Here is a 72,089-nt window from a genome sequence, read left to right as displayed (position 1 = left end):
GACTTAGGAGCGTTAGCAGCCACTCGACTGAGGAATATCATCTAATAAGATAAGATGTTACTACTACTACTAGCGGATTCTCTTCCTCCAAGCAGGAAAAGTAGCCTTTCGATCATCAAAACACCCGATTTCCTGTACCTTCTCTGAATTTTACAATTGTCTCACCAACTCCCTAAACTTGCTTATTTCTTATTACCAGCTTTCTAAACTTGTCCATAAAGATAGATTAGCTTCCTGAATTTTACAAGTGTCTCACCAACTCCCTAAACTTGCTTATTCTGTAATAACTAAATACAAAAACTTATTAAACCTAAATTCTAAAAATACGTCCTCATCTATTTGAGAGGTAATTTTTTCGATTCTCCTACCTTTCAACCTATTATAAGAGTTAGTGTTGCAGGTTTGAGAGATTGAATGGATGAGGATCGAGAGTTAGCATTATGATTTTTCTATTTAGTTGTTACAGAATAAGCAAGTTTGGGGAGTTGGCGAGACACTTGCAAACTTCAGGGAGCCAATCTACTTTTATGGACAAGTTTAGAGAGCTGGTGATACGAAATAAGCAAGTTAAGGGAGCAGGTGAGACACTTGCAAAGTTCAGGGAGCCAATCTACTATTTTGGACAAGTTCAGGGAGCTAGTGATGTATTAGGTCATAAAACAATATGATTACTTATTTATTAGTATAATTGAAAATCAAAATAAAATCATATGGTAATATTAGGGTTTATTACATAAATCTCCAAGTATTAGAAATAGAGAAAATTATTAGAGGGTTCTGGACTTCCATATCAAATCAAGGATCGTGGATATACATTTTTGATATGTGTAGTATGAACCCACATATCTTTACCATTATATTTTTTTTAAATGGGGTCACAATACACAAGTTTAAATAGAAATTGTGGGTCCTTATTGTGACATAGAAGTCGCAGATCCAGATATAAGAACTCAATAAATAGATCGCCACTACAATAAAATTTTATTTTTGAATATTAAATCCATTCAACATTGGAGTTGATTTTTCATATAGTCGTTTTCACTTAATTCTAATAATAACATCCACGTACGGAAATGGCACGTACACGACGTGTCAGATAAATTTTCAATTTGGTTTAATCGGGTTGTGTTCAGTAAATGGACCGGTTTAATCAGGTTGTGTTTAATAACATATTAAATAATAAATAAATAAATTGATGTGGAAAATTTGTATGGCGTGTCATCTACGTATCCATTATGGTGACTATTGTTGTCGGAATCCAAATACAAAGTTTAATGAGTTTAATGTTGGATTAAACTCATATTTGGTCCATGTGGTATCCAAAATTTTATCATTTTCCCTATGTGGTATCATTTGGTAACATTTTCCATTGAAGTATTCTCATATGTGACATTCTCTTAGTGGCGTATCTATTCGTAGTACGATTGGATGACTCTAAAGGTAGTGCTAGAGCTTTTAGACAGTAATGACTACTCTGTAAGTTAGATTTTCTAGCTTTATATAGCTCGTTTTCACATCGCTAAGGACTCCCTCATTCTTCCCTTATTAGGATGGTCCCTACAGATTCTTCATGGATGCTGATTTAAAGGTTAAGAATTTCGCCCTAGAACTGGCACTGCAGGTTTTCAAAAGACGTCTGACACTCGACCGTCCAATTAAAATCTTAGGATCCCTTCAGACTCTTGTAAAAACGCATGCATCTTTTGGCTGAGCAAGTTATGAAATGGCCTAAAGAATCGATCCTTCCATTGAGCTTCTAAACATTATTGATCTTCTTAGGAGGAGCCATGCCGATGATTGCCAACATTTTAGAAAGATTTGATTATATCCCCATGCGAGATCATAAAACCCAGTAACTTGTCGGAGATAACACTAAAGGTTCATTTTTTAGGATTGAGATTAATCTCGTATTATCTTAACGCGGAGAAGACTGTTTCTAGGTCTGAAGCATGCTCTTTAATGGTTTTTCTTTTGAGGATCATATCATCCACATAAATATTGACTTTATCTCTGATTAGGTCATTGAAGATTTTATTTACAAGTCTTTGGTAAGTTGTACCTGCATTTTTCAGACCGAAAGGTAATATGTAGCAGTACGTCCCTTCCGAGGTGATTAAGTTTGTTTGCTCCTTATTTCTTTCAACCATTGGGATTTGATGATATCCAACTGTTGAATCTAACACGGAGTAAAAGGCGTAGCCTACCCTTGATTCTACTAACATATTAATGCAACACGCATCCACCATTTTCGATTGGCGTTTTGCACCAACACCACATTAGATAGCCATATGACATAATATATTGCCTCAATGTGTCTGCAACTGATCAATTTATCAACCTCTGCCTTGATGACCTTTTGTCTTCCAGGTCCGTATTTTCACTGTTGGCAAGTTCAAGAGACCTTGAGCATTCCTTAATATGGCAGTCGATGTTTGGGGTTATTTGAAGGAAACCTATTGTGTTTCATCTGGCATCGGACGGAGTGGAAGGTTATCATGAGAATTTTGGGCTAGCGGTATTTTTTAAATGACTCATGTTCATTCTGATTGGTTTGATCCACACCTACCACACCAATTTGATACGAAAAACTCTATGAAGGTACTCTGTTGTCAAAATGAGGGATCTCTAATACCTAAGATAAGACAGAAAGATGATCAGTGTGAGGCTGTTGACCAGCAATTCCACTCGAATGCCTAAGTTAGCGATGTATAAGACATAGTATAAATCATTGAGAGTAAATTCAATAAATGCAATTCAATAAATGTGTTTATGTACCTTGATTGTGTAATTGCATTTTCTATTTATAAGTAGCCTATGGGTAAACCCCCCATTCAATATTCTCCTTAGATTCCTCGAAAGACAACTAGACAATGAACATATTTTAGGTAGTTTGCATTATACTTGCTTTGGGATTCCTTAATCTTAGGAGAGATTGAAGGGTTCTCATCTAAGGAGGATTCAGATGTCTTCCTATTGGTCCACATGTTTGATGAGAGGCTTAATTCCTAATTAGTTCTATCTAACGACTCTCGTGGATCCAAAAATTAGTTTAAGACAACGATACATGTACACTGATATTATTCGCATCATATATCAATTAATATCTATCATACCCACAAATATGACTTAATGCACTAAATGTATCATAAACGTTTATGTTAAAATGAAGAAAGTTGAGTTTCATTGGTTGATCTATTGTTAAGGTCAATTTTTTTCCCTCAAATAATTATATATACCTTATCAGATATTATATAGTCATAGTCATGTAGACATGGAATAGAATGATGGAAAATTAAGGGGAGGCAAAATGTGAATAAATAATCTTTTCACCATATGTTTTGTGATGGATTTTGTGTACATTTTCTAAACTCCATTATCCTAACATTCTTGTCCTTTATTTTTGCTTCAACATCTAACATAAAAAAGATTGTCTCATTTCATGATCTTTGTATTCTCGGTGGAAGACATCTTTAGACATTATACATGTAATCATTTTCACTTTGAAATTCTTGCAACTTCAACCTTGTTCTTTAACCTCTTAATTATGTTTACACCAAACACTACCTAAAGTTAAGACAATACAACTTCGTGTCTTTAGTTTTCAAGAGTAGATATTCAACTTAATATAATGGGTAATTCATGAAAGTAACTAGTGAGTAAGGGTAGCAACGGATAGGAGATTATCCGAAAGCCGCGGGTATCTGAACTGATGGGGAATAATCGTAAAATGTGGGGATGAGGATGGGAACGGGAGACAATTTTTTCTCCGAAACCTAAATGGGAATGGGGATGAGGTTTGTTATATCCGTCCCGTAGGGATTCCTGCCCGTTATCGTATAAATCCCCATTGGAATCCCCGAAAAATCCATGTGGGAATCCCCGAATAAACTTTTTAATTTTAAAATAAAAAAGTGTGTATATATTTTAAATAAGAAAAGTTAAATTATCAATATAAATTTAGCAAGTGGAAAGATTCTCATTGGAGGGTACTTGAGATTCATTTTGACTGCTCTTTGTCTCGTCATTCCCAATTCATCCACTTCTTCAGCACTTTTCGTAGCATTCATTTTGGCTCACAGGTGTCGATGATCTGACGTGTTGCCGCTGTCACTTGCATCTGGTTAATCTGGCATTGCAGGAATGAAGCAATCTTTAAGGAAGTTTCTCCTTCTATTCAGCACTCGAAGATCACCCTCTTTCGAATGATTCGAGAGTCCTTTGCCACTTCTAAAGGTTTTGGCTCTTCGCGGAGAGATGCTGTTATCTTATCCCGTCTTCTGGCTTCTCCTAGGCCGCCTCCTGCTCCCAACATTATTCTGGTCCATTGGCTTAAACCTCCTCCGGGCTTGGTTAAAGTCAATGTAGACGGCTCTGCTTTTGGCACTCCTGACAAGGCAGGAGCGGGAGGTATTTTTCGCAACTATCGAGGCTTTCCCAAAGGTTGTTTTGCTTTTTCAATCCCTCCTTCTTTTGCTTATATGGCTGAATTGAGAGCCGCTATTTTCGCAATTGAACTTGCTCGGGAGAAAAATTTGCATCAACTTTGGGTTGAGTCAGACTCAAGGTACGTAGTTAATCTGCTTAGACATCGTTCCATGGATGTTCCTTGGAGTATTCGACAAGAGTGGTTGTATTGTCTCAGCATTTGCTCTAGGATGAACATTCTCTTTTCACACATCTTTAGGGAAGGAAATAGAGTTGCTAATGCATTGGCAAAGTTTGGAGTGTCTTCCTCAGTGATCAATTGGTGGCCTTCAGCTCCTGTTTTTTGCCACAGGTTTATCAATGATGACATTTGTAGTATTTCACACTTGCGTTTTTCTTGACTTTTCCTATCTTTTCTCCTCCCCCCTTCTTTTTGTTTGTTCTCCTTCCTCTTCTCATGTTCAAACACTCACTTTTTTCTTTTCTTAATATATTGCGGGTTTGTCAGTTCTTGGACCATGGATGCTCACCCCGCCCAAGTTCTGTCTCGTCCCAATTTCTATAAAAAAAATCAATATAAATTTAAATACCACTCTACTCTGCTTCTACTGGTCACTCACAGTTTTGACTATATTAGACTCGTTTCTCAGATTAATTACTAATATAGAGCTGAAATTTTGATAATTTAGGAGGTTCTTCCCATCCTATGTAGTTATTTTTGCGGAACTTGTCTCAGTTCATAAAACTTTTGACACATACATTTTTTAATTGTTTAGCGGATTCTGAAATTTAACAGGGATTAATTTACGCAAATTCATTGACTTCTTTGGTAAAGATTTATTTTCAAGTTTTTCAGAAATTGAGGCTCAAGTTAAATCGATTAGAATAGTTTAGTTGTGATAAGTTGAAGATATGTTTGATTTAGATGAATTGTCAGTGTTTTGGTGTATATATATAAATTAAATTTATTTTTTTAATTAATGTTATTAATTTATTGGGTATGAGGATTTCCCGTTACCCGTGGGGATCCACATGGGAAGGGGATGAAGATGAAAAAAATCCTCGAATCATTTAATGGAGATTCTTCAAAACAATCCCCGTAAACATTGGAGACGGAGTGGGAAATGCATTTCCGTCCATGCCCCGCACCGTTGCCACCCCTACTAGTAAGATATTCATAGAGACAAAGGGATAAATTGTTAAAACACCTTTCCACATGATTTTGATTTGACAAAATTATTTAGGTTAATCCCATGATTAAGACAATTAAATTTAAGTGCTTTGATTTAATTGTACTAATGTGTTTGTTCAATGTTGAGTATATTAACTAACGAGAACATGAACTAAAAGTAAGACAGAACGAAGTCAGCATAAGTCAGAGAAGCTGAGTGAAATACAAACTCAGCATTACAAAAGAGAAGTCTTCTACAGAATAACGCTTGAAGGCGAAGCCGATCGAAGAAGTTGAGTAGGACTTAACTCAGCCCCGTCAAAGGAAATCTTAAAGACAAAGCCGAGCAATCAAGCTGAGTGTTTGTCAGGACAGCACCAATGATCCGTTGACTAGAAGACAAAGTCCGACAAAGGTCTGCACCAATTCAGAAGCCTCAGAATTACACCAAGAGACCTTTTCGAGACGCATGGATCAACTGGCGTTTGGCAAGAAGACAAACCTGGCGCTAGAAGATGAAACCTGACGCAAGAAGATGAAACTGGCAAGCCTGACGCCTGCTAAATTCAGACGACAGGATTGGCCTGCGATTCTGAATGCTGACCAATGAATGACGCAAGAAGACCGTTTGAATTCAATGGATATGTCCGAATTCAAATCATTGAAGCTTCAGAATTTGCTATAAAAGGACAAGTTCATCACTTGGATCCTTTGCCGAATTACAAAAAAAAGAGAAAAGACAAGCAAGATCTTCACTAAGTTAAAAGATCCAAAAGAGAAGCTGTCTGATTAGAAAAAGCAAGTTCTTACACCCAATTCCAATCATTGTGTAAAAGTCTAGAGTGAAATTATATTCATCTAAAGTGTTCTTCATTTAGAAAGAACAATCTTGTATCAACTGTAAAGGTTAGAAGAGTGAAGCTGAGTACTCGGTTTTAGTACTCAGCGGTAGAGAAAATCTGAGTGTTCAGTTATAGCGCTCAGTAGGATTGAGTAGACGAATAGAGGACGGTACTCTTGCATACTCAATTACTTTGTAAATGGTTTGTGCTCTACCTTTAAAGAGCTCAGTAGTGGATTGAAAAAGTCCGGAGGGATTCTGGGGACTGGACGTAGGCGGTGAGGCCGAACCAGGATAAGTCTGCTGAGTAATCTCTAACCCGTGTTGCTTGCTTAAATTACTCAGTATATAATTTGCAAAAGCCGATGCTGAGTAATCAGAGTGCTGAGTTGGAAGCTGACCTAAGTGTTATTTCCCAACTTACAATTGAAACAGCGTTAGTCAGTGTCTGATTAAAGTCGTCTCACACTTCACTCAGCATTGATGACCTAAAGCTGAGTTAAATTATCAAATATTTAATTAAGTCAGAACTATTAAGCGAAAAAGTTATATTAGTTCCTACCCCTCCTTGGAACTAATCATATTAAGTTACACGGGACCAACAAGTGGTATCAGAGCTCAGTAGCTCACTATCCAAGATAAAACTATATTGAGCTGATCCCTGTGAATGGCTGAGAACAGCACTCATTTCCTTCCAGGAAATCAAACAACACAGATACTCCTTGAGGGATTATCAATTAGTCGGCCTTCTCTGTTTTTCAGGTCAAACTATACATTTTGGAAAAACAGAATGAAAAACTTCATTCAGGCAACAAACATGAGTGCATGGTTGGCAATAGTCCAAGGTCTGTTTGTTCCCTATGAAATTATTGACGGAGTAAAGTCTGTCAAGAGTGAGTCTAAGTGGTCAGAGGATGACCTTAAAAAATTGCAAAATAATGCTTCGGCTATCAATATGCTTCACTGTGCGTTAGATGCTGCAGAGTACAACAAAATTTCAGGTTGTGAGTCAGCACAGGAAATCTGGAAGAAGCTGGAGGTGACCTATGAAGGAACAAGCAAGGTCAAGGAGTCCAAGGTGAATCAACACATGAGACTATACGAGCTGTTTGAAATGAACGAAAATGAAGACATCTCTGAGATGAACTCAAGGTTCACCAATATTATAAATGAGCTTAAGAGACTCGGTAAGAACTTCACAGAAGAAGAATAGGTGAAGAAAATCTTAAAGAGTCTCCCCAAGAGCTGGCAAGCTAAGAAGACAGCTGTGGAAGAAGCTCAAGACCTGACCACGTACAAATATGATGAGCTGATTGGATCTCTGCTGACCCACGAGATCTCCATGAAGAATTTTGAGGCGAAAGAAAAGTCCGAGGATAAGAAGTAAAAATCTCTTGTCATGAAAGCTGACTCAACAGAAGCTGACTCATCAGATGATGAGGAGATGGCCATGTTCACCAGAAAGATGAAGAAGCTGTTTAGAAAGAATGACAAGAACAGCAAAAGGCCATTCAAAAGAAGCGATAAATACAAAGCTGAGTCTAGCGACAACAGATACAAGAAGGACAGCTCGAAGCCCATCACTTGCTTTGAATGCCATCAAACTGGGCACATTAAATCAAGCTGTCCCACTCTGAAGAAAGAAAAGAAAGGTAGCAGAAAAGCAATGGTGGCAACATGGAGTGACAGTGATGAGTCAATCTCATCAGAAGCTGATGCCACTGAGTCAGTAAACATATGTTTCATGGCTGACGAATCTGCTGACCACTGCCGATCTGAGCAAGCTGACCTCTCAGATGGATCTGACCAAGAGGAACACTCCAATGAGGTAACATCTCTTCTTTTGCTCAGAAATGAAATGGTTAATGCCCTGAGTGATCTCTATACACTGACCAAAAAGTGTAATAAGAAAATACGAGCACTCAGCAGGCGATGTGATGAGATTGAAGAGGTCAAACTAAGTGACCTCCGACATCTGCTCCAAGACAATACCAGGCAAGATGAAAATCTAAAAATCATGCATCGGTTTGTCTCGGAAGTCCAATCAGACTCTAAGAAGCTGAGAAAGGACATCACATATATACAGAACCAGCTGAGTACGTCGGTTAAGAAAAGGTTCTATCCAAATGCTGAGTATCAAGGTACTGGTCAGCATAGACAGTACACTCAGCAGAACAGTCAGTGTAACTGTTGTGGAAAGAGAGGACACACTATAAATGTGTGTTGGTATGCTCAGCACCATCGTGCTGACCAAAAGAAGAAATACCCTCAAAGGGTAGTTTTTTGTGACTATTGTGGTAAAGATGGACACACCATAAATGTATGCCGTCACAAAATAAAATATGATGCTTCACCAGTTCACACTAACCAACGAGGACCCAAAAGGAATTGGGTACCTAAAGATGACTAGTTTAAATTACAGGTGAGCCTGAGGTGCGCGGAGAAGTCAAAGCTATGGTACATTGACAGCACATGCTCAAGGTATATGACTGGTGATGAAACTCAGTTCATAACACTTGTGCATAAACGAGGTGGAAATGTAAGTTTTGGAGACAACAAAAAGGGTAAGATAGTAGGATCAGGTACTATAGGAGGAAATCCTACTATTGAGTCTGTCTCCCTAGTCAGGGGTCTCAAATATAACCTATTGAGTGTTGTTCAGCTGTGTGACAGCGGTAGAAAGGTTGTATTTGATGCCACTGAGTGTCGGATACTCGAGGGAAAAACAAATGATTTGATTTTAACTGCCCCTCATGTTGATAATGTCTTCATGCTGAGTTTAGAAAAGAAGTTTTCGAAAAATATATGCTTAGTGTCAAAGGAAGATAATTCCTGGCTATGGCATAGAAGACTTGGTCATGTAAGCATGGGCCTCCTTGCCAAATTAGCAAGAAAGCAATTAGTTGAGGGTTTGCCCAAACTTAGATTTGAGAAGGATCAATTATGCATTGCTTGTCAGCAAGGTAAACAAACCAAAAAGTCTTTTCAAAGTAAAAATGTTGTCTTAACCAAACGTCCATTGGAATTACTACACTTGGATCTTTTCGGACCAGTCCAACCGCTGAGCTTGGGTGGTAAGAGATTTTCCTTGGTCATTGTAGATGATTCCTCTCGGCACACTTGGGTCATCTTGCTGAGTAGCAAGGATGAAGCTTTTGAGATGTTCTCAACACTAATTAGAAAACTTGAAAATGACAAAGACCTAAAATTAGCTCACATCCAAAGTGATAATGGCGGAGAATTCAAAAACCAACAGTTTGATGAATTCTGTGAAGTCAGCGGCATTGACCATAATTTTTCTGCTCCTAGAACGCCTCAACAGAATGGGGTTGTTGAGAGGAAGAATAGAACCTTAGTCGAAATAGCTAGGACAATGCTGAGTGAGAATAGGCTTCCAAAGTATTTTCGGGGTGAAGCTGTCAACACAGCTTGCTATATACTCAATAGGGCTTTAGTTAGACCTATACTTAAGAAAACCCCCTACGAACTTTGGAAAGGACGAAAAACAAACATTGGATAGTTTCGTGCCTTTGGTTGTAAATGTTTTATACTCAATACGAAAGACAACCTTGCTAAGTTTGACTCTAAAGCTGACGAATCGATCTTTCTAGGGTACTCAACTAACAGTAAAGCATATAGAGTGTTCAATAAACGAACTCAGGTCGTAGAAGAGTATGTACATATTGAGTTCGATGAAACTAACCCTGCAGGGAAGATAAGTCAGCCTACTGAAGATGACCCACGCTCAGCTTCCGTTGACCAAAATAGAGCCGCTGAGTCATTACCACAAGGGATGACCAAAGGTAAAAATGAACCTAAAATTACCTTTGCTGACCAATCTAAAACTGCTGAGATTGTTGAAACACCTGTTCCTGAAAACTCAACACTGCCTAAAGAAATCAAAATTCCAAGAGGACACTCAGAGAAGTCCATTCTTGATGCTGCTGAGAACACCCCGATGACTAGAAATCAACTCAGGAGATATCTCAGTAATGTTGCGTTCGTCTCAGTCCATGAACCAAAGAACTTCACCGAAGCTGAGCACGACGAATTCTGGATCAATGCAATGCAGGAAGAGCTTGATCAATTCAAGAGAAATGAGATATGGGATTTAGTGCCAAAACCTAGGAATCAAAAGTCCATAGGAACTAAGTGGGTGTTCCGAAATAAGCTAGATGAACAGGGAAACGTAGTCAGAAACAAAGCCAGACTTGTAGCTCAAGGTTATAGTCAGCAGGAAGGCATTGACTATGGTGAGACCTTTGCACCCGTAGCTAGATTAGAAGCAATTAGAATATTATGTGCATATGCTAGCTTTATGAACTTTAAACTGTTCCAAATGGATGTTAAAAGTGCATTTCTTAATGGAGTTATAAATGAAGAGGTCTATGTTAGTCAGCCTCCAGGGTTTGAAGATCCAAAATTTCCAAACCACGTTTATAAACTCAAAAAGGCTCTGTACGGTCTGAAGCAAGCACCACATGCTTGGTATGAAAGGCTGACCAGTTTCCTGCTGACCAGGAACTATGTCAGAGGTAAAGATGACACAACCTTATTCATTAAGAAAAAGGGTAAAGATACCCTGTTGGAAGAAATATACGTAGATGATATTATCTTTGGTGCTACTAATGAGTCTATGTGCAAGGAATTTAGCAAACGGATGCAAACAGAGTTCGAAATATCAATGATGGGCGAACTCAACTTCTTCCTTGGACTTCAAATTAAACAAGGAAAGAATGGCATCTTCATTAGTCAGACCAAGTATGCCAAAGAAAGATTGGAGAAATTTGATATGGAAGAATGTAAGCCCATATCTACCCCAATGGGTACTGACAATGTGCTTTGTGCTGATGAGAAAGGTAAATCAGTAGACAGCAAGTTATATCGAGGTATGATTGGCTCTCTACTTTATCTAACTACTAGTAGGCCAGACATTCAGTACTCAGTATATTACTGTGCGAGATATCAAGCTGACCCCAGGGAATCTCACTATATAGTTGTGAAAAGAATTTTTAGATATTTACAGAGCTCAGTTAATGCAGGTTTATGGTATCCAAACACAAATGACTTCACACTCATTGGATACACTGACGCTGACTATGGACGAGACAAGCTGGAGCGTAAAAGCACTTCAGGAGGATGTCACTTCCTTGGGAATTGTCTAGTGTCTTGGTTCAGCAAGAAGCAGTCGTCAGTTGCCCTGTCAACCACTGAAGCTGAGTACATTGCTGCTGGAAGCTGTGTGGCACAAGTCCTATGGATTAAGCAACAGCTGGAGGATTATGGAGTACAAACAAAAACAATCGAAGTCAAATGCGACAACAAGAGTGCCATTGACTTATCCAAAAATCCAATCCAACACAGCAGGATGAAGCATGTCAGAATTAGGCATCACTTCATCAGAGACCATGTACTCAAAAGTGATATCAAGCTGACCTATGTTCCAACAGATGAACAACTTGTGGATATCTTCACGAAGCCCTTGGCTCGTGAGCAGTTTAACATACTAAGGGAAGCTATCGGTATGTCTAATCCTCTTCAATAAGTTTTCTGTGCTAAATAAATGTTGAGTGATTATAATATGCCGAGTGATTATTGCTTAATGAGTAACTATCATATGCTGAGCTAATATGAATGATATAAAATCACCTTATGCTGAGTAGATATACATATTGAGTGATTACTATGTGCTGAGTTACTACGCATGCTAAAATCCCTTCTACGCAAAACTGAGCACTCAGAACTTCAAAACGTTCAGTATTCTAGATACTGAGTAAAGCCACTTGCACAATTAATGCTAGCACGCGCATTTAAGTAGCCACCTAGGATGACGTAAGCGTAATAATTAGAAAACCATGCGCCGAATGTGTCATTAATGCTAGAGATAACGGTCGATTGATCAACTCGAGGTGAAACCGCCATTCCGACCTATTAGATCAACTCAAATCGACTATAAATAGTGGACGATTTCCCACTAACTTCTCTTTACACTTGAAATCTTTGGCATTCGATTTCTCTCTCTCTAAATTCCCATATCTTCTGTAATTCTTTGAATTCTCAAGAACACCATGTCTAGCGATTCCTAGAACAATTCCGGCCAAGAATACGACGAAAGTCGCTCCGATCTGAACCCTTCGTCTCCTGCTGAGCAAGAATATCAAGAGACTTCCGAAGAGTCTCAAGAACAAACCCATGGCCAGCATGACCAATCTACTCCTAAGGTCAGCATGCCCCATAAAAACCCTAAAGCTGACCAAGCAACTCCATCGAAAAAGAAGAAGGAGAAAACTAAGGAAAGGACGTTCTCCCCAGTTTTCAAAAACGTCAAGAACCTTAAAGTCTTCCGTTCCCGGTGGTTCTTCAAAGGATTCGTAGAAGCTGAGAAACCCTTTTGTGAGTGGATCTCAAAAAATGGCTGGACCAAACTCTTTTCTCTCCCTGGAACCACTTATCCACAGCTGGTCAGAGAATTTTACGCAAATCTAAGGGTTGCCAACGATGATGTTGACCATTTAGTCACCAAGGTAAAAAACAAGGACATCACCATCACTCTGTCCTATCTTGCAAAACTGCTAAAGTTGAAGGTAGAAGGATCAGAACTCAGGTGCACGAACGACTACCTGCGAATTGATTACCCTGTTGAGTTTTGTAAACCAAAGAACCATAAAGGAGAAATTGCTAGTACCTACATGGGTCAGCCTCAGAAAATGGCCCACTATATTCTGACCAACTTCCTGTTCCCCAAGATCAACGCCTTCTCCTCGGCTTCCAATTTTGAGCAATGTTTTATCTGGCACATGCTGAACTACAAGCCGCTCAACATGCCCGTCTTTCTCATCGGCGCTTTCCAACGAAGTACCGGGACCCTCAAGATGGGTTCTCTCATCACCAGAATACTTCTGGATCACCAGGTCAGCTTAGTAGAGGAAATTGAGATTTCAGGTACGGAAATCACCTCAGCAGTGCTATTCGGCTTAGCCTACAACCAACCTATAAAACCTAAGAAAGGAAAGGGGACTATGGTTGAAGAAGAACCCGCTGAGGAAGATATGGAAGGGGATAATATGGTTGAAGGAGGACATGATGTGCTGATCAAGAAAGGAAAGAAAGTTAGGGTTGAAGAAGCACCCACTGAGCGCACTAGGCAGGATAAAAAGAGGACATTAACACAGCTCCGAAGAAGCTTCGGATAATCTCTAGTGCAAAGAAAGCTCCTCTTGCTGAGCAAGCTCAAGGGGAACCTACGTCAGCTGAGAAACAGAAAAGGCAAGTTGAGCCTGAGGAAGAAAGTGAGGAAACCCCTGATCAGCCTTTGAAGAGGAAGAAAACCTCTGGGTTGAAGCCAACCGACGCTAACCCACTTGACTTTGTGATTACAAAGGAATCACACTTCGTGCGGAGTTAAGAAATTGATCTGGAGAAGACTCCTTATGATCAAGAGGAAGAACTGGGTGATACTGAGGGTCAGCCTCAAGCTGACAAGATGGGTTCTGCTGAGCCAAGTAACACAGGTGCTGCTGAGCAACCTGCTGAGAACCAAGCTGAGTCACCAGTGAAGGAAAAGGTTGTGGAAGGCCTTGATGCTGACCTTGGACTCAACTCTTCCTCGGAGTCCCTTGACTCTATTGCTGCTGATTCTTCTCCTCAAACCCACACTCACAAGGACAGCACAGGAAAGCGGTTCAAATGCAAAACTCTAAAACCGCCAGTCATAGACTTATTGGATGAATCTCCGCCGAGGGACCCTATCACTGATCTCACTGGGCTTCAATTCCAGTTCTTCACAGACATTATTGAACCTTCTCCTAAACAAGTAAAGGAAAAACAAGCCTCTGTTTCTCGAGCTGAGGAACAAGCCGACCCGAAAGCTTCTAAGGGTCCAATTTTTGCCGACACTTCTACTCATCCTTCCACTGAGCAAGTGCTCGAAGTCCATGCTGCTCAACCCAACGAGTTAGTAAAGGAAACTCCTCCTGCTCAAGCCAGTTCTGAGTTGCCTCAACCTCCAACTTCTACTCAGCCTCAGACTGACACTGAGCAGGTTAATATCTCTGCTGATCAACCTCTTTTCACTCCTACCAAGCAGAATGAAAACTAGTCAGCACCAGCTGCTGACCTGAATAAAAGTATAGCTGCTGACCAAGCTGGCACCTCCACTTCCGAACAGCACCAAACACCTCCTCCATCCGGTGCTGACAACACTACGGCCGCTGAGCTCCACACTGATGAATCCTACATCTATCTGAATGCCTCTGAGTCTGGAAGGAAAATCATTGACTCAGCTCAAGCTCTACTTCACGATATTCATCAGACTCACGCCGATGCTGCTGGGTCTGTTCCTGCTGAGCCAACCCAAATATCCTCTGTCACTCAACTTCTGACCAAAATTAAGGGTCTCAAAGAATTGATGGTGTCATGACATCCTTCGTCTCTCAACAGCCCAAGCAAGAGTCCATAGTGAAGCTAGCTGAACACCAGCTGATGATGGTTAATCACATGAACTCCATCCAAGGTCAACTCAATACCTTATCAGCTGCGAACTCCACATCTGCAACCTCTGCTGAGGTCAATCACCTTTTCTCCCAGCTGACCTCTGAGCTGACCGGAGCTCGTGACCTTATCTCATCCTCTTCTCAATGCTCCATCGAATAGATTGGTGAAGCCATCAGGCTACTTAATTTAAGCAAAGAAGAGATGGACACTGACCAGGTCAAGACCAATGAGATTCTGCAATGCACTCAGTCCACACTTGCGTATGTCCGGCACACAAATGTTCAACGTCAGTCTTATGACACTGCACTGCTCAGGATGTACTATCAATCCTATGCACGGATGACTGGATCAATAACTTGGATCGGGAAATCTTTAGAGTATTTACTCAGTATGCTCAGTGCCAACATAAAAATTCCCGCCTCAAGTATGGCCGATGGCGTGCAGGTCTTCAAAGGTGTACGGGAAAGTACGAGTCAAATGCAGCAGTATTCATTGATACTGACTCGTGCTGTTCTTCAAGGGACTTTCTATCCTTCGCCTCCATCTCATGATGCTGGCAAAACGGGGGAGAAAGAACAAACACAACAAGCTGGAACTTAGCAGAAAATGAGGGAGTCAGCTAAGCAGCCAGCTACCAGAACTCAACAGAAGCCTGGTTCAACTTCTGTTGTCCAGGGCAATCCAAGTCAGCAACAAAGAACAGCCAAGGGCAAGAGCAAATAGATTAGAAATAGTCTTAGTTTATGACTTGTAACTTTATATCTGGCGTGTTCTATTTGTTGAGCTGACTATCTAATATATATGCATCATTTATCCAAAACTGACTATGTTTATGCGATGCTTACTTGTGCTTATATGCTGATCTGTCATACTTAACTACTCATTGAACAACAAATTAAAACTTGTGAACATAAAAAGTAAATCATACTCAGCATAAACTCTGATACCTATATTTGAAACTGAGTAATAAACTAAATGTTCCAAGCATTGACCTCTTCTGAAAACTGACCTTAGGCTCATCTGAATTAGATCTTGGAAGGTCTAGAATTGAACTAAGTCAGTAAAGGCATGTCTTAATTTTACTCGATTAGATCTTAGAAGGTTTAGAGTTGAATTAAGTCAATAGATGCAACCCTTACGAGGGAGTAATTTCAGAAAAATAAAAAAGGTAATCAATCATGAGGGGTGCTCAACACTGAGTTCCTTAATTAAATATTTTTGCCAACATCAAAATGGGGGAGTTTGTTGAAACACCTTTCCACATGATTTTGATTTGACAAAATTATTTAGGTTAATCCAATGATTAAGACAATTAAATTAAGTGCTTTGATTTTATTGTACTAATGTGTTTGTTCAATGTTGAGTATATTAACTAACGAGAACAAGAACTAAAAGTAAGACAGAACGAAGTCAGCATAAGCCAGAGAAGCTGAGTGAAATACAAACTCAGCATTACAAAAGAGAAGTCTTCTACAGAATAACGCTTGAAGGCGAAGCCGACCGAAGAAGCTGAGTAGGACTTAACTCAGTCCCGTCAAAGGAAATCTTAAAGAGAAAGCCGAGAAATCAAGCTGAGTGTTCGTCAGGACAGCACCAATGATCCGTTGACTAGAAGATAAAGTCCGACAAAGGTCTGCACCAATTCAGAAGCCTCAGAATTACACCAAGAGACCTTTTCGAGACGCATGGATCAACTGGCGTTTGGCAAGAAGACAAACCTGGCGCTAGAAGATGAAACCTGACGCAAGAAGACTAAACTGGCAAGCCTGACGCCTGCTAAATTCAGACGACAGGATTGGCCTGCGATTCTAATGCTGACCAATGAATGACACAAGAAGACCGTTTGAATTCAACGGATATGTCCGAATTCAAATCATTGAAGCTTCAGCATTTGCTATAAAATGACAAGTTCATCACTTGGATCCTTTGCCGAATTACAAAAAAAAAAAGAGAAAAGACAAGCAAGATCTTCACTAAGTTAAAAGATCCAAAAGAGAAGCTGTCTGATTAGAAAAAGCAAGTTCTTACACCCAATTCCAATCATTGTGTAAAAGTCTAGAGTGAAATTGTATTCATCTAAAGTGTTCTTCATTTAGAAAGAACAATCTTGTATCAACTGTAAAGGTTAGAAGAGTGAAGCTGAGTACTCGGTTTTAGTACTCAGCGATAGAGAAAATCTGAGTGTTCGGTTATAGCGCTCAGTAGGATTGAGTAGACGAATAGAGGACGGTACTCTTTCATACTCAATTGCTTTGTAAACGGTTTGTGCTCTACCTTTAAAGAGCTCAGTAGTGGATTGAAAAAGCCCGGAGGGATTCTGGGGACTAGACGTAGGCGGTGAGGCCGAACTAGGATAAGTCTGCTGAGTAATCTCTAACCCTTTCTCTTGATATATATGTATGTGTTGCTTGCTTAAATTACTCAGTATATAATTTGCAAAAGCCGACGTTGAGTAATCAGAGTGCTGAGTTGGAAGCTGACCTAAGTGTTATTTCCCAACTCACAATTGAAACAGCTCTAGTCCGTGTCTGATTAAAGCTGTTGTAGACACCGAGTCGGAGGACCTGTGATGAAAACCTGTAAACAAGACGGTCGAAGCGGTGGATTCCGGAAGTTTTAAAACAAAAATATATAATAAGAAAAGAAAAGTTAATGTGAGTCGCGGTCGTCAAGTGGACGGCTCGCGAGTGCTCAGCGACGTGGTGCGAGCGCCTAGCGGCAGCCGACGCGTGTCCGACGACAGTTGGACGCACGCCCGGCAGCGCGGGGCGCACGCTCGACGTCGGTTGGGCACGCATGCCCAGCAGCGCGCACTCGACGACCGTGGGCGCGCACGCCTGACAGCGCGAGGTGCACGCCCGACGGCCGCTGGGCGCGCGCGCCCGGCAGCCGCTGGGTGAGCGCCCAGCAACGTTGGGCGGACGCCCAACGTCAGTTGGACGCGCGCGCCCAACGCTGGTTGGGCGTACGCCCAACAATAGTTGGGCGTTCGCCCAACATAAGTTGGGCGTTCGCCCAACTAGGTTGGGCGTTCGCCCAACTGACTTTGGGCGACGCCCAATTTTCTTCGGACGTCGCCCAAAGTTTCCGGGGATTCGGTGCCTATATAAGGCACGGATCCCCATGCATTTTGGAGGACTTTTTGGGAGGGGAACTTCTTACTCTAACATTTTAGAGAGAGAAGTGACTTTTTTTGGGAAAAAACATTTTTTTTCCTAAAAATTCCGAATTTCCTAAAAGTTAAGATTTTACCAAAAACACAAAAAAACACCGTAAAGGCACGATTTGTGGAATCAACCGACTTCAACCGTCAATATCGAACTTGAGGTATTATCCGAGGACTAGACTCGTTTTATTTATTTCATTTGTTTTATTTTTATGTTATAATTTTATTTATTTAGTTATTTATTTATTTGTCACGTTTTATTTAATTTCCCGTATTTATTTATTTTCATCCCGTGTTAAATAAAAATTCGGTTTAGCCTTGAAATAAAAACCTCGTTTTGATATCCCAATACGAACTAGGATCCGATTAAAAGGTAGTTCGGGTATTAAAAACGTTGTAATTATAAGTTTTAAAAATATTTCCAAATAACGTTTTAAAACAAAAACGTCGTTTTAGGAATCTCCGTTATAGACTATGATCTATTTTTGGTAGTTCGGAGTTCCAAAACGATAGATTAGATCTAATTTAAAGCTTTTGAATAAATCTGAAAACAGTTGGAGCAGTTCTATAATTTTCCATTTTCTGTCACTAAAGGCTGTTTACCGACGGATTTTCCGTCGGTAAAGCTTCTGAAATGTAAAAAATGCTGTTTTGGTCCCTCTTTCTCAACTTTTAGACCTTTGGTCCTATATATATATATGTATATTTATGTAACACATACTTTCAAGTTATTTTTAAATACTTTGTACATATAATTATTTAATATGTTTATATATTATTTTTCATTAGTTTGATTTAATAAAAGTATATGTATGTATATAGATTTTTCCTTTTTATTCATTTAAACTAGACATATTTGGGCATTTTGGGAGTATTTGGGATTATTTTCTATACATGCTTATCATACATCATTTTGGGAGGGATTAAATACTAATTTCTTATTCATAAATCTTATTCATTTTTTTTTGTGCTTTGGATTAGAATAAAAATTCATTATACTTATTAGTATTTTCATCATCATTTTTACTTATTAATGTATATTATTTTCTCTATTGTATTTTAATGGGTATTATTACTTATTTTTGTATACATGTATATCTATATATATTCACTCTATTTTCCTACTTATATGTATATTCTTTCAAATGCATTTGGTTGGGTAAATTTTGGTTTAGTTGGTTTATTGTTGTAATTATGATAATGTTAAAGCTTAATTGAGTGAAAATGGGAAAGTAAAATCACAAAAAGAGAGTTTAATTTGGTTGTTTAAAATTAAAACTTTTCTAGATGTTCTTAAAGTGTAAATAATGTTTTCTTGACATTTTTTAAACCATTTCTTAAAACACCACGTTTTAAAACCTTAATTCGTTCCAACGACGGATTAAGCGAACCTTGTAATTAAAATTGCTTTTAATTGTAAATAATAGAGTTTTTGAATTGTTCTCCTTGTTAAAAGGGTTTTGTATAAAATAAATTGACTTGTATGCTTAATCACGTTTTCCCGTTAAAGCTTTTATCTCAACATTTTCAAACGCTCGAGTCGTTCCAACGGCGATTCGAGTAGATACCATGTAAATCAACAGGGTTTTGAAACGTACCTAAATCGTTCCAACGGCGATTAATGTACGAACCATGTAAATTAACTCGTTTTAAGGGAGTGAGTTTAGCGTAGAGTTAACATATGAATCGAAACACAAGACACACTATAAAAATCGACTCTTTCTTCTCCCCCCTCTCTCTCCTATGTATTTTGAACTGATGTAAATGGGTGATTCATTACCAAAATGGCTTTCAATAATATGTGCTCAAAACGGTTTCAAAACGAGAAAGAAAAGGTTTCAAATGAATTTCAAACTTAAAGAGATATGCGATTAGTCCGTTATCGCCTAACACGTTGAGTAGGAGGCCGGTGGTTCATAACCGGGCGATGTCGGGGTGCCTAGTAGCCTTTCTCTAGAAAGGAGCTAGCCTTCTCGGCTCGTACCTAAGTTTCCCGAACCCTCACCGGTCTCCCGCAAGGGATCGGTGTTCATTTTCCCATTCGTGGGTGGCGACTCTTCCATACTCCGAGCTCCGGTCCTGCCGAGCAGCTTGATTCCACGATTGGTTGCTTTCGGCGCTAATCACCGCTTACGTCGCCATGAGCTGTCCACCCCTCGGTCCGCCCGGGAGATGAGGCCGCGGCACCTCGTCTAACAGCTGTGTCACACTTCACTCAGCCTTGCTGACCTAAAGCTGAGTTAAATTATCAAATATTTAATTAAGTCAGCACTATTAAGCGAAAAAGTTATATTAGTTCCTAACCCTCCCTTGGAACTAATCATATTAAGTTACACGGGACAAATAACCCCTGAACTTCAAAACGTTACAACTAACCCCATCAACTTACTTATTTGGAACAAATAACCCCTCACATGCCACATGGCAGTGCGGAACCTGGTTGATCTATCCATGACCACGCTGAAGCTTAGGTGAAACTAAGTGGAGGTCCGAACCGACTAGAACTTCAAAAATTTACAACTAACCTCCACTGCCAATCACACGCTACCACATAACATTTGAGGAGTTATTTGTTCGAAATAATTGTAATATTTTGAAGTTCAGGAGGTCAGTTGTGGAGCCCGGGAATGTATTAGGCCCATAATCTATAAATATGCACATCAAAAGTAGCTTTTTCAATATGTTCTCTATACTTTGTCCACATGATAACTAACATAGTACTAATCCATGGAATATATTATGCACATTTATGGAAATTATACCTATAAATTTTTTAGAATAGATAAGAGAAAATGTTAATTAATGGAGTTGGATGAAAATTCAAAAAAGTAGTAGGGCCGAAAGGTAAGTACTAGAATGTATATAACTTTTCTTTATTCGGGATGAGATGATGCATCCACATTTATCTTAAAATGGACCACTATTCATATCTCAAGGATTCACTCTCACTTTCATGCACATGCACACAGTATATTATTCTTCCTTTCTATTGGCTAGAAGTTTATTCTTCCTTTTTAGGCTTAATACATCATCTGTCTCTTCAATTTGTCCAAAAAGTTTGATTGGCCCACTGCTCTTTTAAAGTGTTTCGATAGCCCCCTAAACTTGCATAAAATATTCAGTTAGCCCCCTGAACTTGCGTAAAATGTAATCAATTGATCACTCAGTTGTAAAAAAGTAAGTTAAATGCGAAAAATATATTACACGCGTCTTAAAAAAAGTAAAACAATCAAGATCGATGTGTTGCAGTTGTAATATTAGAGAATACAAGGTTTATAGTTGAGCAAGTAATAACTTCATTTTTACTCTTTTCTTGAATTATGTAATGACATTCTAAGACACGTGGAATAGATCTTCCGCGTTTAACTTACTTTTTTTTTTGCAACCGAATGATCAATTGATTATATTTTATGTAAATTTAGGGAGCTAACTGAACATTTTATGCAAGTTCAGGGGGCAAATGATGTATTAAGCCTCCTTTTTATGTTCCATGTCACCAAAATATTCACATGTCAACACTTTTAAAGTAAATTCATTAATTTGTATGCTTATAAAAAATGCTTAATATATAGGGATAATGTGAAAAAAATGCTCATAACGTTTATAGCGATTAGCAATTTTATACCTAACGTCTAAAATGGTGTAATTCTACCTCTAAAGTTGGCAGTAAAGAGTAATTTTACCCCTAACATTGACAAATTGGGTCGATTTGAAAAATAATTCATCAAATTATCTTCTCGGTCATGAATTTTGTCATCTACACTTCACATGTGCGTCATTTTATCACTTATTTGTAACAGATCACAAACATATGATTAAACGTGAATTTAAAAAAAAAGATTAAAAAAACTATACTGTATTTTGTACGGGTTGGACAAAAAATTCAAATATTTCGTCGAATTTAAAAATATTAATCTTCAATTCTATTATTAAATCATAAAAAACATGAATTTTTTCTTTAGAATCAACAGACGTGAATAAAGAACAAAATATCTGCATTTTATAATAATATCTGAAATTGATCCAACTTGCCAACGTTGTAAACGTTAAGGGTATTTTTGCACCTTATCCCTAATATATATGTTACACTCTATCCTCTATAGTATCCTCAACTTTTAAAAGTTCCAAATGACTTTATATTCTAATTTAATTGTGTTCGGTAACTATCTATTTCTCAATAGAATTTGTTGGATATAGAAAATGATAGGCACGTTCTGCCACGTGCCAAAGTGCGCGTCACGTGTCAAAAAGAAAATATTAAACAAACAATTAGATTCTTTTGAAAGTTTCGAGGGGTAGTTGAAGTTTTGGAGTTATTAAATACAATTGGATAAGAATAGATAGTTGTTGAATACAGCAGGACAAGAATATATGGTTACTGAATGCAATTAGATAAAAATATGAGGTTATTTAGAACTTTTGAAAGTTTAGAAGGACCGTTGACGTTCTAGATCAAGTATAGGGAGCACCATATGTATGAAGCCAAAAAAAATTGTATGGAAAACTTTTAATTATTACACTCTATATGCAAAAAGATTATTAAATATCTCACATTATTTAATTAGAAGTTATACGAGTCTTTAAATATGTGAGATAATTTTTCTCTTTTAAATTACTTTTGGAAGTGAGGTAGATATTTTTTAATGACCACAAAAACAGATATTTTGGATTCAAAATCACACAAAGATCTAAACTTTTAGATAGTTATTAACTAGATCCTCCTCCCCTTTGTTAGATTTTCAGATTCGTCCCACTTGCAGGCACGATTGTTCTTGGTTAGGTATCTCAGTCCTATTCTAATTAGGAGTTTTTGGCATACATATTTATCTCTTGAAAATACAGAGTCGTGCCTCTTTAAGGATTCATTCCTCAAAAGATTAGAGTCAGTTTGTTCATATTCAGAATATACCCAATTCTAGAGCCACTTTGTTCATATTCAGAATATACTGAATTGTAGATACTTTTCCTCTCTTTAGAATAGAACAGACTTGAGCGACATGGAGTCCCTCGTCTGAATTTGGCCAATCTTTGTCTCTGTCTTGCAGGAATATCAGAGGAACGTTGAACCATATCTTCTAAGAAGATATCGACTCACACCATGAATTTTCTCATTACGTTATTGTTGGTGCAGTGAGCGTGGACTTGAGAAATCATCATGCCATGAGAGTGATTAGAGTCGTTACCTCATAACTAGTAACCAACACCTTCCTCATTTCTTCTTATGTTCCTCCTATTAGTAAGATCACCAAGAAACTTGTAACAAGAATCACAAAATCCTTGAGCCCTGAAGACTCGTATGCTTTAACAGACTTCCTTTCTAGGATGGCCTCGTGACGTAGTGAACTGAGAACGTCATTTTCTCAGTTGCCTTAACCATTGTGATTAACACCAAACTGAAGATATCTTTCGTACCCCATAGGCAATGTCATTTGAGTTTTTGACGTGCATAAAATATTATTTGCTACACCATGCCATACTATTGGAGGAGAATTTCCTTGTCTTTGTCTATATGCTATGTTTTCCTAATACATGTACAAGAAGTGAAGTTTAAACTAGTGTTCTCACGACGATGGAAGATCATATCACTTTTATTGAGGCTAATTCGAATACCAGCTGACAACTGAGTCCATAGGAAACCGAGTACATTACCCTCATTGTTATCTTGGGTTCAGATATATGAGAGGTCTAACATCGCAATGATGCTAGAAAAGTGTATCATGCAACTAAGGTAAGTTCATCTTATTTTATCAAGTAATATAGAGTATGTAGAGTATCACTCCTATGAGGATTGCACCTATAACTGATAATCTTAACGAAATTCCTCTTATTTAAGCCTTAGAATGATGTTAATCTCCATTCTAGGATTCTAATAATAAGTCTAGATCTAACAGTGACTTTTAAAATTCATTTAGTCAGTCAGAGTCCATATAAATACTGTTGTACATTAGCTAGCTATAAACATAAGTATAGGTAAGTTTTCCCCTTAAAACGCTTGTGGTTGGAATTAGGTTTCATTTATCACCATTATTTTTGTAACATACATTTAAATATTAAAAGTTAAAATGATGATTAAAGTTGAGTGATGTTATTGCATTTGACTTTGTATATTCAAGAGCAGTGATAGATCCATGAATTATTTGAGTATTCTTTTGTGATCTATGATTATTCAATTGATATTTTAAATATTTTTGAAAAAAAAAACTCTAAACACAGTTTTCATGAGGTATTTCGACATTTTTTCGATAATCAGTGGGTGTCCAAATGTTATTCTAACTTCCCTGTAGATCTAGACATGTTAACATGCCTAGGTTTTCACGTGGCCCACACCTATCGGGCTGGGCTTGGACAAGAAAAAATAATTTTAGGTTCGGTCTGGAGCAGGCTCATTAAAGCATGTCTATATCTAGAGTGGGCTTCCGTTGAATAAAGAAAGCACTAGTTGGGTTTGGGTTTGTTTTGGCTAATTTTTTTTTTTGGTAAAAGCTCGCTGAGTCAAGTCGAGCTTGACCCATAAACAATTGTACTTAGATATGTCACTTTAGGAGTTTGAAAGCATTAATATATTTTTCTTAAAAGAAAGATAATTATTGAATTCATAAGAAAACTAGTATATCTTGACATAAGTAATTAAACAATTACAATCTAAACGTACATTAGAGAAGTTTGAATCTGCATTTTCAATATTGTAGATCCTGATAGAACAATAGTAGACCATGCTTGAAACGTTTTTTTAGCACAATGACAAGAAACACTCTACCCAAAATCGACTTCATAATCTTTTTCTCTATGAATGACTTCATGATTTTTCAATGAGACATATCTATGTGATTAAAGACAAAACTCTCATAGTTTTCCACGAAGGAAAACATGATAACACCGATATAGGAATATAAATGACAACCACCCATTAGGATGTAAATGGGGCAGGGTGGAGCAGGGAATGCATTTCCTATCTCTGTTCCCGAAAAAAGTCAGGGATTCCCTATTCCTATCCCCGCGAGTTAGACGGTTGTCTCCATCACCGTCCCCACGAGACCTTGATAGGGATAATTCTAATATATCGGTTAAAATCAAGTAGACTCTATCACATGAAGTAGTATTGTCTTTTAGAACAATATTGATCCCATAGAAACTAGTTCTCAATTCCCTATCCATACTAAGATTCTTTATTAACTAAGGAATAATTAAATTGATTGGTTTGTTGTCACTATTAATTACTACTTTAAACTAGCAAGCGAATAAGTAATGTTTGTTTTGTCTACGTATGAATGGAAAAGGCGAAGACTTTGGATCCCCGTGTTGATTTATATGGATTAATTCGTGTACCTTGTGTGTATCGAAGATAACTTGAGACGATAACTTCCCTTATAAAGCTAACAATCCGAGTCTAGAGCAATTAACTCTATTCCTGAAACCCTTAGGCCGATGCTTAGCTAAGCAAAATCTCTAAGTGTGGTAGGAAGAATTAATTGCGTTGAAAGCTAAAGCTAAGCCGTCACCTAGACTACAAAGTCGCACTATCATGTTAAGGTATACGAATAGTTAAACTACTTGGTTGAATCGTTTACTCGATTAGGTTTCACAATTCAACCTCTCTTACCAATTACTTGATTAGGTTTCTAAGTTCAAGGCGAGTAATAGATTTTGACTAATTTTCTCATTATTTCTTACAACACAACATTAACACTCTTTAATAGCCCATGTTCGTCAAACACGGTTCAGCTCCATCCTAACCAAAGGTGGTTTAGCTCATGTTCGAGCTAAAACACAAAGGAGGAATAAGATGGAATGATCATGAACCTATGTTTATCGAATCGGGTTATTAATTCAAGAATATAAACGAATAAAGATGAGATGAACAAACCAATATTTACTTCTTGTGATAAAAGAACAAAAATACCTTAAACAATCTGAAGTAAACGAAAGTAGAATTAAATTTTACAAAGAACGAAAGTGTAAAGTGAACAAAAATTCAGGTAAAACTAAATTGAATGATGAATTGATATAAATTACAAGGTTGTAAAAAACACTAGACGCTAGTCGGATGGACAGACCCTCGATGATTAATCGGCGATAAGTCGATGATTAATCGAGGATTAATCGGTTTTGTATATTTGTATTTTTTATTTGTTAATCAAAAAATTATTATATATATTGAATTAAAATATATATTATAATATCTAAATCAATAATATAAAATTATTTAATATAGAAAAATATGTATATTTGGAACATATATCTTTAAAAACGTGTAAACATCAACATTTCAACAACAATATCATTGAAACAACTCAAAAATGAATTATAATAAAGAAAAAAAATAAATTCACAAAAAAAGCTTCATCTTCACTTAGGTGGCGTCTAGGCGGTCTAGGCGTCGTCGAGGCAGCCTAGGCGGAGCCCAAATTGCTAAAAATCGGCTATGAGAAAAAAAATGCCTAGAGGGACTAATCGGAGAAAATCGAGGCGAATTCTCGATTTGAAATGCTTAGGCGGTCGAGGCGGCCTTCTTATTTATAGTGCTTGGGGTCTCCATTTGGTCGAATTAGGTCTTCTAGCTTTTTTAGGATCGGAATAGAGTGACTAGAGTTAGATTGGATCGGACTTAGAGTCGCGATAGGAATTGGTTTTTTGATTCGCCGTAGCTCGTCGATCAGCTTGAGGAGCTACTCTAGTTTTTCGCAATATTTCCTAGTTTGACTTTTATTTTATGGTTGACTTCTCGCTGAATGCTCCTCGTCGAGCTGGTTGTGTAGCTCACCGAGTTACTCATGTAGCTCGCTGAGCTACTATCTTATTTTTATCCTTTTTGTTTCGATTATTGCCCGATTGTATCTAAAATGACTCAAAACACTTATCAGATCAATATGAGGCAGAATACCTGATAACATCCGACATGAAACATGAAGGACTAAACTGAAGATATTCCCTAGCAAAGAGGGCTTAAGGGGAAAAAGGCCCGCCTCCAAGATGTATATGGCGTACAGATAGAAATACGGTGTCGTCTTGAGTATTCCTTCTTAGGATCCGCCACACAACTCATAGTTGGAAGTACGGTGTCGGTCCGTGGATCCTTACAAAGATCCACCCGGAAAGAGAAGGAAGGGATCCGCCCCATATGGCGATCCGCCTTTAGAAGAAACGAATGACTATACGGCGTAACTCACTAGCATTAAGCTAGCATTAAAGATATCTCAAAACCTGCCAAAGCTTGGAGGTTAGAAGAGAGAGTTAAATTGCATTAAAGGAGGATTACTCTTCATTAAAAGAGCATTAAGAGAAGGTTATTACAGTTATCAGTCAAACATGTATAAATACCCTTGTAACATGACAACAGAGGTACACTTACACACTCTTCTTAGCTTTGCTTTGTCATTACAGTTTATTCTCTTAAGAAGTTTACTAACTTAGGCATCAGAGTGCCCTCGGCCTCACAATTGTCAAATTCACGCAAATGAAACACATGTACACAAAGCGCTTCAAAGACCAATCATGGAAGGCTGGCCATTCGCCACCTGGGGCATTGATATAGTAGGACCCTTCCCGCCTACCAAGAGATAATACAAGTTCGTGATAGTGGCTGTAGATCATTTCACCAAATGGGCGGAGGCCGAACCCGTTTCAATTATTACTACTAGGCGAATGATAGATTTCCTCCACGAAAATATTATTGGAAGATTTGGCGTACCTCATACGATTGTCACGGAGAATGGGACACAGTTCAATTATGAAGAATTCAAGAAATACTGCTCAGATTGGGGAATCACCAACAACTTCACCTCTGTTTATTATCCGCAATCAAACGGGATGACCGAGGTTACAAATCGTACGCTATTCAAGGGGATTAAGAAAAGATTGGGAGAAAAGAAGAAATGTTGGGCGGATGAGTTGATGTCAGTCTTGTGGGCGTACCGTACAACCCCCAGGGTGGCGACTGGGGAAACTCCATTCTCTCTCACTTATGGAGTCGAGGCAGTTCTCCCCATTGAAATCAAGAATCCAAGTGGGCGAGTCTCCTTTTATTGTGAGCAACAAAATGAAGAGAGGCTTAGACAAAGCCTGGATGATCTTGAAACAAATAGGGATAAAGCTTCTACCAGAATCGCCGCATATAAGCAGCGAGTCACCTCCTATCACAACAAAAACGCTCGCCTAATGGAGCTAAATAAAGGATTTAGTCCTGAAGAAGGCGGATAAAATCCAGTCGGCAGATGGAAAAGGCAAGTTAGGCGTAACCTGGACGGGACCATACCGTGTAGCGGTTAAAATTGGAGCCGCCACCTTCAAGCTTGAGGATATGGATGGAACAGAGATACCAAGAACTTGGAACATCCAGAATCTCCGCAAATACTTTCAGAAGTAGAAGGAAAAAGGCCTTGAGTACTCTTTTTCCTTAGAATAATATTTTTTCCCAATGGGTTTTTTCTTGTTATAAGGTTTTAATGAGGCTCACAAGAGCGGCTATTCACCATTGTAATAAAGGCAAGCCATTTCTTGCTCAATAAATGAATTGTTATTGAAATTGATTTTTGCTTGCATGTTTCTTTCTAGCATATAATACATAAATGTCTTCTAACCAAGAGGGAAGGCATAGATTCTCCATTTATGATCACCATTGCATCTCTTGTAAAGAGATTTTAGGCGAAGCCCCTCCATAGGGCAAATTCTCCATTAATGTTCTCCATTGTTTCTCCCTAGATAAGATTTTATACAAAGTCCCTCCGCAATAGGGCAGATTCTCTTCCCCGTGAAGGAATCTTTTAAAAGTCCCTTCATAGGGCGGATCCAAATTATAAATTTCCTGCAACGGATAGACACTTCTTTGTAAAGTGGTCAGTTAGATATCCTATTAATGGGCGGATACCTCCTGCACAAAGGAAATCCTTAAAAGCTTATCGCAAGCTTACCGAGGGACGGCTGGCCACCTACCCCGGAATATGGTGGAAAAGTTTAAATACTTGAAAGATTAATATGGTGGATCAAAAACATGTGATATGGTGACAAGTCTGAAATACTTAAAAAGGGGCAGTTTAGGGAATAAGTTACACTTATGTATCTCCCGAAAAGCATATAACTAAGTGAATGCTTAAAGAAAAAGGCATGCATCCAAAAGCAAAATACTTCTTAAAGAGAAGCAAAATAAATATTAAGGAATGTGCAAGATGATATTGTAGCATTTTTACATCAAAAAGAAGACCTTAAATAGTAAGGTCATCAACATTGTTATCAAGGGGAGAGGCGCTTAGGTTAGCTTCAACAAGCTTCGGCGCAAGTTCAAGAGCAAGGTTATGTTGACCTCCTATTGATTCATCCGCCTTAGGGAGATCCTTATCAGCCGCAACATCATCATCCTCCAAGGCGTCCTCCATGTCCTGAACAACGCCCTCCAAGTCGATAATCTCTCCACTCCTCCTTGGCACGGTAGGAGAGGCAAAAGCTTCCTTGAAAATGACCGCTCTGACATCCTCTAAAGAAGCATAGTAAACTGCTTCATTCTCGAAAGGAACTTCCACTTGGGGGTCGTCAATGCCAGCATCTGGGAAGTCTTTCAGAAGAGCCGCCAGGATATGTTCGCCATAATAGTAGGCACGGAGTCTGCAAGCTCCCTCTAAATGCTCCCAATCCTTCTCTCGCCTATCTCGCTCTGCCTTCAGCTCCTCAGACAACTTGGCAGCTTCTGAGGTCTTCTCCTCTAGCTTCTTCTCCAGATCAGCAAGCTTCTCCTTTAAACCATTCACTAAAGCACTTGCCGCCTGAGCATTGGACTTGGCAAGGGAGACTTCACCTTCTAGCTCCTTGAGACGAGCTTCATTCACCGCGTTCATAGTGATGTCCACCTCCACAATATTGCAGTGATCAATGGTCTGAAACAGATAGTAAAAGAAAGAGTAAGTTAGAGAAGGAAAGTATGAAAGATACCAGGATCAAAAATATCACATATCGCTAAAGACCGCCGCTTGATCATTTTAAGGTGGGTTAGGGTCTTGTACTTGGTCCTCGTCTCCAAAACAACAGGAAGTTTGCCGATAGCTTCCTCAATATCATGCATTATGTGCTCTGAAGCCAGGACCAACCCAGGACCATGCTTGGATAACCAATAACCTCCGAGATCAGGCTTTGAAGACTGAAAATCCATGTGAAGGGCCAAACTAAGACAAAGGTAGATCCTAATATTTTTTACAAAAACACATCAAAAGAAAAAGGCATACCTGAGAAAAGGAGGAGGAGAATAAGGAGACCTTAGAAGTCTTCGCCGGAATCATTTGTTGATCTGATTCGTCGACTTGTGAAACTTGCTCATGAGGAGGACCGTCCGCCCTAGCCTTTTTCGAAGAAGGAGGGGTTTGGGCACCAGAGGTCGCAGGACGCTTTCCGTCCTTCTTGCTAAGCGCAACATTCGCCTTCTCCTGGGCGACCAGAGCTGCCTGAAGTTTTTGCCTCTCTGCAATAACATCCTTGGCGTTAATTCTCCCCCTGTAAGAAGGGGCGAAGGACAAAAACAGGTTAATAAGGTGGATCAAAAAAGGCAGAAGATACCTTCAAAAGCGTAGAAATATTTGTAGCGGATCTCTCCGTCCCGTATCGTTGCTAGGGGTTCGCCAGACTTCATAATAGCCAAAGCTTGGTCATACGTCCAAAAGTCATGCTTGAGAGACCGAAGAATCCGTAGAGTATTCTTCTCCTCCTGGGTAAGGTAAAACTTCTGATTCGCCTTCTCTTTTGGTTTATAGTTCCATCTGGCAGGAAACCTAAGAGGTACGCCTTCCACAATCTTCACAAAGAAAAATCTTTGCTCCCAACGATGGACGTTTGACATTTTACTATGAAAAGGCGAATACCCTTTCAATTTGGAAAAGGTAATGTGACTTTCCACCCCGCGCTTGGACATAGTGTGAAGAGTTCGGAAAATGCGAGGGCTCAGAATTAAGCCCAGATTTGCCGCCAAATAAGTATCCAGTATTAAGTCTAACCAACCGTTTGGATGTAGTTGGCAAATAGGGATATAGAAAAATTCAAGAATGTCCCCAACCATCTTGGGGACCGGATAACTAAAGCCCCTTTCAACGTGGCTTTGATAGACATGCAAAATAACCCCTAGGGGGGACGCAGGTCTCTGATAAGGTGTAGGAACCAAGCAAGAAGCTGCTCGGAGCCAGGGGTATAGAGATTGAAGGGTTATCAGGAGGGTAAAGCTAAAATTGGAAGAGGTCACCTCCATTTTAGGGGATTTTGCCCCTTTCTTTTTAGGAGCCGAAGAACTTGCTTCTTCTCTAGAGGTAAGGTTTTGGGCCTTAATAGTCGCAATGGGAATACGAAACGAAGAAGGCACCAAAGAAGAATTTAAGTTCAAACTCGAGGTTCGCTCGGAAGAAGAAGTAGAAGATGAAAGAAGCATTCAATAAACAGAAATTCAAGAAAGAATGGAGAAATTACAGTAGAAAGATGAACTTGCATGAAAAATCGAAAGGTAGAGAGAGATTAAAGCATCTGCAGATGATTGAAGAAAATCGTAGAGAGCAAAAGTGAAGATGGAAGAAGTTGAAAGGAAAGCCTTTTCTATTTAGTGAAATGATTAAATAGTTTCGAAATCCGTGTCGAGAACTGCCACCTGTAAAAACGTCATTGGCCTAGATAAAGGTGTCTGTCAGGTACAATAAATGCTATTAGCATGCGAAGAAGCTGAGAAGTCCTAAATAACTTAAAAGACCATTTAGGGGAGGCTTCTGATAACATCCGCCATGAAACATGAAGGACTAAACTGAAGATATTCCATAGCAAAGAGGGCTTAAGGGGAAAAGGCCCGCCTCCAAGATGTATATGGCGTACAGATAGAAATACAGTGTCGTCTTGAGTATTCCTTCTTAGGATCCGCCACACAGCTCATAGTTGGAAGTACGGTGTCAGTCCGCGGGTCCTTACAAAGATCCACCCGGAAAGAGAAGGAAGGGATCCGCCCCATATGGCGATCCGCCTTTAGAAGAAATGAATGACTATACGGCGTAACTCACTAGCATTAAGCTAGCATTAAAGATATCTCAAAACCTGCCAAAGCTTGGAGGTTAGAAGAGAGAGTTAGATTGCATTAAAGGAGGATTACTCTTCATTAAAAGAGCATTAAGAGAAAGTTATTACAGTTATCACTCAAACATGTATAAATACCATTGTAACATGACAACAGAGGTACACTTACACACTCTTCTTAGCTTTGCTTTGTCATTACAGTTTATTCTCTTAAGAAGTTTACTAACTTAGGCATCGGAGTGCCCCCGGCCGATCCCAACGGCGCCTCACAGGGACGCTCTACGGTGTTGCTAAATCTACACAATATCAATACCTTATAAACTAGAGTATTTAGGCTAGAAAAGCATATAAAAAGGGCTAAAACGCGACTCTAGACTATATGAAATAGGGCAATAAAAATCCTCATTCCTAGTTTACATATGTTCCAAAAACCTTATCCTCATTCCTGGTTTTCTGTTTCCTGCGGGGAATCACCGTTTATGTTTAAAAAGATCAATAAAACCTAAAACTGTAAACTTTTAAGAAGCACTAGTGGACAAAACCATATCTCAAACCATATCTTTCTCTATCTCCGCCACAGTGGACAAAACTATCTTCATCCCATCTTAGGGGTATTCTTATCGGGGATTCTTCGTGTCACGACCCGACCTCGTCATGACCGGCTCATAAATTAAGATTACCTCAACCTATGCTAGCCTCGAATTTAATTTCAAATAATACTGATCTAACTAATAAAGCCTTCTAACATGATGATACAACTTAAACTGTAAGGAAATATATACCACAAAATATCTGAAAGTCTCCAATCTGTACAATAACCATGTCTAGATAAAAATATCCTCCTTTAATATCGAACCCAAATGTCTGCCCAGCTATAGAGATCTTAATCTGAAAAATATAAAATCAACGTGGTATGAGATTTCCGTCTATGCGAGCGAAAATCTCAGTGAGTGATAATCATAGCACAACAGACGGGGGAACAGGCAGATATGCAGATAAGTTTCAAATTTGTTTTCAGAATTTATCAAACATGATGGTGCAGAGAAATCAAATAATATTGCTATATTTACTCAAATCAAATAAATCGAATAATAATAATAATTTACAGAAATTCTCAAAACCACGGTACAATAACATCAGAGTGATGATATTCCACATCACCAAAGGCCAGATAACAGACACAAATGGTAGCGCTACCAGATTCAGATACAGAATGCCTTCACCGACCTTATGCATGATTCTAATACAACTGACACAAAGACAAACACATACACAGATAAAACAATAACAAATAATGCAAGCCTAATATGAAGGTTAGTGAGACATGAAAATAGATACAGATAATACTGAGCACATGTACCGGTTTCAAAGTGTATAATTTATATCTCATAATATTTTTCGAATAACTTAAATATCCAGACGGCAGAATTCGAATAAAATTTCAGATTTTCAATCCAAACGGTAACAGATAAATCAATCGATTATCAGAATTAAATATAACCTCAAAAGAGTTTTCCATTTCCAAATAAAATAAATGATATAAAAAAATAATGTATAAAAGGTCTGTTCCCAGAAGCCTACGCTCTAACGCAGAGAATATTTGACAAATAAGTTTAAGCTCAAGAAAATATTTTATCATCTAACTAGAATAAGGGCTATTTTGAACAAATAACATTTTTAGGAAAGTTCATCACAACTATCTTAAAGAAACGGAAATAGGAGATCAATAAAAAAATCGGATAGAATTATATTTATCAAACCTTTTAATATTAATTACCAAAAGACCGAACGAAATACTTTTATCAAACAGATTTCATGATAGAGATTTCAAAATCAAACAAATAGTGTCATGAACCATAATTATCACTCACCTCGAACTCCAAATAATAGCAAGATCCAAAGCTTAGTTATCAATCTTCCCAATCCATTCGAACACCATCAAATTTCCTATTCGATCAACATATCCAACTAAAATTACTCCAAAATTTCTATCATACCCACTGAAATCTACAACCCAAATAAGATTGGGTCAAATTAAACTATTAGGGAATCGAAATAAATGAATTTAAATGGTATTAAAATACGAGTTTAATGAAAACTATGATATATAGAGAAAATATAATTTTCTAACACCATGAAAATATATATATATATATATATAAAATAATTAATAAGTAAATTACCCTTTTTTTTTCATTTGTGAGAAAGCTCAATGCCATATGTGAAAGCTCTTCCTAGATGATGGCTGTCAAATTTGATTTATGGAAAAGTGTACAAAAATGAAACCTAGTTTTTACAAAATTGAAACCTCAAAATTGAAAACGATTTTCTTAGAGAATTATAATAGAACACTGTTGCTTAAACATAGGAGATAATTAAGATTTGATGGATTTTTTTTTAAAATAGAATATAATAAAATAAATAGATAAAATAGCTTTACAAACTACTTTTTCACTTTGGTAATTATCTACCATTTTCATAAACAACCAATATTTATAAACTAATAAAAATATAAATCTTGACAATTACCACCATTATATATATATAATAACTCAAATAATCTTTTTTTTTGTTTTTACAAATATATCTCTTAAATATAAAATGCGGGATATTACATTCTCTCCCCCTTAATTAAATTTCGACCTCGAAATTTAAAATACTGTAAGTCTTCTATCAAAAAGCCTAGATTAATGAACATGAATCATGCACTGCCATGTCACGCTTCCCTTGAATTTAGCCTATGTATTATCAAAAACTCAACGTCAACTATTTTACAACATACTTCACTGTGTGGCTCTCAAACGATATATCATCGAAATTATATGCATCCGTCTTAACTAATAACACATCTTTGAAGGCATAGCGCACTTAATGTGAAATACTAACTTGTCATTCTGAGAAAAATAACGAGTTACAAGAAAAATCACGTAAAACTTAATATCCTTCTACCCGCTATTTCAATCTTTGAAAGCTTTTAATATCCAACTAATACTTAAATTTAACAATTCTAAGGACTAATGTTACATCGACGAAATACATATTATATCCATTATGAACCCAAATTTGCAACAAACAACTTTATGAATTAACTGAACTTATGATAGACTTTCAATTTCCTCCTTTAATTTATAAAACACTTCCAATTTGGTTCTCCAAATATCTATAAGCCATTTTGATTATAAACCTTAAGCAAATATGACCTTGATCAATCTCCAATCAAAAGTAACGTAAACCCTTACTAATATCTTATTACTTTATAATCAAATAATGAAGACTCTGTAAAGCACTAAAAATCCCATATAAATAGGAAGTCACTTTAATTTTCCAGGAACATGAAAGCAATGCACAAAAATTCCTTTATTAGGATAATTGCTAACTAAAACTTTAATCAAACCAACTCCAAATTATTACTAACCCACACTAAAGACCTAAAAAAATCTATAGTCACTCAAATCCTTAATAAGACAAACTCAAAGGAAATAACTCCACTCTCAAAGTCCATATATATTACTATTCAATTTTATATCTTAAATCTATAGAGCATTAAAAAAACCCTCAAATAACTTCCACTTAGTTCTCCAAATTGTATAAAAAGACCTTCAAAATAATTTTTTTTGGTAATCAAAAGTTTAGGTAAGGGTATGTCTACCCACTCCTAAGTGAAGGACAAACCACAGATCTCGATAAGGGTTTACAGTGGAATTTACAGATCACCTACCAATGAGGGCTAAATTTTAACAGAGTGGGGAATCGAACCTCAAACCTATCAAGCAGAGGTTCAACGCTTTACACTCGGACCAACCCTCATTGGCAGACTTTCAAAATAATTGATGAGGTAACCAACTCCAAATTATAATATCAATATTAAAGGCATCTAAATCTATCACCTCCAAGGACTTTATAATAACTAAAACCTTGATATAAGAAACTCCAAATTAATCGTTAGCCATATAAACCACTAAAATTTTCTAACAATTGGATGCACACTTATAGACCCATGATTTCAACTCATCCTGCATCAGTCCACCGGTATGAACAACAGACCTCAATTATGATATTTAAATTATTAACCTAAACTTCAAATAATATCTTTAGTTGCATCATTGTCAAAAAAAAAATATCTAAACCCGGCTCTGATACCACTTTTGTCACGACCCGACCTCGTCATGGCCGGCGCATTAATTAAGATTACCTCAACCTATGCTAGCCTCGAATTTAATTTCAAATAATACTGATCTAACTAATAAATCCTTCTAACATGATGATACAACTTAAACTGTAAGGAAATATATACCACAAAATATCCGAAAGTCTCCAATCTATACAATAACCATGTCTAGATAAAAATATCCTCCTTCAATATCGAACCCAAATGTCTGCCTAACTATAGAGATCTTAATCTGAAAAATATAAAATCAACGTGGTATGAGATTTCCGTCTATGCGAGCGAAAATCTCAATGAGTGATAATCATAGCACAACAGACGGGGGAACAGGCAGATATGCAGATAAGTTTCAAATTTGTTTTCAGAATTTATCAAAAATGATGGTGCAGAGAAATCAAATAATATTGCTATATTTACTCAAATCAAATAAATCGAATAATAATAATAATTTACAGAAATTCTCAAAACCACGGTACAGTAACATCAGAGTGATGATATTACCACCATTATATATATATATAACTCAAATAATTTTTTTTTTTTACAAATATATCTCTTAAATATAAAATGCGGGATATTACACTTCGTCTCTGTCGAGAAAAGTCACCATGGGGACGGAGAATTCCCGCACCATTTACATCCCTACTATCCATATAAGGAGATACCACAACTACCCACAAAGAGAGAAAAAACTAAAAAAAAAAACTCGAATTAGAAAAGAAAAAATCTACCAAAATCTATTATATTAAATTAATCAAATTAATATAAAATAAACTAGAAAGAGACTTATTTTCCTAATAAAAGTTAATAAAAATCTTAAAATTTGGATAAAGAATATAATTTTTTTGACGGCTACATTTAATTATATTGTTAAACCCAGTCCCAAATTTCCATCCCTAGCCCCGTGAAAGGACGAAAATGCCATTTCATGGGTTTTGGGAGGAAAAAATCTATTTTTTTGCCAATCCGACACGCGGGCGTCTGGATATCACGCCTCACCGCGTGGTCGGGCGTGATGCTCATACGCCCCACCACATGGTGGGGCGTGATGCTCACACGCCCGAGGGTCGAACCAGCGAATTATTTTTTAAAAAATTTACAGAAATCAAAGGAATTTCAATCGGAAAAATACCTCAACTTCAGACACAGCATCACTCCCGTCTCTTCCCGGTGATAACAGATTGCTCTCCATCAAACGTGTTGTCTTTGATTTCGGATCAGAATGTATTTGGGAGAGTTTGAAAGAGTTTGGGAGGGTTTGGAATTTTCAATTTTTGGTTAAAGGGCGGTTACATCTTTTTTTAAGGCTGAAAGTGTGAAATTGGAGCTGGGTATAGTAATCCACTATATATTAGGGAGCATTAAAGTTTGCTTTTCTTATAGCCACGTGGAAATGTTTGCTTTTTGATGGCCACGTGGATAAAGTTTGTAGGTCCACATTTATTCAGCTGCATCAATGGAAATATTCAAAGACTATGATCTTATATTTTTGTTTTTATTTTTGAAAATCTTTTCAGCCACATCTTAATACAGTACAACTTCTACATAGGAATACACTTAGGACCGACCTATTTATATAACAATTGGGAGGTTATTACTAAATAGAGTTTGGTATAATAAAATTTCTCAACACATATAATTTTAAATTTCAAATAATATCACTTGAAATTGGTTAAGATTATCACATGCATGCATGGTTTATATATAATGTATAACCATAGACATTAATGGAATAAATTAAATATTTAGAATTTCAATTTAGAGTTTAGGTTTTCAATATATAGATAATTGAAAGAGTTTTATAGAAAAAATATAAACATCGATGAAAATACTAAATATTTATAATTTCAAGTTGTAGTTTGGGTTTCCAACTCATAGATAATTTCAATAGTTTTTTTTTTAATATTTTATGATTTAGTTTGAATTCTTAATATATACATATAAATATATAATTATTACTATATGGAGGCATAATTTCTAAAGGTGGGACTTGAAAAGTGTATAACAAATAACGTTTGGGAGGTTATTCCTATTTATAACTGGTCCAAGTTGGGACCGAGTTTTTTTATAACAAAATATAGGTTATTCCTATATAGAGTATTCCTATATAGAGGTTTTACTGTAAAATCATTCATTGGTTCAATATAAATATAAATAAATAAATAAATAAAATCATTTTATTCGTTAGCTTCAACTTTATCTACTAGTGTAACCAAAACTTTATCACTGAATCAATAAATTTAACTGAGTTAAGGTGCAAAAATACCCTTAACGTTTTAGATCGGGAGTAATTTTACCCTTAATGTATAAAATAGTGTAATTTTATCTCTAACATTAAAAGCCAAGAGTAATTTTACTCTTAAGATTGATAATTTGGGTCAATTTGAAAAATAATTCACCAAATTGTCTTTTCGGTCATGAATCTTGTCATCTACACTTCACATGTGCGTCATTTTATCAGTAACAAATCACAAACATATGTTGAAATGTGAAAAAAAAAATTCAAAAAATTCATCGAATTTATAAATATTAATCTCCAATTCTATTATTAAATTATAAAGAACGTGATATGCAATTTTTTTAGAACTAACTGATATGCAATTGGTGCAGAATAAGGAACAAAATATCTGTGTTTTATAATAGTATCTGAAATTGACCCAAATTATCAACGTTAGGGGTAAAATTGCTCTTGGCTACCAACGTTAGGGGTAAAATTGTACCATTTTAGACGTTAGAGGTAAAATTGATCCTGATCTAAAATGTTAGGGGTATTTGTGCACCTTTGACTCAAATTCAAATATTCGGAATGATTTAAATAATAAAATTTGAATTATAAATGTTTTTCTATAGATTTGGATTTACAAGAAGCATATGTTTTTATTATTGTTTTGTGTTTTTTATATTTTTTATGGGTTTTTTCTTCTTTGTAGTCATTTTCATCTCTTCGTGGATCTTCTATTGGCTTTAGTCTGTACGATGTTTTATTTCTCACTTTTTACTTGTTGTATTTCTCATTTTTTTCATCTAACGAAGATACAAACATTTTTCGTTTGGCTAAAAACATAAATCTTTTAGTTTGATATTATAAAAATAAACGTTGACGACTTCAAAATAGAAAATTTCAAAGAATTAAAGTTGGTTAGTATTACACTGACTATAGAACCAAATTTTTTATTTTCCAAAATCATTATTTTCGGAGTTTTTTCTCTCTAAACATTCAATTTATCTTTTCTCACCAAACATATAAATGGCCACAAAAATAAAAAAACGTTTAAGAATTGAAGTTGTTTAGAATATCATAAGTCTTTAACATTTTCAATTTTGAGGTGGTTGTTTTTAGTCAAGCAAAAAACCACAATCATCTCGTGATCGCGAAAAAAAAAATCACTTCTCATTTGAAAAAAAAAAATTTAATTGGTATCTATTTGACAAAACGTGAAAACACAATGGGTTTTTTTAGACTTCAATACCTTTTTCTTTGGCTTAATACATCACCCGTTTCTTGAACTTGTCCATAAAAATAGATTGGCTTCCTGAACTTTGTTGGCGTCTCACCAGCTCTATAAACTTGCTTATTTCGTATCACCAGCTCCTTAAACTTATCCATAAAAGTATATTAGCTTTCTGAACTTTCCAAGTGTCTCGTCAGCTTCCTAAACCCGTTTATCCCGTAACAACTAAATATAAAAACTTATTAGACTTAAATTCTAAAAATACATCTTCATTTCTTCAAGAGGTAATTTTTTCTCTTCTCCTACCTTTTAACATATTATAAAAGTTAGTGTTGCAGGTTTGAGGGATCGAATGGATGAGAATTGAGAGTTAGTATTATGGTTTTTGTATTTAGCTGTTACGGAATAACCAAGTTTAGAGAGTTGCTGAGACATTAATAAAATTTAGGGAGCTATTATACTTTTATGGATAAGTTCAGAGAGTCGGTGATACGAAAAATCAAATTCAAGGAACTGGTGAGACACTTATCAATTTAAAGAGTCAATCTACTATTATGAACAAATTCAGATAGCGGGTGATGTATTAGGTGATTTCAATGAAGCTATATATTAAGGTTACAAGCTGAACTAGATAGGAACGAAAAATGATTTCATTGCCTTTGTATTTGGGAATTTATCTCAAAATAATGAAACCTTTAGAACATTCTATTTCACCCACAAAACATTGAGTTTTAAGATTTATTATTATTATTATTATTATTATTATTATTATTATTAGAAATAAGGTGTAAAAATACCATAACAACATTTATACCAGAAATAATTTTACTCCTAACGTCTAAAAAAAGCAAAATTTACTCATTGATATATCATTAAATAAATGGGCTCAAAGGCTCAAGTAAAAACCCAACAACCGAATTCAGGATATGAGCCTAATCCAAAAAGCCTATAACGAAAGAGATTGCAAATGGTCATGTACAGGAAATCCTCTTCACGCAGCTGTCTAAGAGGACACATGGACCAATGGTTGTCCCGGACCTTAAAGGCACGCTCCTAGCTTTCATAATCAAACCATGAAATGTGGAATGTAATTAAGTAAAGAATCTTAAACCAATAAAGGATTGTCACATGTAAAGGTACTAAGTGCCCATTTGTTTCCAAATTTTGAAACTGCCTTTTGCTTTTCAATACCAAACAGAAGATAAAAAAGTGCTCGGTAAAATTTCGAAACAACTGCTTTTTTCAGAAAAAACAACTGATATCTACTGTCAACAGCAAACAGAAACAGATGAAACAAACGAACCCTAAATCACCTATAAATAACCTTGATTTCAGAGTCTCCCGGTATGTCATTTTTAAATACTCAGTCTTCTAATCATTGCTTTCAAGTTCATACGTACTTATCAGTATATCTCTGATTTAAGCATCAGAGAGGGTTCGTCGGACTCCGACACCTCGGTGACCGTGTGTTTCTATTTCAGGCCACAAAAACTCCCTATATCCGCCCCTAATCTCATGAGAACATTGTCCAATCTTATATGATCATCGATGCTAATTGTCTATATTCTTTAGTTTTAACTATTCATTTAAACTTGGCCTAATACATCACCAGCTCCCTGAACTTGTCCAAAATAGTAGATTGGCTCCCTGAACTTTGCAAGTGTCTCACCAGCTCCCTAAACTTGTCCATAAAAGTAGATTAGCTCCTTAAACTTTACAAGTGTCTCACAACTCCTCAAACTTGCTTATTCTGTAACAACTAAGTACAAAAACTATAATACCAACTCTCGATCCTCATCCACTCAATCTCTCAAACCTGCAACACTAACTCTTATAATAGGTTGAAAGGTAGGAGAAGTGAAAAAATTACCTCTCGAATAGATGAAGACGTATTTTTAGAATTTAGATTTAATAAATTTTCGAGTTGTTACAAAATAAGTAAGTTTAGGGAGCTGATAATGGATTGAGTCTTCAAACTTTATGATTCAATTGGTGTAATTAGTAATTAGAAACTTTCTAGTAGTGATTTTCAATTGAATAATGATAGATATGTTTTATTTTATTTTTTAGAAGTACAAAAAATGAATAAGAAAGCAACAGAGGAAGAATGGAGAAAGAGTATCATATTCTATATCCACATTGGAATTTGAATGGTCAAAAAAGTAGTTAGCCCATCTTCAACCTATACAAATGAAGCACAAAAAGGTGAGGTGGACATGATGTTGCTTTATAAAAATGTAGCCCATCTTCAACCTATATTTCCTCATCTTTGATTCCCCACTATCAAATTACATTTGTTAAGGAACATGAAATATATAGTGTTTTCTTGCAACATATAATTACAAAAACTATTACTTGTTTTTTAGATTAATTAGTTGATTTGACATTAATACATGAGCGGACCGACACTATAATTGGAGGAGGCTTTAACCCCAATTAATAACTTGTTACCTGATTTGGCTTACTTATTTAAGTCGCGATGATGATCCGATGTTGTAATGATCCTACAAAACAGTATGTAGGTCAGACGGGATTAGAGTCTGACAAACTCTCTCTGGTGTCTAAGACAGTTTATGAGTAGAACTGAATGAAAGGATATGAACTAGTTTGAGATCGTAGTTAACGTACCGAACCTTGTGCTTATACTTGTCTATTTATAATGTTCGATTAGGTTTAAGGTTGCCACCTCTTTTAAGAATCCTTATGGAGCTAGAATTCTCATTCCCTTAAGGAGTCCAAATCATGGGAGGAATCTTTGTTGTATTGGATTCCGGAAGGTTCCTTTGAGTCTTGCGGTCCGAATCATGTTAGCAGCGTTGGGCTGCTATTTGGTGGGTTTGGGTCGCGCTAGACACATTCGGGTTGCTAAAGTGGGTCACGGGTTGTCTTACACATTGTTTAGGTCTTTATTAGGTTTGGATTTGGACTGTATTGAGGATGGTGATAACGTCATGCGATTTAGCATGATATTACCAATTAATCCAAAAATCCATTTTAATGCTCGTCGAATGAGCGTTAAAGATGCTAATTCGGCGATGGTTGGAAAATCTCCATATGCCCAAATGGCTTGGAGATGCTACATTATGGATATAAATGGGGCAGAGCGGGGCGAGAAATATATTTCCTACCATTGTTTTCCGACTAGTCAAGGATTCTCCGTCTCGTCCCCGCGAGTTAGACAGGAAAAGATTTGTCTCCATCCCCGTCCCCGTTTTCATATGTTCCAAAAACCTTATCTCCATTCCCCGTTTCTTGCGAGGAGTCACCGTTTATGTTTAAAAAAAATCGATAAATACTAAAACTTTTAAGAAGCAGTAGCTAATAATACCAAGTATCAACAATAATTCTCAAATTATAAGCCCATTTTGTTTGTAAGGCTTATAAATTATACTAGTGCAATTATAAACATAATAAAAATTACCAATTCAATTATCATAAGGAATAATCGGGGATCTGCATTAGGGATTAATGGGATGGGACCGGGAATCTCCATGGGGAGGATATATCTTTCCCATCCTCGCCATAGGAGATAAAATTATCCCCATCCACATCCCACAAGGATTCTTATTGGAGATTCCCTATCCTTATCAGGATGGGTCACCAACGGGAACATGGAATCCTTATCCCATTACATCCTTATACTCCATTAACCAAAATTGGTTGAATTTGATTTTTCCAAATCGGTGAATCTAATATTTTATTATTTTTTTATAAAAAATATCTATTTTGTTTTTTAATATTTTTATTTTATTTTATGAGTTAATTAATGTTAGATAAATATTATTTAAAACTTTTTTTTAAATAAAAGTTTAGGACGCGATGGCAGACCGGACATCCCAACTAGGTTGGCACCCCAGCACAATCACCAACCCGGATATTATTAAAAAAGAGAAAAAGTACAAAGTAAGAAGAAAAGTCAAAGGAAACGAATATGAGCTACATTACAAAGGTCATCAAACACAAAAGCTTAGCAAAAGTGAGGAGCCGAGTGTCACCAGTTCAGAGAAGTAGCCGATTGACCGAATCCTGCCAGCCGATCTGCTGTCTGGTTGCCTTCTCTAAAAATGTGTGTAATTCTCCATTGCATAACTGAGAGCCTGGATAAACATATGATCCAATCTTGCCTAATCCTCCACGGAACATCACACGATTTATTATTACGTAATTGAACTACATAGGCCAAGTCAGATTCGATCCATAAGTTGCGCCAGTTCCTCTCCCACGCAGCGTCAATCGCAAAAATAATCACCCTTAGCTCAGCAATATGAGCGAACGAACCCGTAATCGGAAACGCGAAGCAACCTACAACGAATCCTTTGTTATTGTGAAACAGTCCCCTGCCCCAGTGTTTCCCATTGTATTGCTCACCGCTCCGTCCGTGTTGACCTTCAGCCATCCCGTCGGAGGTGGGGACCATCGAACGACGGCGTAATCTGGATCAGGTGGAGGTCTGACGCGAGCAAACGCCATACCCGAACTTTCGTTGATAAAAAACAGCAACTTATAACACAAATTTTGGATTGAAGGGAGGTCATTGTAAAAAATGGCTCGATTACGGATAAACCAGATAAACCAAATGCAGGTGATAACAGCAGAGATCCACCCTTTCCTCTTACTTCGCCTCACACACACAGCTCAAATTTCATTAAAGAATTCAGTGAAATCCGAACCAATACATCGATTAACTCCATAAAGATCAAAAACCAATTTCCAAAACTCCCTTGCAACTCGACAATTGACAAACATATGGCTAACTTTTTCTCCTGCGTTTTTACATAGCTCGCATCGCTGAGCCAGCGAGAAGCCTCAAGCTTGAAGCTGCGACTGAACCGCCATTTTTCCATGGATAAGCATCCAGTAGGTTACCGCCCTCCTAGGAGGCACAAAGGAGTTCCAAAGAAGCTTGTTCCAGTCAACCGGAACTGTCGGGTGAAGTGAGAGATAAGACGACTTCACCGTTAATCTCCCCGAGTCCGACGGCTGCCAAATGCACGTGTCTGAATCTTCAATGCTACAAATGTTTTGAATATTATTCTGAACCTAGTCAGGGAGTGACTGCAAATTGACCCAAAATCCATTCATTCTGAACTCATGAATTGGATTGTATAAATTGCTTTGTAATTTCCTAGGAATACCAATCTGATCCGCAACAGCCGGCACGATCCACCTATCAATCCAGAAGTTTAGTTCAGAGTTTTCACCAAACCACCAAATTTCATCAATACGAATTTGTTCAAAAATAGGCCTTAAGGAGGTCTAGATAGAGGAATTTGCAATGAATTTCCTAGCCAAACCCAATGTCTCAAGAAAGCGGAATCGGAGAAGAGTGGGAATAAAGTCCTGGCCCTGAATCAATTCCCAACTGAATTTTCCGAGCAAGGCATTATTAAATAGTCTGAAATCCTTGATTCCCGAACCTCCATTCCCAATCTGCTGACAATAAATTTTCCAAGGAACAGTAATGAACTTCCTACGATCTCTATTTCCCGTCCAAAGAAATTTTCTGACTGCTTTGTTGACACGGGATATGAGCACTGAGGGCCACCTGTAAATCAGAAAAGAATGAATAAGAGCACCAGTCAAAGCCGACTTAATCAAAGTAAGCCGACCAGTAAAAGAGAGGGTTTGCCCATGCCAAAGGCTGAATTTGCTGAGGAACCTGTCAATCATAGGCTGTAAAAATCGGGCCTTTAGGGCCTCTTGGAATAGAGGTACGCCAAGGTAATTAAAAGGAAGAGAGGCCAATTTAATGCCCAAAACACCAATAAGCCGATTCTTGCGGGTGGTGGAAATGAAATTAACAAAAAGAGCCTGAGATTTATCCCAATTGACAGTCTGACCCGAATAAGCCTCATAGAGGTTAAAAAGATCCCTAACACAATTCATGTTTTCAAAGAAGCCTGACCAAATAACATCATATCATCTGCATAAAGAAGGTGAGAGGGGAAAACAACGTTTCTAGTGTATGACATAGGCTCAAATTTGCCCTCTCTAACCAATTTAGAGAGCCATTACCTAAGAAGTCCTCAGCCAAACCAAATAGCGTAGATGATAACGGGTCCCCCTAACGAACTCCGCAAGAGCAACTGAGAAGCCCTTAATGCCCCATCCTAATGCAACTGATATCCGAGCAGATCTCAGAATTTTTAAAATCCAGCTTCTGAACTTCAGAGAGAAACCAAAGGATTCTAAAACAGCCAATAACAAGTTCCAATCCAAGGTGTCAAAGGCCTTTCTAATATCAATCTTCAGAGTCATATTTCCTCCAAAACACTTTTTCTTTAGCATATTAACTCCCTCAGAAGTTGCTGCAATACAATGATGAATATTTCTGCTAGAGATAAATACAAATTGGTTATCAGAAATGATTCTAGAAGCAATAGGCAACAACCTATCAGAAAGGATCTTGGAGATAATCTTATAGTTAAAATTTCCCATAGCTACTGGGCGGAACTGCTGAATTTCATTAGCTCCATCCACCTTGGGAATGAGCGCAATAATGGTAGAATTCATTCCAGGAAACATACAGCCAGAGTCAAAGAAGCTGAGAACCATTTGACACACATCTGAGCCAACGATATCCCAAAAATGCTGATAAAACGCACCTCCAAAGCCATCAGGACCAGGGGAACTGTCCCTATTCATATTAAAAACTGCAGCTTTAATCTCAGAAGCCATAGGTCGCTTGAGAAGGTGATCATTGTCATTATCAGTGACACTACTCGGAATAACCGAATTAATAGCTTCATAGTCAATGTGTCTCCTGCTCCCCGTGAATAACGAGGCATAGTAATCTACTACATGCTGGGGAATCATTCTCTCATCATTCACAATTGTATCATTAATTAAAAGGGTATCCAATGATGATTGGACCTTTCTAATTTTGGCGGATCGATGAAAAAAGCTCGAGTTATGATCCCCCGCAGTTAACCATTTTTCCCTGCTTTTATCCCGGAGAAGTAATTCTTGTCTGTAAAGCTGCAAATCCAGATTCTGCTGAGCCTCCACTTCCTGAGCAAACCGATCATCATTCAAACCATTTCTGTATATTGAAGCCTGAACACTTTCCAGCTTAGCCAGACCAGCAGCGATGTTGCAATCCACTCGGCCAAAAATCTCATTATTCCATACCCTAAGCTTAGGTCTTAGAGTCTTTAATTTATGGCACAGAAGTTGAGCAGGCGGCAGAGAGAGATGGTTGGAATGCCAATAATCAGAAATAACCTTATGAAGCGAGCTATGCGTGGTCCACATAGTGAGGAATCGAAAGCGGCCCTTCCTAGCAATACCAGAGGCACAAGATAGTAAAATCGGACAGTGGTTAGATCTGTTACGTGGAAGAGCCGAACAACTTAGCCTGTCCCAGCCATCTAGAAAATCTTCGTTGACCAAAGCCCTATCCAGCTTACTTTCAACATGATCAGCGCCCATTCTTCCATTCGACCAAGTGAATTGCATACATGTACTTTCAACCTCAGTAAATTCTCCTTCACTGATAAAATCTCTAAAATCACGACAACTGCTTGCCGAAGGGCTTCTTCCTGTTTTCTCGTGTGCACCTGTCACTGCATCAAAGTCTCCCAGAACAAGCCTTTTACTGCACTCTCTGACATTCAAAATCGAGTCCCAGAGCAACTGACGCCTGCCAAAGGAGTTATTTCCATATACAAAAGATATCTGATAGACATCTCGAGTCATACTGTACTTAATAGTAATATGCTGATCGTGATTAATAATGGTAGAGCAACGATCACTGATCCAAATTTTACAAAAAAGCTAGATAGAATTGTTAGCATTTTGAAACGAATTGTAGACCAAGAGAGTTCTAATATAAAACAGGAAGCCTATCTAATTCAACCATAGGTTCCGATAAGCACACCAAATCTGGGTGATTAGTTTTGCACAAAAGCTTTAAAGCTCTCTGCATGCCTGGATTATAAACCCCCCTGCAGTTCCAGTATAAAATAATCATATAAATTTGATAGGAGGTCGAACTCGTCCTTTCAGATAAGAATCAGTAGCTTTAGCGCGAGGCTTCTTACGAGTTTTTATCCAATCGTTGCCCTCAGTAACATGATTATTCAATACATAAATTTCCCTGTTATTTGATCTTAGAACATGTTGTGCCCACTCAGAGGATTCAGACAGAAAATTTACCTCTTTTGGCAATGCGGTCGGCAAGTGAAGAGCGAACCCCTCAGAGTCCGATGTCGATCGACTCTCTCCCTCGCTGCAGTCTCCCTAGAGCTTGGGTACTTCTCTGCCTTCCACAGACCCCTGACCTTGAACTTCCGATTGGTGTAAAACCATCTGCAAAGGATTATTTACAAGAGAGTCCTTTTCAATTTCAGAGATTGGAACTTTATCACTGTGCGTTTGATCCACAACCCTTGACTGAGTCTCCTCAACATTAGGGGTAACAACTTGATTTTTACGCCTAGCAGAAATCTTAGAGTCTTTAGATTGCTTTCCCTTCTGAGCCTGATATCGGTTTGCAGCGACATTCCGCCTGCATTGCGCCGACGAGTGTCCAATCGAAGAGTAAGTACCACAGAGCATTGGAAGATGTTCATACTCTAAATAAACCCATTGTTTATGATTATCTGTGTCTACTCGAAGTTTAGATTGAACCTCTCGAGACAGTTCAACATCAATGAGGACTCTAGCATAATGCCCAAATTCTCCATTTACCGTGTTCTGATCAAACCGTATATGAAATCCAACAGCTCGAGCAATACTGGCAATAATTCTAGTGTCCCAGAATTCCCAGGGCAAATTGTAAAATCTCACCCAAACTTGAGCAGAAGTGGACTTATGCAAATCAAGGTTGAAGCCAGGAGTCCAGGGCGAGAACCTAATAATACCCGGCTTCAAAGATATTGCACCATGCCCCCAAATGGATTGAAGGGCATTTTCATCAGGCAAAATTATCTGATAAAATCCTTTCCCAAGAGATATAAGCTTCCTATCCAAATTACGTTTCCATACCTGGCTCAATTTTTGTTTTAACTCAGCACGTCTCCAGGGGCGATCGCCCTTGTTCAGCGAAATTCGACCAATAACCGAATGTTGAAAAGACTTTACTCTTTTCTCATAGATATCTTGGGGAATTCTGAACGCCTTGAAACTTCCCTCTTCTGAAACCAGGGGTTGCATCGGCGCTGGAATCGTCGTAGGGAGGATTGAACCTTTCACCGCAGCCGCAAAAGAGATCAGCGATGAGGAAGCGGGCTTTAGATTAGCATCAGGGGCTAGAGAGTTGAAACGAGTAAACGAAGATCGATCGAACAAGTGTGCTATAGCAAATGGCACAACACCGGTCGCCGCGGAGGAAGACGAGGCCATGACGGGAAAAGCTAGGTCATCGCCGCCGCCGGTTTTCTCAAGACAACGATTAGCATTCAGTTCAGTTCTTAAAAATTATAATGTATTGTATATATTTATATAATTAGACTTTTTATTTCTTGATAAAAGAAGTAGACATTGTAATATTAGATTACAGTAGCGTCCACTTGGACCCAATGACAAATTACTATGTTAGATCAATCTTAACCTTTTACCGTTAAATTAAATGTTAGACTTTGCAATATTAATTTGACTTATTATGAAATTGAATTATATATATATAATTATTTAAATAAATTTAAATAATAATTATTTATTTTTAAAAAGTAAATATCATCGATTGGTTTTTTTACTATGTTTTAATTACTTTTCGAATTAATTTTTTTTTATAGATTATTTATAATAATAATATATCTAAAAAAGAATAAAATATTAATAAAAGTATTATGCAGAATGAAATAAAATAGAGAATGTTCTTTTTGGTGTAATAAATGGTGGATTAAAAGAAAAATAAGATTTGATGTTGGGAAAATGAAAAACGGAGATAAATATCGTCTAATGAGTTGAAGATGACTTTACTATAATCGGTGAAGGAATTCGTGCTTCCATCAAAGTCACTAGTTGGTATTTATCCTAGTCCAGTAGTTCTTTTTATTTTTCAAACCCGAAGTTCAATTTTATTTTTCCATTATTTTTTTTTATTTCTTCATTAATTTATTTCTCTTATTATTTCTTTATTTACCATTTCATCATCTTTTCTTAAAAATTTCAACTTTTTTATTTTCAATTCTCATTCATTTCTCAATCTCCAACCTCTTTTCGGTTTATATATATATTGTTTTCCTACAAAATATAATTATAAAAACTGATACCATGGTTAGAGGGGGACTTTGGCCTCCAATCAATTAAAAAATATATCTTAATGTTCACTAACTCAGCATTTGAGATGCTAATTTGGTGATGATTGACTTCTCCAAGCACCACCAAATCTTATGCAGATGCTACGTATGAAAGGAATAGACTTGGTGTCAAGAATAGGCTGCTTACTAATACAGATAGAAAAAGACATCATTTGGTGGAGTTTGGTGCGTGTAGTAGATGCAGAGGGCATGAAGAAACCATTTGCCATGCTCTTAGATATTGTGCTAGGAGTAAAGAGGTGTGGAGGAAAGTTCTCCCTAACCAGGTGTTGTCTTCTTTCTTGTCCCATTCTGATCTTGACTGGTTTGTAGATGGTGTTAGTGGGAAGTTGTTGGCCGATCTGGAGCATGGTGGTATCTTCTTTGCAGTTGTCTGTCACCATATTTGGAAATGGAGGAATGATGAGATTTGTACTATTGCAGATAGCTTTAAAGAGGATTCTTTAGCTAGGTCTATCCAGAAGAAGGTTGTTCATCTCTTTGGCCGGTGTAAGCCTAGTGAAGGGATGGTGAAGTTAAATATTGATGGCTCTTGTCTTAAGGACGGTAAAATTGCTGCTGGAGGGGTTCTGAGAGATGCTGGTGGTGCTTGGGTGTCTGGGTTCGCTCAGAATCTGGGTATGGGTTCTTCCTTTTCTGCAGAGCTTTGGGGGATCTTTTCTGGCCTCAGACTTGCTAAGAATCTGGACTTGAAGACGCTGCTTGTGGAATCTGACAACCTCGAAGCTATCAAAATGATCTCTGATAATAATGCTATTTGTTTAAATAGCCAGAATTTAATCAAAGGTATTAGAAGGGTGTGTTCTTCCTTTGATTCCATCAATTTCAACCATATATTCAGAGAACAAAACTGGGTGGCGGACCGTCTTGCGGCTGAGGGCCATGTGAAGATGTTGGGAGTCTCAACTTTCTCTTCACCTCCTGAGTTCATATCTTCTCTCCTTTTGGATGATGTGGTGGGGGTTAGCTTCCCTAGGCTAATCCCGGGTAAGGTTTTTTTTTTGGTTGTTTTTGTTTGTCTTTTTCTTTCATTTTCCTACCAAAAAATAATAATAAAGATCCATTAATTACAACAACAACAACAAAGCCTTAGTCCCGAAATGATTCGGGGTCGGCTAACATGAAATTTAGAAATTAAGTATTGTTGATTAATAAAGAATTTAAATGGTAGCGACTTTGGGTTGAAATGTAGGAATAAATAAAGGGTTAATTTGAATTAAAAAAATATGTGGTTACATTGATTTGGAGATAACGAGCTGTGAGATTTTTTTTTGTCAAAATGAAAGATGTGCTTTCGCCCATTTACAAAATCAATGACTTTTTTTATTGACATTGCCAACTTGACCCACAATAAAATTTCAATTAAATTGTTTTAGTACCATATTTACTTTTTTTGATTGAAGGCCAGTTAGCGAGAGAGTGTAAAAAACAGACATCCCAGCTATGCTGGCACCTTTGAAAATCACAACAAACCCGAACCAATATTATTAAAGAAGAAAAGAAAAGTTACAAAGAACCAAATACAAAAGTTCAAAACAAAACCATGTCAAGTGAAGCGATAAGAACCACGCCCCACAAGATCATGCAAAAATGTCGGGCAATGATAGGGGCATTTTGTCCCTATCTTTTAGCGTGATTTACGGTTTAATTTCGAGCTTAATAGATAAGTTTAATTACAAAAATAGTACGTTTTCAAATAAATTACGAAATAAAAATCAATTTTACATTTTTAGTTGATTTCTCTAGTTTTTGATTAATTTCAGAAAAATAAACATCAAGCTAACTCGGTTCTCGGAGATCGTATTTTTCAGGTACAAAGAAGAAATCAATCAAGCACTAATTCATGGTTACGCGGGGCGTAAAACAAGGCACGCGGGGCGTAGAACAATGCCCCTCAACACACGGCAGTCAACTGAGCATTCCCACATGGTCAACACCTTCTACGCGGAGCGTAAATCATACTACGCGGAGCGTCTCCTGTGTGAATTGAAGATAAAAGTTCCAGGAACTCACTTACACGGGGCGTAACCCAGACCACGTGGAGCGTACAAGGCATATTTCGACCAAATAAGTTCCAGGAGCTCAACTACGCGGAGTGTATCCCAGTTTACACGGGGCGTGGTTGAGTCAACAATTCTAAATCTAGTCCACGCGGAAGAAATTATCAACAGGATGGGTTGATTTTGCAGATACGCGGAGCGTACCACCTTCTACTCTGGGCGTACCTTGTGAAACCTGCAAAAATAGTGTGAATTCTTGTTTGTAACTTGTGTAATTATGATTCTACCCCCGAGCTTGATGTGTATAAATAAGAGTGATTAGCACTCATTTCCTCATTTAGATTTTATATAGCTAAACTCTACCACTTTGAGAGCTTGTTCACTTATTCCGTCACTCCGTCGAAGTTCCGTTCCACCCTCCTCCACCAAGCTCGAGAAGTTCCACCTCCAAGACCTAAGAGACGGCCTTGAGTTCGGTTAGCTAGTTCCAAGGGCCGATTCTTCCCTTTTTACTTGCTAATTAGCTTGCACTCTTCCTATGTACTAGGCTTGGTTGTATTCATATTTTTCCATTCCACATTTATAATATATGATTTGCAATTCCCGTTTCTCTATACGTGTTGATGTTTGCTACTTGTTTTGATATTCATAATTGATTATTGTGTAGGGGGAGATCGATACCCGGTGCCCTTTGTACGGGTCATCTTTAGGGAACCATATAGGCGCTGCCCTACCGGGAGTAACATTCCGAAAACCGTAGGAATTGACAAGCCACGGAACTTACGGGCCCTAGTTTCTGATCCCCCGCATTAGACACGCCTTGACTAGGAACCACGTCGTCTAAGTACTTCACGGGGTCGACCAAACTACACGTAGTCGTCTTTGCAAGAGTAAACCACCAATCGTATATGTTCAGAGTCTTTGCTTATCATATTTATATCTTATCATAACCCGTAGAGGTTTGGTCATATAAGTCTGTCTCACCATAGTTTAGGAGTAGTTTGTAGTTGTCACCCAAACCAACCTAAAGTATTCACCGCCTAGATAACGAATAGAACCGAGTAGTTTAATACTTGTAGATATAAATCCCATGGATTCGATACCCGGTCTTAACTGGATTATTACTTGATATGACGGGGTACACTTGCCCCTATGTAGTAGCATCTAGTAGAGTTTGAAAGCACATAGAAAGATCACATCCATAACCATAGCACTTAGCACACTCATATCACATATTATTATTATCACTCTACCTAGATCATACGCTTATCAGGCAACAAAAATCAGGAATTAAATCCCACCAATGCAAACTATCAACCATACGACCAAAAGAGGCAAGAGAATCAGCAACCGCATTTCCTTCACGATAAATGTGAGAAATGACAAATTGCATGGAATCTAATTTTGATAAGCAATCAATCCAACTCTGACGAACCACCCAAGAAACAGTAGTCAACTTATTACGCAACAACTGAACAACATAAGTCGAGTCACTCTCTAATAAAAGGTGACGCCAAACTTTGTCAAAAGCCGTATGAATCGCATAAATGGCAGCCTTCAACTCAGCTAAAAAAGCAAAAGTAACGTTAAACGGGAATGCAAAAGCACCAAGGAACATACCATTTGAGGAACGGTAAATACCTCCACAACCCGCAACACCCGGGCTACCCAAAATAGAAGCATCAGTATTAACCTTAGTCCAACCGACCGAAGGATGCTGCCAAACCACATGAATAATACGAGGTCTCTTAGGAAATCTTCTACCAATTTTCAATTCCCTAAGAATTTGTAATTCCATAGAAGAATTCCAAGTAAAACCACGACCTTGATTTGACGCTTCACGAATTGCATTCCAATACGCCAAAGAACCAAAGAAATTACCGGTTTCTCATCATTAAAAATTTGATTGTTCCTTGCTAACCAAAGAGTGCTAACAATTACCGCAGACCAAAGTTCAGCAATTTGTGAACTAAACCTTTGTTTACTAGCCTCCAAAATCAGAGTTTGGAAATCACCATCCAAAGGCAGACGCCTCCCAAACAAAGCAGAAATCCATCGCCAAACATCCTGCGAAAAAACACATGTTAGCAAAATATGATCAGCCGTCTCCTCATGAGAAAGATACAACTCACATCTAGAAACAATCAAGCAACCCCGCCGCCTCAAATTCTCATAGGTGGGAAGATAACCCAAAAAAGCCGTCCAACAAATAAATGAATGCGCAGGGGGAATAAATCGGTGCCAAAGAAAACAACAACAATCCAATTTCAACCTAGGAGGCCGCTGTTGAAACCCCTTTCCACATGATTTTGATTTGACAAAATTATTTAAGTTAATCCATGATTAAGACAATTAAATTTAAGTGCTTTGATTTAATTATACTAATGTGTTTGTTCAATGTTGAGTTTAATCATAAATGAGAAAAGAAATAAAAAGTAAGACAGGACGAAGTCAGCATGAGCACAGAAGCTGAGTAGAACAAACCTCAGCATCATAGAAGAAAAGTCTTCTTTAGAACAAACACTTGAAGACGAAGCTGACCGAAGAAGCTGAGTAAAACGTGACTTAGCCTCGCCAGAGATAAAGATCGAAGGCAACGTCTATTAAAGTCAAGCTGAGTGTTCATCAGGACAGCGCCAATGATCCGTTAACTAAAAGACAAGATCCGACAGAGATCTGCGCCAATTTAGAAGCTTTGGAATTACGCAAAGAGATGGTTTCGAGACGCATGGGTCAACTGGCGTTTGGCTAAAAGACGAAACTGGCGCTAGAAGATGAACCTGGCGGAAGAAGACAAGTCTGACGCCTGCTAAATTCAGACGACAGGATTGGCCTGCAAAACAATATGCTGACCAGTGAATGACGTAAGAAGACCGTTTGAATTCAACGGATACATCCGAATTCAAATGATTGAAGCCTCAGAATTCGATATAAAAGGACAAGTTCATCTCTTGGATCCTTTGCCGAAATACAACAGAGAAAAGCATACATACAAGCACATACAAACAAGAAAAGCAAATACTTACACCCAAATCCTATTTCTGTGTAAAAGTCTAGATTGAATTTGTATTCATCTAAAGTGTTCTTCATCTAGAAAGAACAAATTTGTATCATTTGTAAAGATTGAGAGAGTGGTGCTGAGTACTCGGTTTTAGTACTCAGCGGTAGAGAAAATCTGAGTGTTTGGTTATAGCGCTTAGTAGGGGTTGAGTAGACGAATAGAGGAAGGTACTCTTGCATACTCAATTGCTTGTAAACGGTTTGAGCTCTACCTTTAAAGAGCTCGGTATTAGATTGAAAAAGCCCGGAAGGATTCTGGGGACTGGACGTAGGCGGTGAGGCCGAACCAGGATAAGTTTGCTGAGTAATTTCTAACTCTTTCTCTCAATATATATATATGTATGTGTTGCTTGCTTAAATTACTCAGGATATAAATTGTATAAGCTGACAGTGAGTAATCAGAGTGCTGAGTTGGAAGCTGACCTTAAGTGTTAATTCCTAACTCACAAGTAAAACGGTTCGAGTCAGCCTCTGACTAAAGCTGTCTTACATCTCTCTCGGCCGTGCTGACCAAAACTGAGTTAAGTTATTTAAGGAATTGATTAAGTCAGCATAATTAAGCGAAAAAGTTACATTAGTTCCTAACCCCCCCTTGGAACTAATTACACTGGACCAACAAGTGGTATCAGAGCACAGTAGCTCACCACTCTAAGATAAAACTATCTTGAGCTGATCCCTATAAATGGCTGAGAACAGCACTCATTTCCTTCCTGGAAATCAAACAACACAGATACTCCCTGAGGGATTATCTATTAGTCGGCCTCCCTTGTTCTTCGGATCAAATTATACATTTTGGAAGAACAGGATGAAAAACTTTATTCAAGCTACAAACATGAGTGCGTAGCTTGCAATAGTTCAAGGCCCATATGTGCCTTACAAAACGGTAGACAACGAGAAAGTTGTTAAGAGTGAAACTGAGTGGTCAGAGGATGACCTTAGAAAACTACAAAATAATGCTTCGGCTATCAATATGCTTCACTGTGCGTTAGATGCTACATAGTACAATAAAATTTCAGGTTGTGAGTCTGCACAGGAAATATGGAAGAAGCTGGAAGTGACCTATGAAGGCACCAGCAAGGTCAAGGAATCAAAGGTGAACCAACAAATGAGACTATACGAGCTGTTCGAGATGAATGACAATGAAGACATCTCCGAAATGAACGCTAGATTCACCAACATCATAAATGAGCTGAAAAGACTCGGCAAGAACTTCACAGAAGAAGAGCAAGTGAAGAAAATCTTGAGAAGTCTACCCAAGAGCTGGCAAGCTAAGAAGACAGCTGTGGAAGAAGCTCAGGACTTGACCACATACAAATACGATGAGCTGATCGGATCTCTGCTGACCCATGAAATATCAATGAAGAACTTTGAAGCTAAGGAAAAGTCAAAGGACAAGAAGCAAAAATCTCTTGTCATGAAAGCTGAATCAACAAAAGCTGACTCATCAGATGATGAGGAGATGGCCATGTTCACAAGAAAGATGAAGAAGTTGTTCAGAAAGAACGATAAGAACAGCAAAAGGTCATTCAAAAGAAGCGATAAATATAAAGCTGAGCCCAGCGACAGCAGATACAAAAAGGACATCTCGAAGCCTGTCACATGCTTTGAATGTCATCAAACTGGGCATATCAAATCAAGCTGTCCCACCTTGAAAAAAGAAAAGAAAGGCAGCAAAAAAGCAATGGTGGCAACATGGAGTGACAGTGATGAGTCAACCTCATCAGAAGCTGATGCCACGGAGTCAGCAAACATATGTTTTTGTTAGGGATTATTGCCAGTTAATCAACTGTAGCGCAGCAGAATTGCGGTTTAAAATTTATTTCTAATCCCTTTAATTTGATCTTTGTCCGTTAACCATTGATTGAATAAAACCTTTTGATCCGTTTAGGGATACAAACATACCCGGACTATCTCTTCTAGAGACGGCTGAAGAATCCACAAGGTAGTAAGATCTCCATAGTCAGGTGCATGAACAGCTATTGAGTCAGAACCGGTGCTAGCCGAAGAACGGAGGATGAACCGGAGAGAAAAGGAACTTTGCCAAAACCCCACTATCTCAAATTATAGTGGTTCTGCGGAAAATCAACTTGATTTTCTATCTCAATTTTGTAGGTGGTCGAATCTGTATATGGTGGCCGAATTCCAATAGTAGTTAATTAGGTTTTTGGAGTGTTTTAATTTATATATAGTGTATTCCTAAACCTAATTGGTTAATTACAAAACTAATCCAATCCTAATATAATTACATAAATAAATACCAATAATATTTATTCTATGCAATTAATTATGATTAGATTAAATCTAATTACCCACCAATTAAATGAATAACACTAATTAATAAATTAACGTATTGATCTGATTAATTATTCACCGAATGCAATTTCATTAATTTACAAATTAACTAATTACATCGCGCAAACTAATTAATCAATTAAATACTCAACACTTAAGACCATTAATTAATTACCTTGATACAAAGTATCAATTAATCAATTAATTAACCACCAATTAATTTCCTTGACATTTTACTGTCAATCAATTAATTAATTCTATCTCTCCAATGTACCGTTCTATAAGTTCTAACTCAGATGTTCGATGTGCACAATCCTATGGGACTGTCCTTAGCTAGCAGTGGGCTTATGGCTCACAGACAGTAAGTGGGTTCTAGCAAACCATTACTGCCCCTAACTAAGACAGAGTTTCAGCAGTCTAAAGATGCAGAGACCCTGTAGTTATCTCTTAACTTCTTTTACCATTTGATATCGGTATTATAAACTAGAGGCATAGCGGCTATCATCCTCTCTGATGTTTATGATATTTCTTGATCTTAAGTAGATTAATGAATTAGATAAGTAAACTACTTATCAGGGTGTGGCCACACACTTATCAATCTCACTTATCAAGTGGCCTATGATATCATCTCATTGTTACATGAGTGGTAATTCCATCACTTCACTATCAATACCAACGTGTTCACCTGTTCACCCAATCATACCCGTATTTGGCATCCTATTACAGACCTGTTAGGCGTATGTCAAAGTGAACTTGATCCCACATCGATATTATAATGAAATCTGGTCTGAAGACAGTTAGAGACCTACTTAAGAAAACTAATGACACAACCACCATGTAGTTTTCTCGGGCGGATCGATCCAGTCACATGTATACAACATGTACCCATATTCACAACTGACTTATCAAGTGCTATGGCTAGTATCAATTACTACCATACAGTCGTGGAATATACAAGTCTGTGGTCATAATCATTCCCATGATATAATAGGCTTGGGATATGGTTTTACGATTATCAATCAATGGATTCTCTATTCATATTATAGCACAAGATATAAATGAACTAGATTAATGCCTTTATTAATGTGACACAAATACATTTTATAAGAACCAATGCCTATGAACTAGGGCACACCAACAGTCTCCCACTTGAACTAGTTCCAAGCGGGTATTTCCCTAAACACTATAGATCTAGTACTACCAATTGCCTTGGTAAACTGACCAGCGACATTGTTCTTAGTGTTAACCCTCTACAATGTAATGTCACCAGGTAAGGTGTTACCATCTAAGTACGCGTTTGGATCTCTTGTGTGACATGGGATCCAGTGCTTGTGCTATGTCCCCATTATTGTCACAGAAAACATCAACTGATCTTAGGATAGTTTGACCTGCTCCTAAATCAGTAATGAACTTCTTAATCCAAACTTCTTCCTCTGCATCATCGCATGCAATGATGTACTTAGCTTCCGTCATAGAATCGGCAATGGTTGGCTACTTTAAGGATCTCCAACTAATGGAATCATCATTCAGGAGAAATCCATACCCAATATGTGACTGGTTATCATCCTTAAAACCTCGGTCAGTGTAATCTGATACTGCCATTCCTCCTACTCATCAAATACTAAGAAAAACATCCTTGGTACGGTTGAGGTACTTTAGGATTTCCTTGACTATCTTCTAGTGTTCCTTATCGGGATCTGACTGGCACCGACTAGTCATGTTTGGTACAACACGCAACATCTGGCCTTATACATAACATAGAGTACATGATGGATTCTTGTCTATGTACGATGCCTGACTCAAGCCTAGAAGTCGGTTGGATCTAACCTTGTAGATCTTGATCGGCTTCTCCTAAGTCTTTCATTGTGAAGCATTTACTCAACCACTGCTTGATCTTGCAGTGTTAATATATTGCCTCCAATGAGCAGTATGTCATCGACATACAATATTAGGAAAGTGGATATGCTCCCACTGAATTTCATATACACACAGGGTTCATCATAATTCTATACGAATCTACTTGAAACACCACATGTATAACCGGTTTAGCCTCCTCAATGTTTTGAGGATCTATATCGGTTCCCAAAGCATCCTCAGCATAAGCTGCAGGAGTTTATGAGTCTTGAATCTCAACGAGATCAATATCACTCCCACTGTCTACTTTGGAAAGGAATTTCTTTTCCAAAAAGATTGCAAACCTAGCCACGAATGTTTTATTCTCAGCTGGGTTGTAGAAGTAATAACCCTTAGTTTCCTTAGGGTAACCCATGAACTGGCATTTAACAGATCTGGACTCTAGTTTTCCACTTATCAATTTCTTGACATGTGCATCAAAGCCCCAAATCTTCATGAAGGAAACGTTGGGCTTTCGGCCCATCCATAATTCATATGGTGTTCCTTCAACTGCCTTGCTCGGTGTATTGTTAATTATATGAGTAGCAGTTTCCAAAGCAAATCCCCAAAAGGAGATAGGGAGAGAAGCTTGACTCATCATTGAGCGGACCATGTCGAGCAGGGTCCTGTTCCTCCTTTTGACACTCCATTCCATTGGGGTGTACCAGGAGGAGTGAGTTGGGAAACGATCCCACACTCTCTCAAGCATGAGACAAACTCTTGGCTCAAGTATTCGCCCCTTCTATCAGACCGGAGCGCTTTTACTTTCTTGCCAAGTTGATTTTCTACTTCATTTTTGAAATCTTTGAATCTTAGAAGAGTTTCAGATTTCTGTTTCATCAGATACACATACCCATACTGGCTATAGTCATCTATGAAGGTAACAAAGTACAAAAAACCAGATCTAGCACTCATTAGACCGCATACATCTGAGTGTATCAGCTCCAACAGCTCCGTGGCCCTTACACTAGTTTTGGTGAAAGACGTCTTTGTCATCTTCCCTCTTAAACAAGATTCACACGTGTCATAAGACTGCATGTCAAATGACCCTAGCGCTCCACTAGAGTGAAGCCTAGTTATGCGTTTCTCATTTATGTGACTAAGACGACAGTGCCAGATATATGTAGGATTCAGTTCATTAGTCTTAATCCTTTTAGCTTTTATGTTATAGATTGATTCACTACGTTTTAGATCAAGGATATACAAACCATTTTCTAGAAATGCGGTTCCATAAACAATATTGCCACGATGTATAGAAATCATACCACGTCCAATATTAAAAATTAAAACCATAAATATCCAACATAGAAACTGAAATAATATTCCTGTGCATTGCAGGTACAAGATAGCAATTTCTAATTTCTAAAACTAATCCACTAGGTATCTCTAAGAATAATCTTTGATCTGTAAGGCCTCTACATGAGCACCATTGTCGACTCGAAGATCCACTTCACCAGATCCCAGCAATCTCCTATTTCTTTGTCCCTGCACATTTAAACAAATGTGAGTACCACATCTAGTGTTTACAACCCAAGATGTAGAAATAGCCAGATTAAATTCAACAACATAAATACCTGAACCAGAAGCTTCGTCCTTCTATTTCTCCCTTAGCTTTGGACACACATTTTTCCAGTGTCCCTTCTCATTACACTCATGGCAGATATCATCTGCTGAGGCCAACCTACCTTTAGAAGTTGCCGCCTTCCTAGCCTTGAGCTTGGCCTTTTGGGCCTTCACTTTGGACTTGGACTTGGCCTTTCCTTAGGTACGTTCCCTTTGTTAACCAGCAACACTTCTGGAGTCCTCTTGCAGGATTGCTCAGCAAGTTTCAACATGCCATGCAATTCTACTACAGACTTATCAACGCCCTGCATGTGGTAGTGCATGATAAACTGATTGTAGGATGCCGGAAGTGATCCAAGAATGATGTTGACTGCTAGTTGTGCATGCACTGGTGAGCCAAGCCTTGACAATGTGTCAATAAAACCCTTCAACTTTAGCACATGTGTGCTAACAGAAGTCCCGGCTTGCATCGTAGTGCTGCATAGCGCCTTTGTTGTCAAGTATATTTCCTGACGAGCTTGATCTTGGAACATCCTTTTGAGTTGATCCATGATCTCAAAGGCGTGCTGCTCCATGAACTGTTTCTGAAGACCAGGAACCATGGTACCCAGCATAATGCATGACACATCTCTGTAATCCTTAACATGTCGGTCGTACTCTGCCATTTGATCAGCGATTACGCCCCGACCTATAGGACGAGCTACTAGTAAGGCAGCAGTCAGCACATATTCCTTCGACTCATGTCTAAGAACTATTTGTAAGTTCATGGACCAGTCAAGGAAATTAGTCCCTGGAAGCTTTTCCTTTTCCAGGAGTGGTCTGAGTGAGTTGTTGCTTGTTGCAGCCATTTAATTTTCTTTTCGTGTAATTTTGATGTGGAGTTTAATCCACGTGGAAAAATTACATTAGAGTTAGAATAAAGGGCTTAAGCCAAAGATCAAATTAATAATCCATTTTAATTCGTTATTGGTTATATATATTTGGCTGTCTTGACCAAGATCCACAATCCATCAATAATCGACCGAGCTAGGGCTCCGCCGTCGACCATTGATGATTTGGTAGGATAAACTATCCAATCCTCCGCAAGGACTCTTGGTTTGATGGGCTTTGTGACACTTAGCCTATCTATGCTTAGGGCCCGCTCCGAGCTAATGCTACCCACGTTGAGTCCAACCACCATACACGTGTTAGCCATACCGAAGTATCCTAACCCTCGACGGCCCACTAATTACTACATCATACCTGCTATGGCACGTCATACACTGTAGCACTACCTGGGAGGAAGAGGTGTGAATCTGGAAAGCACTTTTAAGCGACTCAATATTTCATTATCCGGATTAATTAAGTGGTACGGCTTTAACATATAATTATCGCGGGTGATGATCTGGTGATCGTTGCTACTTATATTTCATGTTATACTAAGCAATTGTATAATCAAAATAAACATAGAGACTCTATGGGCCTTATAATAGATCCTAGTGAAAATACTATCTAATCTTCACGGGCTTGCTTCAAATCTCCTTGGGCTCCCACCATGGGCTTGGACCATCTGGGCTTCTTCACGACCAATTACAATTTTATGAATAGAACCTATTCTAAAATTACATTAATGAAAGAATGGCACGCAGGCCATATTTCCCAAAATAAATTAAATTACAAACCGACTTTAATTTAGGGTCTATAGAACTCTATAACACATTGCTGCACGGTAAGACATATAAATATAATGCATGATCATGACATTCCAAAATCATCTAATAAAGTTAAGCCGATTTACTTAGGGTGAAATCGCCAATTTTTTACCATATGTGACTAAGGCCCATAAAGGCCCAAACGGTTAACATCCATTTGTATGTAAAATTACAATTTTGCTCCCATTGAATTTTTAGGATCGTCACATATCTAAAATTTAGCCCTCCCAATTTAAACCGGTGTCGCGGTCTATTGGGCCAATTTCACAAATTAACCATATTCAATTTTACACAAATTATCAATTCGATTAAAATTAAATATGCATGCCAATAAAAAATGTTTTAATACCAATTAATTTTCATTCAAAACACGTTTAATAAATTAAATGGTATTAGGGCCCTGATTTTATTAAAATTACCCGTGAATTTTTTTATAAAGATTAAATCAGTCTCGTTAAATCCAAAATTAAACTAATTCTGAATTTTTGACGGACCCGGGACAGCGACGGGGCTGCTGTCTGGCGGACGACAGCAGTGCTGCTGTCCGCCCAACAGCAGCCGCGGGGCCGCTGTTCGCGGACAGTAGTCTCGCGACTGCTATTCCGTGTCCGAAACTATTTTTTCTTTTACTATTTTTAAAACAATGCTGCTGTATTTTTTTTATTTAATTTTAAATTATTCTAAAACAATTTCATAACCAAACACACCAAAAATACATACAGAAATAAAATTGAAAACTTCCTAGAACAATTTCTACACGAGGAATTAATAGCAAAAACTTGATTTGGAAAAATAATAAAACCAAATCATATTAATTTTTCAATCAATCAAAACGGACTAAACCATAGCTCTGATACCACTATTAGGGATTATTGCCAGTTAATCAACTGTAGCGCAGCGGAATTGCGATTTAAAATTTATTTCTAATCCCTTTAATTTGATCTTTGTCTGTTAACCATTGATTGAATAAAACCTTTTGATCCGTTTATGGATACAAACATACCCGGACTGTCTCTTCTAGAGACGGCTGAAGAATCCACAAGGTACTAAGATCTCCGTAGTCAGGTGCACGAACAACTATTGAGTCAGAACCGGTGCTAGCCGAAGAACGGAGGATGAACTGGAGAGAAAAGGAACTTTGCCAAAATCCCACTATCTCAAATTATAGTGGTTCTCCGGAAAATCAACTTGATTTTCTATCTCAATTTTGTAGGTAGTCGAATCTGTATATGGTGGCCGAATTCCAATAGTAGTTAATTAGGTTTTTGGAGTGTTTTAATTTATATATAATGTATTACTAAACCAATTAGGTTTAGGGTTAATTGGTTAATTACAAAACTAATCTAATCCTAATCTAATTACATAAATAAATACCAATAATATTTATTCTATGCAATTAATTATGATTAGATTAAATTTAACTACCCCAATTAAATGAATAACACTAATTAATAAATTAACGTATTGATCTGATTAATTATTCACCTAATGCAATTTCATTAATTTACAAATTAACTAATTACATCGCGCAAACTAATTAATCAATTAAATACTCAACACTTAAGACCATTAATTAATTACCTTGATACAAAGTATCAATTAATCAATTAATTAACCACCAATTAATTTCCTTGACATTTTACTGTCAATCAATTAATTAATTCTATCTCTCCAATGTACTGTTCTATAAGTTCTAACTCAGATGTTCGATGTGCACAATCCTATGGGACTGTCCTTAGCTAGCAGTGGGCTTATGGCTCACAGACAGTAAGTGGGTTCTAGCAAACCATTACTGCCCCTAACTAAGACAGAGTTTCAGCAGTCTAAAGATGCAGAGACCTTGTAGTTATCTCTTAACTTCTTTTACCATTTGATATCGGTATTATAAACTAGAGGCATAGCGACTATCATCCTCTCTGATGTTTATGATATTTCTTGATCTTAAGTAGATTAATGAATTAGATAAGTAAACTACTTATCAGGGTGTGGCCACACACTTATCAATCTCACTTATCAAGTGGCCTATGATATCATCTCATTGTTACATGAGTGGTAATTCCATCACTTCACTATCAATACCAACGTGTTCACCTGTTCACCCAATCATACCCGTATTTGGCATCCTATTACAGACCTGTTAGGCGTATGTCAAAGTGAACTTGATCCCACATCGATATTATAATGAAATCTGGTCTGAAGACAGTTAGAGACCTACTTAAGAAAACTAATGACACAACCACCATGTAGTTTTCTCGGGCGGATCGATCCAGTCACATGTATACAACATGTACCCATATTCACAACTGACTTATCAAGTGCTATGGCTAGTATCAATTACTACCATACAATCGTGGAATATACAAGTCTGTGGTCCTAATCATTCCCATGATATAATAGACTTGGGATATGGTTTTACGATTATCAATCAATGGATTCTCTATTCATATTATAGCACAAGATATAAATGAACTAGATTAATGCCTTTATTAATGTGACACAAATATATTTTATAAGAATCAATGCCTATGAACTAGGGCACACCAACAGTTTTATGGCTGATGAAGCTGCTGACCAATGCCGATTTGAGAAAGATGACCTCTCAGATGAGTCTGACCAAGAGGAACACTCCAATGAGGTAACATCTCTTCTCTTGCTTAGAAATGAAATGGTTAACGCCCTGAGTGATCTGTATACACTGACCAAAAAGTGTAACAAGAAAATAAAGGCACTCGACAGGCGATGTGATGAGATTGAGGAGGTCAAACTGAGTGACATCCGACATCTCCTTCAGGACAACACTAGGCAAGATGAAAACTTAAAAATAATGCATAGATTTGTCTCTGAAGTCCAATCAGACTCCAAGAAGCTTAGAAAGGACATCACAAATATACAGAACCAGCTGAGTACATCGGCTAAGAAAAGGTTCTATCCCAATGCTAAGTATCAAGGTACTGGTCAGCATCGACAGTACACTCAGCAAAACAGTCAGTGTGACTGTTGTGGAAAAAGAGGACACACTATAAAGGTGTGTTGGTATGCTCAGCACCATCGTGCTGACCAAAAGAGGAAATACCCTCAAAGGGCAATTTTTTGTGACTTTTGTGGTAAAGATGGCCACACCATAAATGTATGCCGTCACAAAATAAAATATGATGCTACACCTGTTCATGCTAACCAACGAGGACCCAAAAAGATTTGGGTACCTAAAGATGAATAGTTTAAAATGCAGGTGAGCCTGAGGTGCGCGGAGAAGTCAAAGCTTTGATATATTGACAGCGCATGCTCGAGGCATATGACTGGTGATGAAACTCAGTTCATCACACTTGAACGTAAACGAGGTGGAAGTGTAAGCTTCGGAGATAACAAAAAGGGTACGATAGTAGGATCAGGTACTATCAGAGGTAACCCTACTATTGAGTCAGTCTCCTTAGTCAGGGGTCTCAAATATAACCTATTGATCGTGGCTCAGCTGTGTGACAGTGGTAGAAAGGTTGTATTTAATGCCACTGAGTGTCGGATACTCGGGGGAAAAACAAACGATTTGATTTTAACTGCCCCTCGTGTTGACAATGTGTACATGTTGAGTTTAGAAAAGAATTTTTCAAAAAACATATGCTTAGTGTCAAAGGAAGATAATTCCTGGCTATGGAATAGGAGACTTGGTCATGTAAGCATGGACCTCCTTGCCAAATTAGCAAGAAAGCAATTAGTTGAGGGTTTGCCCAAACTTAGATTTGAGAAAGATCAGTTATGCAATGCTTGTCAGCAAGGTAAACAAACCAAAAAGTCTTTTCAAAGTAAAAATATCGTCTCAACCAAGCGTCCGTTGGAATTACTACACTTGGATCTTTTCGGACCTGTCCAACCACTCAGCTTGGGAGGTAAGAAATTTTTCTTAGTCATTGTAGACGATTTCTCTCGGTACACTTGGGTCATCTTGCTGAGTAGCAAGGATGAAGCTTTTGAGATGTTTTCAACACTGATCAGAAAACTTGAAAATGACCGAGATTTAAAATTAGCTCACATCCGTAGTGATAATGGCGGAGAATTCAGAAACCAACAGTTTGATGAATTCTGTGAAGTCAGTGGCATTGACCATAATTTTTCTGCTCCTAGAACTCCTCAACAAAATGGGGTAGTTGAGAGGAAGAACAGAACACTAGTTGAAATAGCTAGGACAATGCTGAGTGAGAATAGGCTTCCAAAGTATTTCTGGGGTGAACTGTCAACACAGCATGCTATATACTCAATAGGGCTTTGGTTAGACCTATTCTTAAGAAAACCCCCTATGAACTTTGGAAAGGACAAAAGCCCAACATTGGATACTTTCGTGCTTTTGGTTGTAAATGTTTTATACTCAATACGAAAGACAACCTTGCCAAATTTGATTCTAAAGCTGACGAAGCGATCTTTCTAGGGTACTCAACTAATAGTAAAGCATATAGGGTGTTCAATAAACGAACTCAAGTCGTAGAAGAGTCTGTCCATATTGAGTTCGATGAAACTGACCCTGTAGGAAAGTCAAGTCAGTCTGCCGAAGATGACCCAGGCTTAGCTTCCGCTGACCAAAATGGAGCCGCTGAGTCATTACCACACGGGCTGACCAAAGGTAAAAACGAACCTAAGACTACCTTTGCTGACCAATCTAAAACTGCAGAGATTGTTGAAACACCTGCTCCTGACAACTCAACATTACCACACGGCATGGTCAGCATGACCAATCTAAGGTCAACACTCCTAGTAAAAACCCTAAAGCTGACCAAGCAACACCTTCGAGAAAGAAGAAGAACAAGCAACCTAAGGAGAAGGTATTCATTCCTGTATACAACAGCGTAAAGAACTGTGAGGTACTCCGTTGCTGTTGGTTCTCCCCAAGTTTTGTAACGGCTGAAAAACCCTTTTGCGAATGGATATCCAAGAATGGTTGGATCGAGCTTTTCTCTCTCCCCGGTAACACTTACCCGCAGTTGGTAAGAGAATTTTACGCAAATCTCAGGGTTGACGAGGATAATGTTGACCACTTAGTGACAAAGGTCAAAGGGAAGGACATCACTATCACTCCATCCTATCTCGCAACTCTACTAAAACTAAAGACCAAAGGTTCAGAACTCAGGACCACAAATGATTACTCAAAAGTTGACTACCCTGTTGAGTTCTGCAAACCAAAGAATCACAAAGGGGAAATAGCCAGCACTTGCATGGGTCAGCCTCAGAAAATGGCTCATTACATCCTGACCAACTTCATATTCCCCAAGGTCAACTCCTCCTCATCAGCCTCAAACTTCGAACAGTGCTTCATCTGGCACATGCTGACCTACCAACCGCTCAACATGCCCGTCTTTCTTATCGGCGCATTCCAACGAAGTACTGGGAAACTCAGGATGGGTTCCCTCATCACAAAAATTCTTCAGGACTACCAAGCGAACATGGTCGAAGAAATTGAGATTTGGGGTACAGAAATCACAGTGGCACTACTATTCGGCTTAGCATATAACCAACCCATTAAGGCCAAGAAAGGAAATGGGGCAGCTGTTGAAGAAGAAAATGAAGAAGGGGATAATATGGTTGAAGCAGCACAGGATGCGCTGACCAAGAAAGGGAAGAAAATAGTTGAAGAAAAAGAGCCCGCTGACCGTACGAGGCAAGATAAGAAGTGGAAAGCTGACCAATCTGCAAGAGATATTAACACAGCGCCGAAAAAGATTCGGATTGTTTCTAGTGCCAAGAAAGCCGCTGAGCGAGCTCAAGGGGAATCTAAGAAAAGGCAAGTTGAGCCTGAGGAAGAAAGTGAGGAAACCCCTGAAATGCCTCTGAAGAGGAAGAAAAACTCTGGGTTGACACCGATAGAAGCTAACCCGCTTGACTTCGTGGTTACTCCTGAATCACACTTTGTGCGGAGTCAAGAAATTGACCTTGAGAAGACTCCTACTGACCAGGAGGAAGAACTGGGTGATATCGGAGGACATCCTCAAGCTGATAAGACAGGATCTGCTGAGCCAAGTGTGAATGTTGCTACTGAGCAAACTGAAAACCAAGCTGAGCAACCATTAAAGGAAAAGGTTGCGGAAGGCCTTGATGCTGACCTTAGTCCTAACTCTGCCTCTGAGTCCTTTGACTCCATTGCTGCTGATCCCTCCTCTCAAACAAATAAGGACAGCCCAGGCAAGCGGCTCAAATGAAAGGCTCTGAAACCCAGATTCATCGACCTCATGGATGAGTCACCACTAAGGGATCCAATCACCGACCTCACCAAACTCCAATTTCAATTCTTCTCAAATGTCACTGAGCCCACTCCGGACCAACTAAAGGAAAAACAAGCCTCTATTTCTCAAGCTGAGGAACAAGCCGACCCCAAAGCTCCTCAGGGTCCTATTTCTGCCGAGCAAGTGCTCGAAGTCCATGCCGCTCAAGTCAACGAGTTGGCAAAGGAAAACCCTGCTCAAGTTAGCTCTGAATTGCCTCAACCTCCAAAATCTCCTCAACTTCAGGCTGATACTGAACATGTCAACAATTCTGCAGATCCACCTCTTCCTAATCCTTCAACGCAGAATGATAACTAGTCAGCTCCTGTTGCTGACCTGAATAAAAGTCCAGCTGCTGACCACGCTGGCACCTCTGGTTCTGGACAGCACCAAACACCTCCTCCATCTGGTGCAACTCATATTTCGGCCTCTGAACCACACACTGTTGAATCCTATACGTACTTAAATGCTTCTGAGTCTGGAAGAAAGATTATCGACTCAGCTCAAGCTCTACTTCAGGACATTCATCAAACTCAGGCTGATGCTGCTGGGTTTGATCATGTTGAGCCAACACAAATCTCCTATGTCACTCAGCTTTTGACTGAAATCAAGGGTCTCAAAGACTTGATGAGTGTCATGACATCTTTCACATCTCAACAGCCCAAGCAAGAGTCTATATTGAAGCTGGCAGAACTCCAGCTGATGATGGTGAATCATATGAATGCCATGCAAGGTCAACTCAATGCCTTATCAGCTGCAAACTCAACTTATGCCACCTCTACTGAGGTCCATCAACATTTTTCCCAGCTGACCTCTGAGCTGACCGGTGTTCGTGATCTTATCTCCTCCTCCTCCCAGTGTTCCATCGAACAGATTGGTGAAGCCATTCGCCTACTCAACCTAAATAAACAGGAAATGGACACTGACCTAGTGAAGACAAATGAAATTCTGCAATGCACTCAATCCACCCTTAAGCAGGTTCGGCACACCAACGTTCAACGTCAACAATATGACACTGCCCTGCTCAGGATGTTTCATCAATCGTATGCCAAAATGACAAAATCTATAACTTGGATCGGGAAATCTCAAGAGTATCTCTTAAGTATGCTCAATGCCAACATTAAGATCCCCGCTTCCACTATGTCCGATGGCATGGCAGTCTTCGACGGTCTTCGGGAAAGTATGAGTCAACTTCAAATGTACTCATCAAAACTGTCTCGTGCTGCTCAACAGGGAACTTTCTTTCCTCCTCCTCCCAATCCCGATGCTGGCAAAACGGGGGAGAAAGAAAGGCAAGCTGCTGGAACTCAGCAGAAACAGGGGGAGATCACTCAGCCTGCCGCTGGAACTCAGCAGAAGCATGGTTCAACTTCAAGTCAGCAACAAAGAACTGTCAAGGGCAAAGGCAAATTCCACCAAGTTCAAGTCAACATAAAGAGATAGATTAAAAATAATCTTAGACTTGTAACTTCATATGTGGCATGTCCTATTTTTTTGCTGACTACCTATATAAACATCTTTTTTTATTCAAACTGATTTATCTACATGCGATGCTTACTTGTTGTGTTTATATGCTGATCTGTCATACTTAGCTATCCATTGAACAACAAATTAAAACTTGTGAACATAAGGGAAATACAAGTAAAATATACTCAGCACACATAACTCTGATACCTATATGATAACTCTGATACCTATGTGCAACACTGAGTAACAACTATATGTTCCAAGTATTGACCAGCTTCTGAAAGCTAACATAGGCTCATCTGCATTAGATCTTGGAAGGTCTAGAATTGAACTAAGTCAGTAAAGGCATGTCTTAATTTCACTCGATTAAATCTTAGAAGGTTTAGAGTTAAATTGAGTCAATAGATGCAACCCTTACGGGGGAGTAACTTCAGAAGAATAAAATGTTAAAACAATCATGGGGAATCTCGATGCTGAGTTCCATAATTAAATATTTTTGCCAACATCAAAATGGGGGAGTTTGTTGAAACACCTTTCCACATTATTTTGATTTGACAAAATTATTTAAGTTAATCCATGATTAAGACAATTAAATTTAAGTGCTTTGATTTAATTGTCCTAATGTGTTTGTTCAATGTTGAGTTTAATCATAAATGAGAAAAGAAATAAAAAGTAAGACAGGACGAAGTCAGCATGAGCACAGAAGCTGAGTAGAACACACATCAGCATCATAGAAGAAAAGTCTTCTTCAGAACAAACGCTTGAAGACGAAGCTGACCGAAGAAGCTGAGTAAAACGTGACTCAGCCTCGCCAGTGACAAAGATCGAAGGCAACGTCTATTAAAGTCAAGCTGAGTGTTCATCAGGACAGCGCCAATGATCCGTTAACTAAAAGACAAGATCCGACAGAGATCTACACCAATTCAGAAGCTTTGGAATTACGCAAGGAGACGGTTTCGAGACGCATGGGTCAACTGGTGTTTGGCTAAAAGACGAAACTGGCGCTAGAAGACGAACCTGGCGGAAGAAGACAAGCCTGACGCCTGCTAAATTCAGACGACAGGATTGGCCTGCAAAACAGTATGCTGACTAGTGAATGACGTAAGAAGACCGTTTGAATTCAACGGATGCATCCGAATTCAAATGATTGAAGCCTCAGAATTCACTATAAAGGATAAGTTCATCTCTTGGATCCTTTGCCGAAATACAAAAGAGAAAAGCATACATACAAGCACATACAAACAAGAAAAGCAAATACTTACACCCAAATCCTATTTCTGTGTAAAAGTCTAGATTGAATTTGTATTCATCTAAACTGTTCTTCATCTAGAAAGAACAAATTTGTATCATTTGTAAAGATTGAGAGAGTGGTGCTGAGTACTCGGTTTTAGTACTCAGCGGTAGAGAAAATCTGAGTGTTTGGTTATAGCGCTCAGTAGGGGTTGAGTAGACGAATAGAGGAAGGTACTCTTGCATACTCAATTGCTTGTAAACGGTTTGTGCTCTACCTTTAAAGAGCTCAGTATTGGATTGAAAAAGCCCGGAAGGATTCTGGGGACTGGACGTAGGCGGTGAGGCCGAACCAGGATAAGTCTGCTGAGTAATTTCTAACTCTTTCTCTCAATATATATATGTATGTGTTGCTTGCTTAAATTACTCAGGATATAAATTGTATAAGCTGACAGTGAGTAATCAGAGTGCTGAGTTAGAAGCTGACCTTAAGTGTTAATTCCCAACTCACAAGTAAAACGGTTCTAGTCAGCCTCTTACTAAAGCTGTCTTACATCTCTCTCGGCCGTGCTGACCAAAACTGAGTTAAGTTATTTAAGGAATTGATTAAGTCAGCATAATTAAGCGAAAAAGATACATTAGGTCCTAACC

This window comes from Euphorbia lathyris, chromosome 5 (genome assembly GCF_963576675.1).
Source record: "Euphorbia lathyris chromosome 5, ddEupLath1.1, whole genome shotgun sequence".
In the NCBI taxonomy this organism is placed as follows: Eukaryota; Viridiplantae; Streptophyta; class Magnoliopsida; order Malpighiales; family Euphorbiaceae; genus Euphorbia; species Euphorbia lathyris.
The sequence above is the reverse complement of the archived record's forward strand: the minus strand, read 5'-3'. Positions refer to the sequence as shown.